Source organism: Lotus japonicus, chromosome 4 (assembly GCF_012489685.1).
Source record: "Lotus japonicus ecotype B-129 chromosome 4, LjGifu_v1.2".
In the NCBI taxonomy this organism is placed as follows: domain Eukaryota; kingdom Viridiplantae; phylum Streptophyta; class Magnoliopsida; order Fabales; family Fabaceae; genus Lotus; species Lotus japonicus.
In genome coordinates, this window is record NC_080044.1 from 74,491,805 (window position 1) to 74,562,120 (window position 70,316).

Sequence of the window (70,316 nt, forward strand, 5' to 3'; positions counted from 1 at the left end):
TGGCCTATAGAGATCAAATTTCTCTTTATTCCAGGGACATGTCTGACATTATGCAATGTCCAGAGAGTTCCATTAGAGGATCTGATATCAATATCACCTCTTCCCACAATATCAAGTGGTTTTCCATCTGCAAGATAAACCTTTCCAAACTTTCCACATATATAGTTAGATAATAATTCTTTTGAAGGAATAGTATGAAAAGATGCACCTGAATCAATAACCCATGAATCAACAGGACTATCCAAGCTGCAAATTAATGCGTCTGCTACTTCCTCAGTTGCTGCATTAGCAGATTCATCATCATCTTGCCTCTTTTGGTAATTTTTCTTCTTTAGTAAAGTACACTCACCCCCCTTAAGGTTTGTTAAAATTACACTCCACCCAATTCTTATCTAAAATCTACATCCCACCTCATTTTATATAGAGGAAAATTTAGTGACGAAAAATATTCTTCATTAATAATTAGTTATTATTTAAATTGTTAATCAATAATTTTAAAAAAAAATTCAATATAATCCAATAAATTTAAAAATGAAAACATCACAATCCTCCTCATTCTCTCAATCGCGTTTTTCCTCCGTAAATTCACAATGCAAATTATGCAATAGCACACCTGCCCGATTTACAAACCATATCTCGAACATAGTGAAACATGCTTGTGTTTTCATATTTGATAATAATTCAATTTTAATCAAAATAATCTCTTTATACCTCCAATTTTCAAAATTGAGTTATAGGCCAAAAAAGCAACACAAATGAGTGAAGAAAATAGAGAAACAAAATTATGAAAATATGAAGTGGATCTGAGGTTATTAGAGCCCAACGAGGCGGTGGATCATCGTTTTTAACAAAATCCAACAATATCTTAGACCAACAAAGCGTTCGCTTACAACTTAAAGGGGTGAAATTCACAAGAAGTAGTTGAACAAGTGGCTTTAGGGATGTGCGATTCACGTTCTGGGGTTCAGGTCGCAACAAAACTTTGAGGCATGGTGGTGCCATGGGGTTTCACATTGTGGGACAGTGGAGCCGTGTTAAAGGGAGTAAAGGCTTGGTGGTGACCGTTTGTGGTGAGAAATATGATTTGAAGATAGATGAGACGTGAACTTAACAGACAGAGTGGATGATTTTTTTAAATTTAATTCAGTAAAATTATTTTCATAAATTAATGTATGATAGTGTATATGCATTAAATTTATTTAAATTTTTACTAATTAGTAATTAGTTTTTAGTAGTGACGAATTTGTTTTTGTCACTAAATTTTGCCTTTATAAAAAATGGGGTGGAGTGTAGATTTTTAAAAAGAATGGGGTGGAGTGTCATTCTTGCAAATCTTGAGGGGGGTGAGTGTATTTTACTCTTTCTTCTTCCTTGGGGCTTTGTATTGATTGGTGAAGTGACCTTTCTTGTCACAATTCCAGCAAGTGATGTCATTCCTGACTCTTGTCTGACTTCTGCCTCTTGATTTTGATCTGCCTCGGCCTTGGCTTTGATTGTGACTCTTCTGGCTACCTCTTCCTCTACTTTCAGTATTCAATGCTGAACCGGAAGTGTTTGAAGACTCTCCTGAATCTTTCCTGCGAATATCTTCGCTTAAGATCAGGTCTCTGATGTCATCAAACTTCAGCTTGTTATCCCTTGCGGAGTTACTAACCGCAGTGACAGTTGCAGCCCAACTATCCGGTAAGGATTGTAACAGACTCAAGGCCATCAATTCGTCGTCAAAGGTAATCTTCACTGACGATAGCTGCGAAATAATTGTATTAAAGCTATTAATGTGTTCAATTACAGAGTTACCTTCTCCCATTCTGAGATTGAATAGACGTCGTATCAGATGTACTTTATTGGCGGCAGATGACTTCTCGTACATATTTGATAATGCCTTCATCAGATCTGCAGTAGTCTTCTCATTCACAATGTTGAAGGCAACATTTTTGGATAACGTCAATCTGATCACACCAAGGGCCTGTCGATCTAACAGATCCCAGTCTTCCTGCTTCATGTCGTTTGGCTTCTTCCCTGTCAAGGGTTGATACAACTTCTTTTGGTACAGATAGTCCTCCATCTGCATCTTCCAAAACCCGAAGTCTCTGCCATCGAACCTCTCGATCTTCACCTTCCCTTCTTCTAGCGCCATTGCTCCCACTCCGTGACTCTCCCCAACAGTTGATTGCGGCATCATAGTAAATACTTCCCTCCTAGCAGAGGATGCTGCCAAAGGTCCTTAACTCTCTCAAATGACTAGACACCTTTCCCTCTCAACCGTCATTCCTATTTATAGCATACACCTTTTTTGTGCTTAGCTTATACATTTTTCTTTTGCTGTTTAGGGATGCCTATATGTGAAGCCATAACTCATATAGAGCAGCAGCTTAACAAATACGATTGGTTCTGTGAAGTACTATGCTGAGGTTTGTAAAATATGATTATAACTTTATTTGTTATCTCCTCTGTTGTCTATGCTTGTTAACTCACACATATACTGTTAGCTGTTTGTTCCATATAATTCTTGAGTTCACTGTCTATTTTGTTTATTGAAAGTTTGATTTATATTTACTTTGATTTCTTTTAGCTTGTGCATTGTCAAGAACCCCTGAAGTTGGATATGGATATTAGCTTTTAAGATCACGACTTGGCTCTCGTCTTCGTTTTGACCTGGTATCAGGTGTTGTGTCTTTTATTCTCCCCTCATTTTGCTGCCAGTAATGATGTATTCTCAAGTGTGTATGTGTTTTTGTAGAGTACAAAGCAAGAATACATGAGATTTTTATTGTGTCTTAGATAGGAAGCAGAGGTTTAATAATTATTTTATCGGTGCCATTGATGATTATTTTATTGGTGCCATCTCTATTGCTTTAGTTTGTTTGCATGAAATCTAACATCTCTAGATATGTACAATCTGCTATCAGGACTTAAACATGTGTAACCTTAATATATTGGGTGAATACCTTGTAAAAATACATTCACTAGTTCTAAAGGAAAATTTATGATTATTTTGGCCTTAATAGAGGATAGCAAGCAAGGACACACAAAAGCACGAAACTTGGAAAAATCAGAAGTTTATGGAAAAGAACTTCATAATGAATTGACATGAACTAGACATAGACAGCAGGCGGTTTATAAGGAAGATATAGGTCTGGAAGGCTTGATCTCAAAAGGTACAACCAATAAATGACTTATTGGGAGACAAAGAAACTTGTGACCATGTTGTATTACTTTGAAGTACATCAATTTCTGCATGCTTAACAGATTTCTATTCTGGAGCAGTCAAGGCTTGCCTAGATGTTTTTCGTTAAGAAACAGTTAACAGAACAGTAGGATGAAGTCTGAGTTTCAAAATACCAGCTTTAGATCTGGGTACCATAGGTTTTGTAGGCTGAATGTCATACAAAGAAGGAGGAGCAAAAAGTTGAGGTTGAAAAAAATTAGAAAGTTGAATAGGAGATAGATTAGATTAGATAAGGAGGAAGATGAAGAAAGAGAAGTTGGTGTATTTTGAATGAGGAGAAAGAAGTGAGGTGAAGATTCAAGTGAACCATTAAGAATTGAAGGAGCGGAGCCGGAGATGAAGTGGTGAATTGAGCTCTTTGGCTCAAAACAAAATTCTACAAAAGATTGACGAAAAGGTTGATTTCTTAGAACAAGAAATTAATAAGATGTCTACAAAGCTGCAGAAACATTACAGGGAAGTCAAACAAAAGCTTGGGAGCCTTGAGGAGGAAAAGGCTATGCCTGCCGAAAAGCTCATCTTGTGAACTATTTGATCATTATATGAAGACACGAATTAGATGGGGAGGAATAAGAAGTTGGTGAAGGTAAATAAGGAGAAAGAAGTGAAACATGGGAAGGAGAAGAAGATGGTGAAGATTAAGGTGGGCCCCTATGAATTGAAGTAGAAGTATACAGATGAGTAGCAGGAGGAAAGGAGGAATCACACCAAGATCATATCAAGGTTAGTAATAGTTGGAGAAGAAGTGATTTTTGAAAGAATTGAAGAGGTGAAAGAAGGAAATTTGGACTCATAAAATTTAAATCTCTTGAGAATTATAAAATGGAATGGGAGATGTATTAGATTAGTGGGGAAGAAGAAGAAGTTGTTGTAGGTGAATGAGAACAAAGAAGTGAAACATGGGAAGGAGGAGGAAAGGCGAAAATTCAAATGAACCATTAAGAATTGAAGAATCGCTCCTAGGTGAGTAGTCGTTGGAATAGAAGAAGTGATTTTTAAAGGAGAAAAGTGGTGAAATAATGAAAGTTTGGACTCATGAAATTTATCATCTCTAGAAAATTAGAAGTGGAATAGGAAATGGAATAGATGGGGAGGAAGAAGAAGAATGAGAAGTTGGTGAAGGTGAATGAAGAGAAGGAAGTGAAATATGGGAAGAAGGAGGAGGGGTGATGATTCAAGTGAACTATTAAGAATTGAAGGAGCAATATAAGGATGAGCAGTAGGAAGAAGAAAGAAAGAATCACTCCAAGGTGAGTGATAATTGGGGAAAAAGTGATTTTCGAAGGAAGTAAAGTAGTGCAAGAAGAATATTTGGAATCATGAAATTTAACATCTCTAGAGAATTAGAATGTGGAATAGGAGATGGAATTGATTGGGAGGAAGAAGTAGTTGGTGAAGGTGAATGAGGAGAATTAAGTGAAACATGGGAAGGAGGAAGAGAGAGTGAAGATTCAAGTGAACCATTAAGAATTGAAGGAGCAGTATAAGGATGAGCGTGGGAGGAGAGGAGGAATTACTCCATGGTGAATAATTGTAGAAGAAGTAATTTTTGAAGGACTTGAAGTGGTGAAAGAAGAAAATTTGGAAGCATGAAATTTAACATCTCTAGAGAATTAGAAAGTGGAATAAGATATGAATTGGATATGGAGGAAGAAGAAGGAGGAGAAGTTGGTGACGGTGAATAAAGAAAAAGGAAGTGAAAAACGAGAAGGAGAGGGAGATGATGGAGATTTAAGTGAACTATTTAAAAGTGAAGGAGCAGTGTAAAGATGAGCAGTAAGAGGATAGGAGGAGTCACTCTAAGGTGAGTAATAATTGTGGATGAAGAAATGATTTTTGAACGAGGTGAAGTGGTGAAAGAAAAAAAAAATTGAACTTATTATATTTATTATCTTTAGTGATGGAATGGTTCTCCCTCCCTAGTACTACAGATACTTTAGCTTTATAATTATTATCATGGTCATCCTTATATGGCTGAAAGATTTCCCAAGAAGGAATTTCCAGTAGAAATTCAGGCATTCTGTTCAGAGTACATTTTGAAAATTAATTTCTTTTGGTTGAAAAACTAAATTTCAAATTGTAACTCATGATATAAGAGTACCTGATTAGTTATCCAGTTACTAAGTGTGCTCACTGATAGAGTGAGCACGGTTACACTTGATTAGGGCCCTCATTCGGTTAGCATCAGTTAGTTAGTTAGTGCTGAGCTGCAATAAACAGCTGGATGTTATGCGAGTTCCACTACTACAAATAGTAGTGCCTTGTATTGTTCTAACTACTAATTGAATGAGAATTAGTTTCAGTTTTTCAGTTTTCTGGTTTTCAACTTCAAACATATGATATATGATTTTGAGAAGTTTGATTTTCATTACCTCTCAATGTTATACTTTGGATGAGCTTTTTTCTGTAAAGTTCCCGAAGAAGGTATTGTCCGTGTTAAACAAGCAAAGATATTGACTGGTTATGATAATGTTCAATATGAGCGAAGTTTTGCTATAGGAGATAACATAAAAGTGGTATGCATCTATGCAGTATAGCTATGTAATTGGTATTTGACTAATGCTGTTATTTTGCTTACCTATAGTCAGAATCTTTGTGGTTAACCATTTCTTATAACTTAAAATATCCATTTTACTACTATTTTTTGCTTCTTCATTGTTGGTCAAAGGCAAGGATCTCCTTAAAAAAGTAGAAGGTTTTTTGGATACCATACAAAATAGGGTCTGATTGTGTGTTACTACTCTTTAGTTTCGATATTATATTTTCTTATGCAATATGATGACTGAGAGTTCGAATTTTGAGATGCTATTAGCCTTTTTAGGACAAAATGATTTTTTCCAAAATGGCATTTATTTTCATTTTCTGCTAGTAAGATACATTGATTAATGCTCTAAGAAAGTCTCTTATTGCCTTAATGGTGAGAGAGTAATAGTCTTAGATTTTTTCTCCCTCACGAGTGTAAGATCAAGTTTTGATCTAGTAGTACAACTCTATGTTTTGATGATTACAAGTTAACCTTTTGATATGAACAATTGTGGTACTCTAACGTGTTTTTCTGAGTGTGCTATTTACAGGCTCTGACCTCAACTCAATCTCACGCAAATCAGAAGCACTGTGTATAAAGGGTAACCCAAGCAACGCTTTCGCATTCACCATGTTCAGTATGAACAGTGGAAAAGCTTCAGAAGTTCTGAAGCTATACAAACTCTGATGTGGACTCAGTCGCTAGAAGCTCTGAAGATCCAGAAGTTCTGATAACCAAGAAACACTGAAGGTTCAGATGTTCTGATGGTGTAGAAGACTCTGAAGATCCAGAAGCTGAATAGTGGAAACTCTGAAGTCCAGAAGCAAGAAACTCTGAAGGCCATGTTCTTCCCTCTGAGTTCAGAATCAGAAGATACAATGGTCAGAGGATCTGTGCTTTCCCTCTGACTCTGATCAACCGGCTTCACAAGTTCCAATATGAAGTATTCCCCTGATCAGAAGTCTCCTAGGTTAAAAGGTCAAGTCGCTATCCAAGTACAAAAGCAAGTGTACCTTCCTGACGACCTACCTAACGTTCTCAGCCACAGCAGAAGCTGGATTTTCCAGAACTGCCCTCCAACGGTAGCATTTCCCATGCAACGCTCAACCCTAATCCTTGGAGTATATATAGAGGCTGAAGATTGAAAGAAGCGGCCAAGAAAGAAAGAAATACACACGCGCAAGACATTTTCAAAATATTCTAAGCTTTCTTTCATCTGAAATTCATTGTGTTTACTATTAGCTTTTTAGAAGCAAATCTCTTGTAAACAATTCTTTGATAAACAGTTTGTTTAGTTCCTTTAGGAGATCAAGGTTGATCGGATCCTAGAGAAGACTAAGAGAGTGAATCTTAGTGTGAGCTAAGTCAGTGTAATTGTTAGTCACTTGTAGGTTTCAAGTGCAGTTGTAACTCTTACCTGATTAGTGGATTGCCTTCATTCTAAGAAGGAAGAAATCACCTTAACGGGTGGACTGGAGTAGCTTGAGTGATTTATCAAGTGAACCAGGATAAAATCCTTGTGTGCTTTTCTATCTCTTATCTTTAGCACTTAAGTTCTCGAAAGATTTGTCAAAATCTTTAAGGTGGAAGTTTTGTTCTGAAAACGTTATTCAAACCCCCCCTTTCTACCGTTTTTCATACCTTCAACGAGAAACTTCCTTTTGTTATATAAGTTACTATATTTTCTTGTAAACTGATTTGTTTTTCTTACCTTTTTTCCTTTTTACTTTTTGTGCTAAGATCATTGACTATTGCATTGATTTATCTCTGCTTCTGATACAACAGTCATCGCAAGGGATGCATTCATCAAAGTTTTGTTTGCATCCAGCCGGAGATACACCGTCATCTTGTCGTCTTTTTTATGCCATTGTTAGTCACTGTGTTCCTGTCATTGTTAGTGACCAAATTAAACTCCCATTTGAGGATAAGTTGACTGCTCACAGTTCTCGTTGTTCTTCTCTTTCAACGAAGCATTACAGTCTGGTTACATGATCGACCAGTTCGTAAATTTCTAAAGGATAAATGGACTGAAATGTGGAGGCAAAAATCTCCCATCATTATGAATTCCAGTACTCACCGAAAAGGGTAGATGTTGTTAATATGCTCAGGAGACAGTTAAGAATTATTATATATGTAGAGAAATAATTTTAAATAATAGAAAATTAGCCTAAATTTAATATTAACTAGCGTTTTTACCCTGTGCGTTGCACGGTGAATATTGATCTCATTATTTAGGCACATATTAATAAATTAAGATATGAAAAAAAATAAGCATTCAACAAAAAAAAAATCACAATGAGTGTCACACAACTTGTAAAATTTTGTGTGATTATCAAAATGATTTTTCATATTACTTAAGTATTTTTTTTTTAAAAAACTAAGAGTAAATATAAGTAATGGTACCATAAATTGAAATTGAAAACACTATTATAAATATATATATATATATATATATATCTCTGTGTGTGTGTTCATTTTTTTCATATCTTAATTTATTAATACGTGCCTAAATAATGAGATCAAATATCGCCGTGCAACGCACGAGGTAAAAACGTTAGTTATTATTTAATTTAAGAAAACAAATCATAATTAATATGTGCATAGATTGTTTGATTATGCCAAATTTGAAGCTTAATCATAATTGATTTCATTAAAGAATTTCATTTGAAAGCATATTAATCGTATGCAAAAACCTTTGTTATCCTATTAAATATTTTGCACATTAAAAGCATGAAATTAAGCTTGATAATATCTCATCGAAATTATTTACTATTATTATGGTTTTCAAAATTTATGTTAGGTTGTAGTGAAAAATAATACCATAAAAAAAAGCATAAATTCCTAAACTGAATATCTCACTATTTTTTAAAAGTCTATTTATCGCAATTAATATTTTCTCATAATTTGGTACATGTTCTCATTTATTTATTTTTAAAATTTGTCTTCATTGATCAAATTTGTCTTCATTGATCAATTTTTTCGAAAGCAAAAATAACTTTACCAAACCATTGAGTAAAAATTAATGCATTTAAAAATTAAATAAGTGTACTAAATACTGTTTTATTATAAAGGGAAATTAATTCAACAATTAATTTTTTTGATATTTACCTAACTTTATTTTTTGAAATAATCATTAAACAGGTTAATTCAAATATCATTAAATAAGTGCACTAATCACTAAAATTAAAAAAGAAAACGTAAGAGATATAATATTTGAATAAAATTAATTAACCTGGAATACAACATTAATTTTGACTAACATTAATTTTGTTGATATTTGACTAACTTCAATTTTTGAAATATTCATTAAATAAGTTTGGTCAAAAGGTTTTTTATAAAAATTCGAATATAGCATTTAAATGGAGGAAAATCTTGCAGATTTAAACCATTAAGTAATTATATTCTGATACCAAATATACACATTTAAATAAAAAAATATTTATATATTAGTCAAATATTAATTTAAATATTGAGATTTGAAAATTAATTAGACACAATCAAATCAGAAGTTTATACTACAAATTTAATAATAGGAAATTACTAATGTTTGTCATTAGGAAATCAAATCAGAAAATTAAAACCTTTCTGGACGTGATGTTTGTGAATTTGCTGATAATTTGGTACTCTGGAATCTGGGCCGTAGTAGAACTCTGTGATCTGGGGAGTTCTGTAGACTTGGTACTCATAATTTAAAATTATTTGTAAGTTTGAGTCCATCATCGTCTACCTGATACATTAAACGCATATGATATACCAAAAAATTATCTTTCATATTCCTAGACACATTCAACGCACATGATATATCACATGACATTTTTTTCCCAAAATTCAATACGTTATGAGTGAACATTACAGGGAGATAAAAAAAATCGATTTGAAAATTATAAACAATGAAAAATCAAAAATCGACTTCACCTGTGCATATAGTTCAAAACCATGATCTTATAATCATCATCTGCAATTGAAAAAACATTCAACTTATTAAACGGTTATAAAACTATTGGAATGATAGAGGAGAGGGGCAACTTAAGGGAGTATTTATAGTTGAGTTGGAATTAGGGTTAATGATGAGAAAAGGTGAAAATAATATTTCATTGACTTTTTAGTATAATATTTTTTTTCATTGTAATGACTTTTTATGGATAATTTGAATATGATGACTAAACATAAGAGATTTTTTTTTTCCATTCGAGTTAGCTCAAATTCAACAGCATTGATTGGACTCTAATTCATACAAATAATAGTCAAGCATTAATTAGAATCAATTTTAATTTATATTTTAAATGAAAAAAGTCAAGCATTAAACAAAAAAAAGTCAAGCAAAATTAAGATTGTCAATAATGGGCATCACCACCTAAATCAAAGGAAATGCATCATGACATTATTTATTTCAAATTCAAATCTCACTATTATATTTTAATCATTAAAAATTAATTTCAGAAATAATATATATCAGATCTCCATTAAGGAAAATAAATCCATTTTTTTAAATAAGAAAAAACAAAATCCAATATAATTCTTGGTGGGCTGTGCATGAATTCTATTTGGTAGAGGTCATTTAATAGGGGACAAAGAATCAAAATTATAGGAAAATAGGTTTCTATAATTAATGTGTGAAAGTCTCTCTAGCTGTGACACTTGTCAGCCAGAGAGAGGGGTGGGAGGAAAATCATTGTGGGAGTGTCATTTGTTAAATTTTTGTGGATAAGGAAAATCTCTGGCAATTTACGAATGCATAAGAAAAATTACATTAAAAAGGTTTAAATCTTTTTAATAAAGTATACCTTGTCATCCATAAGTATCATGTCCATTGAAAATGGTAGTTTTGAGCCATATAGGCTCGGACTAAGCCATAGATGACTGACTTTGGCAACAATTGTCCAGGTTTCTTTGGAGGCATCGACCTTTGCCAGATCGTCGATTCTTGAAGCCATAAAAAAGGAGGTTAAGTTGAAATATGCAAGGAATGATGGAAAATGCTGGGAATGATGGAGGAGAAATGTGCCATGAGGGGGTATATATAGTGTGAAATTAGGGTTCACACTCTGATTTTATTCCCTACGGTATTTTAGTAATAAACGGTGCGGTCAAATTATTCCTCATTTATTTCTGATTCTATTCACATGAAATCACCGTGTTATTTTCTTACAAAATCGAGACTTTTTTTGAAAATAATTGTCATCATATATTTTGTTGTAGGCACGGGCCAATCAATCAAATTTCCGTAAAAAATTAAAAAGATTCCTTAATTGTCCATAAAATTAAAAAGTCAAATGCATTGATAATGCACGCATGGAATTTTGGGATTATGAATGAAAAAAAGTGATTTCAAATAACAACGCACGGGTGAAAATTAATGCATTTATTGTTTGAAAAAAGTCATACAGAAATAGCGTGTAGTTATGTTTGGACCAAACCAAGCATTTATGATTGAAAAAAGTCTTGCAAAACGACGTTCAAGCCTGGAGGTAAAAAGTCAAGCTATTTAAAATTCAAATATATGATTGGCAAAAGAATAGTAACACTTTGATTGGATCTGAATGTTTTTGGTGTATCAAACTGTTGTTTTGTGTATCGTCATTTAATAGGTGTTAATTTAATATGTGACAAATTAGAGAGAAATTGGTGTTAACAATTAATATGTGAAAGTCTCTCTGGCGGTGACACTTGTCAGCTAGAGAGATGGGTTTGATGAGAGTCATTCTTAGAGTGCCATGTGTTATAATTTAGTGGATAACGATTTTCTTTTATAAAGTATATAGATAGATACATCAATATGTATACGTGAGTAGTTCAGTGAACAATTATTTTATTTATTCTTATTTAAGTTAAGTAAGTAGTAGCAAGTGATAGTGATAATTTAATTATTTTATGAGTAGATTCAATATTTTCACCATTAAATTAGTTTGTTTTTTAAATTAAATTTATAAGTAAATAAGTTTAACTTAGTAATAATAAAATTAGTTTATTATTAAAATTATTTTTATATTTATTAATTAATATTATTATAAATTATATAAAATACAAATATTGAAATAATTGAAAGGGTAATAAAAAGAATAGAAAATTTATCCTGTCAAGATAACGTTAACTCAGTTCCCCCAAAGGATAACTTTCACACACAATTGACATTAAGATGAGGGATATGTTGTGTTATACTTATATTATAATGCTAGCACAATAAACAATAGATTAGAGCATGATATAATTATATTATCATATTTTGTCTGATTATCTTGTCCACATGGCTTTAGTCTTTTTCTTATTTTGTTAGCACAAGCTCCTTGAATTACTTGTGCACCTAACTCAGCTTGCTATAATCAAAACTAGGTATTATACCCGTGCGTTGCACGGGTTTATTTATAATATTTTTTAACATTATATAATAATGATTATAGTTTAAATTATTAAATAAATATTAAAATAGTTTTTATTTTAAAATAAAAATAATAATTGTGTTCAACATTTCGATAATTTCCAAAAAAAAAAGAATTTCAATAGTATTGGATTTATCTTTGTAAATAATTAATATTAGGCTTAATTGCACTTTTGGTCCCTCACGTTTACCCTTTGTGCGGTTATTGTCCTTAAAGTAATAAAATTGCAAAAAACGTCCCTCACTTTGTCAAACGGCAGCACTTTTGGTCCCTCGTCCATTTTCCGTCTAAATTTTAACAGTTTCCGTAAAAAAATTAACGTTGTCAGGTTTTCCAAAAATTCTTCATCTTCTTCATAACCTTCCTTTCTCAAACCCAGAAAATAAAAACCGCAGCCATCTCCTTTAAACCAACACTCTTCCCTCAATCTCTAAAACTTCCTACAACATAGTAAACCCTTAATCACCAACACCATTCTCCCTCTTTAATCTTTATGCATGAATAGCTTTTCCTTCCCCACTAAGAGCCAGAGAAACCGAAATTCAAAAGGGAATTCTTTTCAAGATGACCGAGATATGCAAAACTGGAAATCAACATAGACAAAGACACAAGAAACAATTTTAATTTGCAGAAATGGAAGTTGAAAGGAACAAAACAAAGAAACCCATATATAAATAAAAAGAAAAAAAAATTTCCAACTTGTGGAACAGAGAAGTTTTAACGATTGATGGGGAAACATCGATTGAGTTGCAATCACAAATTTCAGATATATAATCAATGCAGATAAAGAGAAAGGGTAATAATTTCATTCAAATAGTGATACAAGCAATAACTCAGGACCAGTTGGGATCTGAATCTGTTGGCCCATTGCTTCGTCTTCTCCAAATTTGGGAAAGGGTTTAATGGGGGTTGGGTTGGGGTTTCGGGTGGTGGGACATATGAGAAGATAACGAAATTTGGGGAAGATGAGGTTTTTGGGGGAGAAGATAAGATTTTGGGAGAAGAAATTCGGCGAAGATTATGATGAAGAAAGAGATGAAGATGAAGATGATTGAGGAAAATAAGGGTTTTAATTTCATTTTCATTTTTTGTTTCTGAAAAAACCGTTAAAATTTTGACGGAATATGGATGGGGGACCAAAAGTGCTGTCGTTTGACAAAGTGAGGGACGTTTTTTGCAATTTTATTACTTTAAGGACGATAACCACACAAAGGGCAAACGTGAGGGACCAAAAATGCAATTAAGCCTTAATATTACTCAAATTTAATAACTACTCCCTCCGTTCCTTTTTAAGTGTCGTTCTAGAACAAATTTTTTGTTCCTATTTAACTATCGTTTTGATGTTTTAGGTTCCACTTTGTCTATTATACCCTTACTTTTTCAATAACTCCACTTCACATTTCCCATAAAATTCTTCTTTCTTAATAACTATGAAAACCTTTATGACTTTATGATTGGTTGAGAGTGGTAGATGGTTTAATGATACGAGAGAGCGAAAAAAAAACTAACAATCCACTATCTTGGTTGGAGAGCTGTATGACTTTATGATTGGGATGTGAGATGGTAGAATGAGAAAAACAACTCTAATAATCCACTATCTTGGTTGGAGAGTTTTATGCTAAAACGACACTTAAAAAGGAATGGAGGGAGTAATATTTAATAATCAGCCTTTGATCATTTTATGAATTAAATTTTTTTTAATAATGTAAAAAATAATACAATCCATTTGAAAAAATAATTAAGCAATAAGTTTTTAATACCATAAAAAAAGTTGATTTACCATTTTTTATACTTTTTACTGAGAAAGGAATTTTTTGGGAAGGACAATCTCAATTTCCCAAACAGGTTTACACATGTTAAAATTGAGATAAAAAGTAATTTTTATTTTTTTCAACTATAATAAGATATAATTAAATAGATTATGTATCATAACTTTTTTCTACTAAGCTTGCTCAAAATCATTTTTACTAATATATAATAAGATCATAAAATTATATTGAGATTGTTTCTTCAAGTAAAACACACATATGTTATAGTTAATGGTAAATAACTTATAGCGTTATTTCTAAATTTAAACTATTTCATCTAAATTATTTATTGATAACATTATATTGTCATTAATAAAGTTTAATTTTTGTTATTTTTCCCTTATGCAAAATTCAAGTCAATTTTTCAATTTAGACAGTTGAATTACTTTTGACAATACAATTTTTTTCAGCTTTTAATTTTATTATTAATATATTAATTACAAAGAAATTTGTTATTGATTCCTTTATTTTAATAAAAACGTTGGAAGATTTTACTGCTTAATAATTTAATTAAATTTTTTATGATAATTAAATTAAAAAATAAATGACTATGACTAATATTTTTTTTGAAATATTTTGTATCTAATTAAATATTTTATTAATTTATTATATTAACCTTCCAACCTCAAATAAAAGTGTAGTTTTTGTTTATTAGCGTGCCTTGTTTCATTTTTTTTCACTCGTTTTTAGAGAACTAAAGTGTTATGTTTCAGGAGTCGTTTGTCATGTTCTATTCTACCTTATACAACAAACACAAAAATTAGTTGGTAGTTTAACAACTAATTGATTTGAAAATTTTATTGATAAGTTTTTAGTTTTTTTTTTTGTTACAGTAGGAAATAGATAAGTTTTCAGTTTATTTTAATATTTATAATACAAATGATTTTTTTTTTGTTTTTTGGTGTATTTATAACAAAATTTCAATTGAGTTGTACATTTTAGTAGTTTAATAGCTAATTTATTTAATACAAAGGAAAATTTTAATACAAAGGTTTAAAGTAACTTTTACATTTTAGTAGGTAGTGTGAAAAATAGTAATAAGTTTTATTTGTTATTTTTAAAAAAATCCTCAACTTATGATGAATAATTATTATTAAATTAATTTTAATTTTAAGTTTAATATATAACAAATTAGAAAGTTTTACAATTAGAAAGAAGTATAAAAGATTAATATTAACTATCTCATTTGTAATTAATAATTAAAATTTAAATAATATTAAAATTTAATTAAAAATATGAGAAATTGAAAAATTTAACCATTACTAATTAATAATTAATAATAAGGGGATGTATAGTGAAAGATAAATAGAAATTGTTTAACTTCATTGTTTAATCATTAATGCATTTAATACTTATAGCTCAAGTGAGCTTTACATATATATATATATATATATATATTTATAGATGTATTTTACAATTTAGTAGGTAGTTGAATATATTATGATTTAAGAAATTTTATTTAATTTTTAATTTTATTAATACAAAAGAAATGTTTTACTATTTAATGCATTTAATGTAAAGGAGTGCAAAAAACTCAAATCTCCTTTACATATATATAGATATAGATGGGAAATAGATAGTAATATTCACATTTATGAGTGCTGGAGAGGATTACTTATCAATATGTGAAATAGATGCTTGTTTGATGAATCATAATACTCATGATGTGGGTTATTATATATTTTATGATACTTTTTCTGATAAATGTGAATATATCAAATTATTCCTTGGTGGTTTCTAGTTTCTACCAACCAACTTATGGAGGAACGTGGGGTCTATGCGAAGGATTTACTATTTACGCAAGGTCATAATTTGAGATTAGCACGTCTCCTTATAAATAATGAACTCTAACAATGAGATGCATGCGAGGAGGTGTGATTCATGCTATTCATTTCAATCGACAACCTGGGTTGAAAGAGATAGAATGGACTGCTTTTTAATTAATCATAAGTATTATCTACGATTATATTCGACTCAAATGTGGTAAAATGCAAAATATTTCCTCAAGTGTCTAACAACAATTGAATTTTCGACTTCAGAGATTCAAACAACCACTGCGAGCGGTACATACCGGGTAGATTGAACTATTTTTTATGTTTCATATTTAAAAAAGGGAATAAAATTGAATATGAAGTTTAAAAAACAATATATTTCAACTCACCATTTTGTGATTTGTTTTCTTTTGAGAAAAAATAGCCCAGCACGGCACCAGTATAGTACTATTCTTGTTTTGCTAGCATGATGCGCTTAACGACGCTTTTCCTCCTCAAATTTGCACTCTGAAGCCTCACGCACGATTTTCCCATTTTCTTATAAAGCCAATCATGTGAACAAACCAAGTCATCATTGCTCATCTCTGAATCTACCATGGAGGGATCAAGTTCAAAACACAGCAAGAACATCCTCAAAACTCCAGCACTTCTTCAGGTAATTAAATTAGATTATCCTCAATCAGTTTCCTGTATTAATCATGGTACCCTGTTTTTCCTTAATATTCTGAATGGAGATATTAATTTTCATGTTTTTTAAACCAGTACATCCTTGAAACGAGTAGCTATCCGAAAGAACACGAGCAATTGAAGCAACTCAGAGAGGCAACGGCACTGAAATACGGATTCTGGTAATATACAACCTAATTTTTTTTAGAAATATACAATCTTTACATTTCTATGTTAAAAGTAATATAAAATTAATTCATGTGCCAATAGGTTAAGTTTTTGAGATAATTGCTTCTTTGACATATATGTGCTTTAAGTGCTTAAGAGCTTAAGGGTGGGTTTGCTTATTGGCAAGAAACATTTATTTATAAGTTAATTTGAAAAACTGACTTAAATAAGTCAATATAAGTGTTAATTCATAAACTAATTTGATCGAGTTGTGTTTATCTTGAAGTAACTTATAAGGTAACAGGTAAATAATAAACGATTCACATAATCTCTTTCCAAAACTTGATTGAACATGTTGTCTAATGTAAGTTTCAAAAAAAAATGTTGTCTAATGTAATATTTTCTTGTGGTAAAATATGACACGCTTAATTGTACAGTTAGTCTCCCACTTATTCTCATTGTGTGAGAATGATCCATAAAAAAAATCCTACTACCTTGGATTTTTATTTCTTGTTTTGCCAAGGATCTGGCTTTGTTCTTCACATATGTGATGCTTAATGGGTCTGTTATAATCCTACTCTGGTAAAGGGAGAGGATAAAGATGGTTCATGTATTTCTAGATTTATTCATGAGTTTCTGGATTTGCTAATGTGTTTCTGGTGGAGGGGAGGAGAAGTAGTGGTGGTCGAGGGAGAGGGTGTGGTGGTTGTACGGTGGGACCAAAACTATAACCCACCAAGCGTTATTTAATTAAAAAAAATGAGACAGAAAAGCCATGTGATGCTTAATGGTGTAATTAAAAAGCCATGTCATAATTTCCATTGGAAATTGCATGGAAATGAGACAGAAAAAGTGCTAATGGAGGTATGGGACTAAAATTGAGATTTTTTTGTTAGGGACCATTTTCGCACAAACGGATATAAGTGGGGACTAAAAGTGCAATTAAACCTATATGTTAACCAAAGTGACTTGTTGCAGTGATTTAACAATTTGTTCCTTAAACAACTACTTGTTGGGTTGAATTTCAACTCTTGTAAATGGAAAAAAAAAAAAAAAAACTCTTTCGTTATCTCCCTAACGCTTAGTGCGCTGATCGTTGGGCGAAAGATTAATGTCTCGGCTATCAATTGTGGGAAAATGTTTTTTTTTAATTTGTTATAAGTAGTTACGGTAAACATTTTGTGAATGATAGCTTTAGTGGTAGGAGCTTGAGGACATATGGGTTGGGCAGGGGAGGTCCAGGGTTCGATTCCTGAAGGGTGCAATTTTGTCTTTCTGATGTACCAAAAAAATATTTTGTAGAGGATTGATGCGTATATGTGGGCAGGAGTGTAATGAATGTGCCGTTGGATGAAGCCCAGTTCATATCTATTCTTCTAAAGGTCATGAATGCCAAAAAAACACTGGAAATTGGAGTCTTCACTGGTTATTCTCTTCTCACTACAGCTCTTGCTATTCCTTCTGATGGCAAGGTATCACATTGGTTTCTTTTTTCTTTTCTTTTGTATCAATATAACTTGGTTTACAATCATATCTCCAAAAAAAGGAAAAAATAACAAAATATTGTGGTTTTCAGGTAACAGCAATTGATGTGAATAAAGAAGCGTACGAGACTGGGTTGCCTTTCATTCAGAAGGCAGGAGTGGAGCACAAAATTGACTTTATCCATGGGGATGCATTATCAGCTCTCAACGATCTTGTTGATGTGAGTTTTTTTGTAATTCTATTTTTAATAAATCACACTCATAAGTTATTTTCCCTTACTTTATATATTCACCCATAGTAAGGTCTTCTATAATTTTTCATATAAAGTTATAACCGATAATGCCCTTTTACTTAATAATTATGAATTATATTATAGACCTCCATCTATTATCTAATTTGATTCTTAATTTTTTATATTGCAATTGATCCCTCAAAATTTTCATTTTTTGAAATAAGGCAAGTCAAGTCTCTTTGTTTACCCGTCCCGTTTTTTGACTTTTTTCTCAATCACTAGCCCATGTGATGAGTGTGGTTAGTTAAATGGTATCCACGTGAAATTCTTACATCAATTTTAGTTTTTTAAATTTTCTTCATCGCATTCGGTCATTCTCTTCTCCTTATTTCTCTACCCCTCCTCCTTCTCCTCCTTCTTCCCACCACCACACTCGCCCCCACCCTTTCCCCCCCTGTTTCTCTTCCTCCTCCCACCCCTTCTTTGCACTCACATTTCTTCTTCTTCCTAAACACCAAAGACATCCTTCCTCACCTTTGCTCTCATTCCCCCCACCTCTAGCAACCTATGCCCTCCCCCTTGCATTTATCGCAACCTCCACCCACCTCCGGCAGCCCCCAATACCTTTGGCAAGCTTGAAGCCTAAACCCAATCTTCATCTCCTCTCCCCTTTACACTTTCTTCAACCCATATGGTATACCTCCCCTCATCTTTTCTTACCACCCACAAGAAGCTCACTTTTGATTCCTCCAACCCACAAACCCCCATCGACCGCCACCCCACAAAACTCTCCACCAATCCAGAAACCCTCCACAGTTTTATTGGATCAAGATGACGAAAGAAAGGTTGGCCCAACTTCTTCTTAATCTCTACCTAAGATCACCCTTCATGAGAGGGTGAGAGAGAAAAAATAAACGAGTTGAGAGAAATAGAAAGATGTGATTGATGGATGCTATGGTTTGGATCATGTGTGGAAGCTTTGAGGGTTTCTTGGAGCGAAGGTGACAGTGGAGGTCGAACCTTTTTGGCTAGGACGGTGGTCCGGTGACGACTTAGTAAATATGGGGTTAGGACATGTGGCTGAAGATAGGCCGAGTATAGGGAAGAACGACGAAGAGGAGGAGGTGGCTTCGACGGTGAGTTTTATGGTTTTTGGTGGTCTGGGTTCGGGTGGTTTTGAGTTTGTGGAAACGGAGGTTAGGTCAATGATGATGGTGGTTTGATGATTCATGGTTGTCCATCCCGGAAAGTGGTCGACCAAAAAAAAGCCATAGCGGTATAGCGTATAACGAGATGAGTGCTACGTACACTAAAGAATGAGGAGGAGGATGAAGGGACTGAAGAACACTGGAGAAGTCGTTGGATGCTTGCTCGTGCTAGTCGAGGGTCACACAATGTCTAGAGCTCTAGATGACGATGGCTAGAGGGTGGGTCAGAACTTAGCCTTCTCTGCAAAGGAAAGTCATAGAAGAGAGGCACGAAGGTGAAAAGCAAGTTTCATTTATATTTTGATGTAAAAAACCGCAATTGCCCTTAAAGTTTACCCTAACAATAACACTTTGAGGGCAATTTTGAGTTTTTTGGATCTTTATTTCCTGAGCGCCGCAAGATCTGAGATTCATCTGCGAAACCTGCAACTCCAAAACGCAGCACGATGGGACGATCGATAGTGGCCACGGGCTGCTCTGACCTGCTCCTCTGCGATAGCGCAATGATTTTTTTAAAAATTTCATCTATTTTTTATATTTTCTAAATTGTTTAATTTTAAATGAGTTATTTCATTTAACCTATCAACCAAGTGGGTTTAAACTGGATTAATTACCTTTTGACAACCCTGTTCTTATGTGTGTTTATAAATTGCAGGCAAAACATGAAGAATCATTTGATTATGCATTTGTGGACGCTGAAAAGGAAAACTTCATCAAGTATCACGAGGTGTTATTGAAATTGGTGAAGAAGGGTGGGATAATTGCATATGACAATACCTTATGGGCTGGTTCTGTGGCCATGTCTGAGGAGGATGAGATAGAAGATATAATAAGGCCAAAAAGGAAGCATGCAATTGAATTCAACACCTACATAGCAAATGATACTCACGTGGAATCAACAATCCTCTCTGTTGGAGACGGTGTAACCCTCTGTCGTCGTCTCTAATCTCCACAAAGGGAAGAAAGAAACAACAACAATATTTAAAGTACTCATCCACTTCTATTTTCCAAATTGTATTTCTGATTTCAAGGAAGCTGAGTATTATGTACTTTCATTCCCAACATGTATTGTGTGTAGTTTGATTAAATAACTCATTTTATGAGCTGTTATTATGCTTTATTTAATATTTTTATCATCATTTTATTTCATATTCCTCCAAGTTGTTATATGAGTAAAGTACACTCACCCCCCTTAAGGTTTGTTAAAATTACACTCCACCCCATTCTTATCTAAAATCTACATCCCACCCCATTTTATATAGAGGAAAATTTAGTGACGAAAAATATTCTTCATTAATAATTAGTTATTATTTAAATTGTTAATCAATAATTTCAAAAAAAAATTCAATATAATCCAATAAATTTAAAAATGAAAACATCACAATCCTCCTCATTCTCTCAATCGCGTTTTTCCTCCGTAAATTCACAATGCAAATTATGCAATAGCACACCTGCCCGATTTACAAACCATACCTCGAACATAGTGAAACATGCTTGTGTTTTCATATTTGATAATAATTCCATTTTAATCAAAATAATCTCTTTATACCTCCAATTTTCAAAATTGAGTTATAGGCCAAAAAAAACAACACAAATGAGTGAAGAAAATAGAGAAACAAAATTATGAAAATATGAAGTGGATCTGAGGTTATTAGAGCCCAACGAGGCGGTGGATCATCGTTTTCAACAAAATCCAACAATATCTTAGACCAACAAAGCGTTCGCTTACAACTTAAAGGGGTGAAATTCACAAGAAGTAGTTGAACAAGTGGCTTTAGGGATGTGCGATTCACGTTCTGGGGTTCAGGTCGCAACAAAACTTTGAGGCATGGTGGTGCCATGGGGTTTCACATTGTGGGACAGTGGAGCCGTGTTAAAGGGAGTAAAGGCTTGGTGGTGGCTGTTTGTGGTGAGAAATATGATTTGAAGATAGATGAGACGTGGACTTAACAGACAGAGTGGATGATTTTTTTTAAATTTAATTCAGTAAAATTATTTTCATAAATTAATGTATGATAGTGTATATGCATTAAATTTATTTAAATTTTTACTAATTAGTAATTAGTTTTTAGTAGTGACGAATTTGTTTTTGTCACTAAATTTTTCCTTTATAAAAAATGGGGTGGAGTGTAGATTTTTAAAAAGAATGGGGTGGAGTGTCATTCTTGCAAATCTTGAGGGGGGTGAGTGTATTTTACTCTTGTTATATAATAATACCCCATTTGTTCCTTATTATATGTCACTTTTTGTGAAAAAAAATTTTGTTCCTAAATATTAATCACTTTCTAATATCTAAGTAACATTAAATATATTTTTTCCTAACTTACCCTCATATTTAATACTTCCTCCGTTCCTATTTATCTGTTCTGTCCAGGAAGATATGGTTCACACAAATTAAGGAAAACAATTAATTATGTTGATTTTCATAAAAGTATTATTTGTTTTCCTATATCACTCTTTAAAAAGTATTTTATCTTTTTTCATTTATTGTTTTTATAAGGGTATTTCTTGGAAAAACATCAATTAATACTCTCTTGAAACTCTAAGTAGACAGATATATAGGAACAATTTTTTTTTTCTTTAAAGTGGACAGTTAATAACGAACGGAGGGGATATGAAAGAGATAGTAAAATTTGAAATATTAACTTGGAGAGAGAAATTCATGGGAATTTAAATAAGAGTAATTTATGAAAGTTAATAAATTATTTTACAAATTTATTGTTTCTAACTACTTTCTTAATATAAGATAATTAGGTAAAAGTGACTTATTTATATATATATATATATATATATATATATATATATATATATATATATATATACGAAAATGTATCACATATCAAGTACTTCATAATAGTATGTATCCTTCTGATGTCAAAGTCAAGAACTAGTTCTACTCTCCACTTGATAGAAGATGGGGAGTATTGGAAGTAAGCCTCAAGTTGTGAGGGTTGATAGAAGATAACGTCAAAAGGTAACAAGCACTTATTAGAATTGGAGTGAATGAGTGTAACTACTTGGGTCAAAAGCTAACTACTGAGTGTAAGCAGGGCCGGCCCAAGGGTAAAACCATCCAAGCAAGGGTTTTAGGCCTCCCAAAAAAATATTTTTTTACTAAAGAAAAAAAAGCCTCAAAATATTTTTTGACTAAGTAAAACAAACCTAAAAAAATCAAGCATTAATACTAAGTAAAAAAAGACCAAAAAAAAAAGTCTCACTTTAAAGTTGGCTTTAAGTTTCATTTAGTGTTGGGCCGGCCCTGAGTGTAAGGGATGAGATGGTATAATTAACTAGCCTGCAAAGACTGAGTGTAAGGGATGAGATGGTGACCGGGGTCGAGACGACACAGGGGAGCTGTGGTGACGGGAGGTTGGGTACGTGATGAGAGAGGACACAACGATGATGAGAGGCGCGACATCAATGAGAGAGGAAGAGATAATGAAGAGTTGAGGCAACTGCATGCGTGGGGCTGCTCATGAGGACATTGAAGGTATGGTCGCGAGGATGGAGAGTGACAACCAAGGGATGATGAAACCATAGAGGGTTTTGCGTGACACGAATGACGACGACAAGTTTCAGAGATGAGGAGGGTATGACATAACACGAATGGTAACGAGACGAAGGAGGCGATAAGGGTTTAGAGATTCAGGGTGCAAAGACAAAGTGGGGAGTGATGTTACATTCTTTTGTATTTCATTCAACATTAGCATCGGCTCATCTAAAGCTAACCATTGGGCTATTGAATTTGCGTTAACGCTATGTTGCAAACGTAGAGCCACCCTTTATGGGCCTTAGCATAGGCCTAATTGACGGTACTCCTTAAGTTTTGCGTGACACGAATGACGACGACAAGTTTCAGAGATGAGGAGGGTATGACATAACACGAATGGTAACGAGACGAAGGAGGCGATAAGGGTTTAGAGAGTCAGGGTGCAAAGACAAAGTGGGGAGTGATGTTACATTCTTTTGTATTTCATTCAACATTAGCATCGGCTCATCTAACGCTAACCATTGGGCTATTGGATTTGCGTTAACGCTATGTCGCAAACGTAGAGCCACCCTTTATGGGCCTTAGCATAGGTCTAATTGACGGTACTCCTTAAGTTACAAATTTCATATTTTAATCATTTGTGTCGGCTTGACCGATGCTAGCCAATCAAAACTAGCGTCAGAATCAATGTTAAATCAAGCCTTTGTTGTAATGCATCTACTCATCTCTAACTTCTGACTATTCAAATATTTGTATATCTTTTCAGCAATTTATTCCCTTCCCTAAAGAGAAGTCAATGGATGCATGAAGCAAATTTCAGTCATAAAATTCAGAACTCAGTATTTTTTTAGGCTTCTTAGTAGCGGGGTCTCTTAAATTTATTTGAGCCGGATCATAAACTAAAATGCACTAAATCCAATTTTTCTTTTTAACTATTAAGATCCACTAAGAGCATCTACATCCATCATACTCACTAAAATATCTACACTTCATTTTTTACAATTCTCCATAATATCACATCATCTACTCCAATTTACTAACTTTTTACTCCAACCTAACAACTCTTAAAAGTTTCTATAGTGAATCTCACCATCAACATCACATTTGTATATTTTATTATTTATCTCCATTTTATATTAATTGTAAGTGCTTGTGTTAAATACAAGCTCACTTTTCAAGTCTAGTGTAGAGTATCTATTCTCACATACTCATTTTTACAATGTTGGAATTAAATATGTACTTCAATGATAATAGATACTCATATGAGTATGTATTTGACATTATATACTTCAATTGGAGATGCTCTAAATACTAAATATCGAATATAACATATGCTCACGCTCAAGGCCCCACTCTTAATTACTTTCAGTAGCCACCATATAATAAGTGATTTATTTATTATTTTGTTACGATCTCTAGAATGCTCGTATTTGAACCCGAATGATGACCATAGGTTGCATTGCTGTTCATGGGTCAAGGCCCATTATTTTCTTTAAAAGGAAAGAAGAGATGTTGAGGTGGCCAATCCGGGGCAAAAGGATTATTGGTCCCCTTTCCTACTATGGCTATGTGAGGTAAAATGGGGTAATTATAGTATAATTAGCATTAATGATAATTATTCCACTAAATAAGACCACTCATGACTCTGTGTCTGTGACACCAATTTTTATGGTGGTATAAGACCGTGACAAAAGGTGATTTAGAAATTTCTTCTTTAATTTTTTATTTTGTATTTATCTAATATTCATCTAAAATCATCATAAAAATGAGTGTCATAATACTTACGTGGTTCATGGATCACAATCCTATAGCTAGTGGCCATTACACGTATTGGATCTATCATGGAGTATGAGTCTAGGTCGATCATGGTGTAAATCTAATAGAATACACCTATGGTTATATTAAACTATCCAAAGTTGGAAAAATGATCCCACTTAATCTTTGTTTTTTAAGATTTCTTCCAAGGGTTTCTCGTCACAAGAATCTTCTACAGTAGCCTAGACCACTAAACTTTTCCGTTTTTGTATTCTTAAAATCGTCTTCTCTGATGAATTGATCATGCTGGTTATGCTTCAATTGATGATCCTTAAACTTAGGTGTAATAATTGGTGATCATTAGTCATTACTCTCCATGGACCATTGATCATCGATGCTTTCTTCCAATGATTACTTCACCCCACTGCATCATGATTCTATATAGAGGTTAATGGAGGCTAATTAAATATTTTTTTGGATCGATTTGATTTCATGCTTTTATGGAAGTGGAACCCTCAATTACAATTAAATTTATGAGTAAACTAGATTAACTGATCGAGAGATAGCCACGCAGCATCTTCAACTTTAGGATCAAATATAATTTATGTAAATATTGCTGGAAGCATTTGAGGGACAGAGGAGACAACATTAACATATATGATTAGTGAATTGCACACAAGGTATTGGATAGATTCGGAATATTTTTTGTACGCTTTCGTCGGCTTAAATCTTCCTTGCTTTTTTAAAGATCACACCCCATTCTTGGAAGTTGTTGGAACCTGCAGGAATTTGAGTCTTAGTATATGTTTGGTTTCGCATTTGTCCAAAACGTGGTTTTGTATATTTCAATGTATTAATGGAGAAATAAGATTTTAAGATGTTAAATCATATGTAGATTTATGTTGAGCTCAATGGAAATTTAAATAAACATTGTTTTTTTAGTATCTAGATACCAATCGGATTTGAACCCTAGACTTAGAAAATTTTAAACCACAAGTATCATTTAGGCTATCCATACATTGTTGTTATTATACTATTTAATACTTTATAGATTTCATTTATTTTTTAAAATGGGCTTGAATTAATAAATTTAAGAAGAGTCTAGCTGGCTTACATAAAAAGGGATATAATTCTAAATAAAGCTACACAATATGCATTCACTAATCCAACATGTGATTGATTCAAGTGGTGTATTATCTTAAGTAATGTCTTACGTTCAAGTCTTATATGTAGAAAAAAAAAGTGTTATGAGAATTGTTCCCACATGAATGTGAGTGTTCCTTACTCGGATAAGATCAACTCTCCTATAGAAAAATCGAAGTTCTACTCTTAATCCTATGTATAACGCTTTATATGATTGAATGCTTCTACCTCAATCGTCTTTGGTAGCCGGATAAGTACTTGTCAAAACTTTATCCCTTTTTATTTTCATCTGGTTGAGAAAAAGGGGAGGACGCTATCATTTTTAGAAATTATTATAGTACTAGATCGACTTAAGCAAATTAAACTTCATGTGATGAGGACAACCGATTAATCTGTTTGCAGTGATAAGTGTATACTATAAAGCAAATCCAATAATCTTCAAGTGGGTTTCTCATTTTTGGCCAATAAGAGTAAAAAAGTACAATACTAATAGTTATTCCCCCTTTAGAATGAGGAGCAATAGCAACCATTTTCAAATGCCTTAAATGAAGGACAAACCAGCTTCTTCCCAAATTCCTTGGAAGCAATAGCCTCAGAAATTTGTATATTAATTATAAACTACAAATTTGTGACAACGTAATCACCAATGAATATGGCCTGAAAATTATCTGTATACACTCGAGACAGAGGCGCCACAATTGATAATCTCATGTTTAAATGTAAGATTAGTAGAATCAAGTTGTACAATTGCTCATTTATTCAAGAGTAACAACTTCTAGTTATCTAATTTGTCAATAATCACAAAAGAAATTCTAACTGCTTAATATTTTTAATTATAATGAAAACAAGTAAGTGATGTGGTTTTAGTTGATGTATCAACCACGCATTTATTAGTACATCAATGTTAAAAAACTATGGCTAAGATTTACTACTACTATTATTATTTAATCCAATATACCCTAACAATACCAAGAAAAGAGTCATGTCTAAATTAAAGATTGTCTCATTATGCAAGTGCCAAAGTGACTGTGCCACAAGAGTTGCCAAACTCGGCTTCACACTTTTTCCAGAAACAAAACCTCTCTACACTGATCCATCTTTTGGCAACTAGGAGATAAAATTTTCACACTTGCAGAAGAGTACACACTCTTAAGAAGCTGAAAGTAATTGAATATCTCCTAAATTTAATGCTGTTTGACACATTTTGTTTAAATCCACGAGGTCAACAAAATACTTTACTACTACTCAACTGTAATCTTAATGCAAACTATGCAATTAATTTAAAGACAGGATTGCAAACCCTCCTATATATATAAAGGAATTTAAGGACAAAGAACCGCCGAAGTTTGCCTTTTGAGGCGCTTCACCAACTGCTTGGCTACTACCGTCGCGATGCGTTTTGCAGCAGTTTTTGGTAACCGCTGGAATACACAACTCACCGTTTGTGGGAGAAAGTGATTCGTCCGGCAGCGAATTAAAGTTTAACTACTGCAGTTTAGCATAAGTAGAAAAAATTGCCTTGTCCTTTAGCAGCTGTTTAAACCGCCGCAACAAGTACCCACTCAACACCCAAAGATACTAAAGAGGAACACATTCAAAATACATGAAAAAACAAAGTTTGAAAAACCCCTCAACATGCTCGGCACAGACTCTCTAGGACTCAATTCTGGGATGGTAAAGAGGTTCACGTTCCACAAACCATCCTCAAAGGTTATTTTCAACACGTACTTTCTTCATCTCTTTTTTAGAACTTAGCAAAAAAATGCAAAGGATCTCAAAATATCCTTGTTCATCCGGTTTAAGGTAGAAAAAGTTGTCGAACTCAAATAACACTTACAAAATACTTATATTTATCTTACTCTATAAGAACTATATAGCAGGGGTTCTAAATCTGTGACTTGTCAGGTATGAAACTTTATCTATTATGCTCCATCAGATCAACCCTAGTTTTGATTGCGACGAGGAGGATATGAGTGTTTGCAAACTGCATTATTGGAAATATCATTCCGTACGTAAGTAACACATGGCTACGAGAAATGTGGCATGAGGCATATTATCATATAAAGGTTGTCCGTTTATTATAAAGTATAAACTAAAGAAAAGAAAAGAAAAGCAATGGTAACCCAAAAAAGCTTGCGCTAAAAGAAGAATCTATAAAAATTAAAAGAAAAGATAAAGTCACTGCATTTCATGAATATCATACTTATAATAATTGAGCATATTCGGATGAGAGAATGATAGAGATTATGAATTGATATTATCAATTTAGTACATGTTTAATGTTTTTTTTTGACAAACCAAAGAAAAGATGCAAAAAACAGCACAAGGTGTGCAAAAAGAGAGATTACAATGTTCATGACCCCCATGTTCTAATAACATAAGAACCACAGGCAGCCAAGGAAAAAACGAAAATCATAACAGACATAGCATGCAGAAGGTTTGTAGAGAGCTATACTAATAGTTCATCGCTATACAATAGCACCAGCCCATTTGACGGGCATTCCTTAAGGGCCAAGGAAGATATAATTATTGTAAATCTTAGCTCCCCATCATGCAGATCAGAGGCTCCTTGTCCCACTCGTAGAAAGATGATTTGAAGCTTTGCATCAAAGATTTGAGCCACAACCAAGACCTCAATTTCACCATATCCACTACCTCTTCCAAATTTACTTGTTCGCCTTTGAAAGCCACTGCATTCCTGTGAACCCAAATGCTCCAAATAGCAGCAAGCCAAATTGTTTTCCAGCACAACCTTTGTTTTTTGTTTCTTCCCCACATTTCATGATGCGCAAGGTGAATGTTATGGTCAATTGGTAATACTGTTTCCACCCTTAACCATGCATAACAGCTCATCCATATCCTATATGAGACATTGCATCCAAAGAAAAGATGTCCAGCACTCTCCAACTGCTGAGAACAAAAGAAGCATGCACCATTTCTATTGCTGTCCACAACCACTCCTCTCCTGAGTAAATTATCCAACGTTGGCAGCCTTCTGAGAGCAACTCTCCACGCAAGGCAAATAACCTTGGAAGGAGCCAAACCCTTCCACAGCTCCTTGAAAAAAATGTTGCTGTCAACATGAGAGAATTGAGCCAAGTATGCTGATTTCACTGAATATCTCCCCTCTAGTTCACACTTCCAGAGCCATGAGTCCTTCACGTTCCTCTGAATCTGAACTGAAGAAATCACCTGCAGTAAACTATCAAAAATATGCTGCTCATGCACGAACAGATTTCTCCTCCACCGCAGCTTCCAATCCCACCCAGCCACCCCCCATTCCCCCATCTCAGCCACTGTTGAATCCTTTTGCAAAGACACATTGTACAGCCTATTAAATTTCTGTTTTAGACACTCATCCCCAACCCAACACTCTCCCCAAAACCCCACTGAACTTCCGTCCCCCACTACCCTCTTTATATTTTCTTGTATCCAGCCCCCCCTCTCACTACACTCCCCTATAATCCCTAGATCCTTCCACCAATTTGACCCTTTCCCAAAACATGACTCTTCACCAACCCATACTTTAGCCCCATATTTCGACCTGATGACCCTTCCCCACAAACTATCTCTCTCACTCAGCAACCTCCACCTCCACTTACCCAACAAGGCCCTATTAAACGCTACAATGTCTCTCACCCCTAAACCTCCCTGATCCTTTGGCCTACACACCCTATCCCAACTTTCCCATGGAATTTTCCTCACATCCTCACTTCCCCCCCACAAAAATCTTCGCTGCAACTTCCTGATATTATTAGCAACAGACAATGGAATTTTATAGAAAGATAGATAAAAGAGAGGGATAGAACTAAGTACCGAGTTCAAGAGGCAAAGACGACCGCCAAAAGAGAGGTGCTTCATCTTCCAAGGGGTCAATTTCTTTTTCACCCTCCTGATCACTGGTTCCCATGTGGCCGCCCTCCTTGGGTTTGCACCCACCTCGATCCCCAAATACACAAAGGGAATCTGCATGACCTTGCAGTTCAAAATTCCTGCATATTGTTCCACCACCCTTTCCTCCACAGCAATTCCCGTCAACTTACTTTTGAAAAAATTGACCTTTAGACCAGAAATCAATTCAAACCATCGCAAAATACCTTTGATAGTATAGATATTGTCCAATGTACTTTCCCCAATAATTAAAGAATCATCTGCATACTGAATATGAGATACTTCAATATTTTCCTCTCCCACCTTATATCCCGAGAACACCCTCTGTTTCACTGCTTCCCTCAACATCCCTCCTAAACCCTCAGCCACAATCAGAAATAAAAAAGGAGCAATCGGGTCACTCTGTCTTAAGCCTCTTTCCATTTTAAATTCACTAGTTGGACTTCCATTTAAGAAGATAGACACAGAACCTGATTCTACGCAGCATTTAATCCAGCTGATCCACTTATCCCCAAAACCCAGTCTACCCAACATGTAATAAAGGAAGACCCAAGAAACAGAATCGTATGCCTTTTCAAAATCTAATTTAAAGAGACAACACGGCTTTTTCCTGTTCTTAGCCTCATCCACAATCTCATTTGCTACTACAACCCCATCCAACAAGTTTTTACCACCTACAAAAGCAGATTGATTGTCTTCTATGACCCTACTGATCACCTTCCTAATTCTCCCTGCTAGAACTTGTATGACCCTACTGATCACCTTCCTAATTACGCTATAATCTTGTAAATACACCCCACTAAAGAAATAGGCCTATAATCATTCATACCAACCGGAGTTTCGCCCTTTGGAATTAGCGCTATAAAAGAGGAGTTACATCCGTTCGGGAGAGCTCCATGAGCATGGAATTCCTTTAGCATTCTTGCAACATCCTCTTTCAGCACATCCCAAAACCTCTTTATAAATTTAAAATTGAAACCATCAGGCCCAGGACTCCTGCTTCCCTCACACTCCCATACCGCTAATTTTATTTCCTCAAGGTCAAAAGGTCCCTCTAGAAACCTACGGTCCTCCTCACTCAAAGACTTGAACCCAACCCCGTCTAACCTAGGCCGAAGCCAGCTAGATTCCTTAAACCTATCAGCAAAATATTCTTTCACCCCTTCCTTAACTCTACTAGGTTCCTCTACCCATTCATTCCCCATCCTGATACCCGGTATAGAATTTAAGTTTCTTCTTCTGTTAATTACTGCGTGAAAATATTTAGAGTTCCTGTCCCCTTCCTTAACCCACCTACATCTAGACTTTTGCCATAAAACAGATTCATTCAACTTTGACAACCTCCAAAATTCTGCAATTAGCTCTTTTCTCCTAGATAGCTCTAGATCACTCACTCCCCCATTCTCATCCTCCAAATCTATCTTGTTAATTTCATCTACTGTTCTTTTTATATCTTCCATGGTATCACTCAAGTTTTCCTTGACCCATTTCTTTATTTCCCCTTTTAATTTTTTCAATTTTTCTTTTAGATGTTTAATGTAACATTTTGAGTTTGAACTTTGTGTAGGAAAAAATTCTCGATAAAATGAGTTGACCCGACTAAAATGTAAATATTCTCCTGATTCAATTAGAATTACGTTTAACTATCCTTATCTTGCTTAACTACTACTAGTGGAAGGTACTATAGCTAGGTCACTTGTAGCCGATGTAAATAGAGGAATGAACCAACGGATTGACATAGTGTTTAATTCTTCGTTAATTAAGTAATTGGTTTATGTTTTGATTTTCAACTCTTATGTATGAAAATATTTATCAGTTACTTATCGTTTAATACATTTACGATAAAAAAAATATAAGAATCTATCGTAAGTAAAGAATTCCCCATTTCTAGATTGGTATGTGGTTGACCGTTGACTGATATATTTGCCGGTAACACGGGGAAGTGAAAACTTTATAAGAACATGTTTGGGGCTTAGTAAATCTTAGTCTTAGAGTCAATAGATTCTGCTTCCAAAGTGATCGACCAGCACATACAGCTTACGAAGGAATCCTAGTTAGCTGAATTATACTGAGGTAATTCAAACATTAATAACTAGTTAGCTTAATTACCTACATACTCGTTTAGATTTTCATTGAACTTAATATTGATTCACGTTGGAATGATGTGTCAAAATTATATATAGTACTTCCTCAATTTATATCTAACTTAACGTGTCAAATTTCAATTTCTCGGATTAATATATTGAGAGTAAAATCACATTTACAATAACTCTACATCAAACCAAAGATACCTATTCAACCGAGAGACAAGTGCATGATGTAATCCATCATAATATATATAATAAGAAATTCCGTTTATATTACACGCATTATGTATTCTTCTATACTTAGGTCCATTTTTATTTACGTTTTTCTAGTGGTATGCAAGTTATACCCTTAATTATATGGATGAGAACACAAGTTCTAATCTCATGAGAAACATTTTTTATTGGAGATGCAACTGTTTTCCAAATGAGCGATGACATCTTTAAAAGATTCATGTTTATTCAGGACTGTTCTGATTAGTTTAAATGGCTACTTGATCAAACCATCATGTAATTGGTCCAAATGACTACACGTACAATAATATTATCAAAATAAAATCGATAATTTAATTATTCCAAATGGTAATTAATTATCTAGCTAGTTCAAGAGAAAATGATGAGTTAATATTTAAAAAAAAACAAAAGAAATTTATTGAAATTCAAAAGGAACATGAGAACAACACTCTCATGTATAGGAAAAGCAAACCTATAAACCTATAAGACAAGACACACCAGCAGAAAAAAAAATTCATAAAAGCATACTACATAAATGAAAAGCCAATGCATAAAAAAAATATTGCAGCACATATATATTGCCAAAGTTAATAGGGATGAAAAGTACAAAACATCCCCCTTAACATTTACATGATAGTTTGCACAATACTTAATTTTATTCCAACAAACCATATACAGAAATATCTACAAAAACGAATTAAACTTTCTTAATCACTGGTAAGCGCATTTATACGTAGTTATTCGATATAAAAACAACCTATAAAAACTTGAGTTGGCATTTAGATATTGGTGTTGTAAAAAAGGCAAGGTACGTGGGAGGTCCGATTCTGGCATAAAGTTGCATCCATTGTGCATCTTTTTCTTTTAACTAGAATAATATTCACTATATATATTAAGATTTACGGAAATGATGCTTAAACATATAATTTTTACAGATATTCTTTAAACATACGTACAGTAGTGGTAAAATATTATCTGATTGCTGTAAGGTTTGCAGTGGCTAAATATTGCTAAAAAAATGTATATCAATTAAATGTGAGCTAAATCATATGTTTATATATCATTTCTCTATTTTAAAAAAATATCATTTCCTAAAATTCACTTAAATAAAGAGATGTAAGAATAAAAATGAGATACCATATAGCAATAATAATATGAAAGTGAGAAAGAGACAGAAAGAAAACAAACATAAGTGGAGATTGAATGAAATAAAAAGTGGATATTGAATGAAATAAAAAGTGGATATAAATGTATCAAAAATTCGTATACACATAAGATTTTGATTAATTTGTACTCCAATTTTTCTTTCATTATTTCATTATGACTCATTTTTTCTTCGTATTTCTTACTTCTTTTCTTATGACATTATCATTTATCATTTTTTTTATTTTTTACTTTACTTTCTTCTATTTTTATTTTTATCTCAATTTTTTTTTATAAGCAATGGAATGATAGTGAAGTATCAACCAAACTTTTTCTCATTGATGACATAACCTCTTTAGCACCTGGGCGTGCAAGTTGATAACCATGGTCAAGGACTTAACCAAAGCCTAGTCATTTCAAAGCCCTATATATAGCAATGATCCCCACATGTCCATGACACACGTCCTCTAGCTAGTACATAACACTCATATAATCAGTCATCTTCATCCATTAACATGAAGATGAAGCCCACGGCAACAATATTCCCCTCGCTCCTACTTCTTTGTCTTGGTCTTGGAATAACAACATTTCAAAGCACCCTCTCTTGGCCACTTGACACTCTCCTTATTATTTCCACCACCCTCCTTGCTCTTTCACTAAACTACTGGCTTGTCCCTGGAGGCTTTGCATGGAGGAACTATCACCACCAATACAACACAAAGCTCAATGGGCCCATGGGCTGGCCCGTGTTAGGGACTTTGCCTCAGATGGGCTCTATGCTGGCCCACGCAAAACTCGCCAACTTAGCCACTTCCCTGAACACAAAGAGGCTAATGGCTCTGAGTCTTGGTGCCACCCCGGTTGTGATAAGCAGTCATCCTGATACCGCCAGGGAAATCCTTCTGGGCTCCTCCTTCTCTGACCGTCCGGTGAAAGAATCAGCACGCGCACTCATGTTTGAGCGCGCCATTGGATTCGCTCCTTCCGGGACATACTGGCGCCACCTTCGCAGGGTGGCGTCTTTCCACATGTTCTCTCCGAGGACGATCCTCGGTTTGGAGAGTCTCCGGCGGCGTGTGGCGGATGAAATGGTGGCAAAGACATGGAAGGAGATGGAGGTGAAAGGGGTGGTAGAGGTTAGAGGGGTGTTGAAGGAAGGGTCTCTTTGCAATATTTTGGAGAGTGTCTTTGGTCTTGTCGACGATAATAATAACAATGGTTGTGTGAGTGAGGAGTTGGGGAAGATGATTAAGGAAGGTTATGAGTTGATTTCGGAATTTAACTTGGAAGATTATTTTCCTTTGAAGTTCCTGGACTTTCATGGGGTGAAGAGAAGGTGTCATAAATTGGCGGCTAAGGTTACTAGTGTGGTGGGTGAGATTGTGGAAGAGAGAAAAAGGGCCATGGAGATGTTCGTGGGGCAGAATGATTTTCTTGGCGCTTTGCTTTCTTTGCCCAAAGAGGAAAGGCTGGATCATTCAGATATGGTGGCTGTTCTGTGGGTAATTACTCTATTCTATTTTTTTGCCCACTATTGGAAATTTTTCTAAGAATATTCTAAAGCCATTATATTAAGTTTGGGGTAACTTTTGTTTTTATTCATTTCAAAACAAAAAAAAAGTTTGGGGAAAATGTTCTGCAATTTTGAAAAAAGAGAAGGAGATAGTAATAGTGTAACTCATAATAATATGAGCCATGGCGGAACCAGAAATTTTGGGAAGCTGGGACAAATTTATTATTGAGTCCCTAAATTTTGTCTTACCTTATAAATTTTGTCTTTTCTCTCTTTTTTTTGGCCCAAAAACTTATTTGGTCCAAAAAATTACTCTTTTTTTGTTTGAGCTAGGGCAATGGACCCACAAAACCTGGGGTGGATCCGCCACAAACATGCATAAATTCATTGTCCAGTGGCCACATAGCAACATATATAAGAGAAATTCCGAAACTTCAGTTGGTTACCATCTTTGATTTGTTCAAGAAATAAAGATCTAAAACTTATATAGGTACCCACCATGGCCTTATCAGGATTAATTCTCATCAATCACTTTAGTTTCCACATGGATAGGCCTTATATTACTATTGATACTTATATTAAATTTATTGGAATTTATCGACTAAAAAATGCATTAGTTAAGTTCCATTAATAAATGTTTTTTATTCTGCGCAGCTTATTGGAATTTATCGACTTTCATGCATCCAAACTTTCTTTTCAGCCTAGCTTATTGTGCATGTTTGAGTTGATGCTTCATATGGCCATGCATATTCTTGTTTGCTTTGTGTAGGAAATGATATTTAGAGGAACAGACACAGTTGCTATACTCTTGGAATGGATCATGGCGAGGATGGTCTTACATCAAGATATACAAATGAAAGTCCGCCAAGAGATTGACACGTGCATCGGCCAAAACAAGCATGTGCGAGACTTGGACATTGCAAATCTCCCTTACTTGCAGGCTGTAGTTAAGGAGGTTCTTCGATTACACCCGCCGGGCCCATTGCTATCTTGGGCCCGCCTAGCTGTCCATGATGTCCATGTGGATAAGATCCTCGTGCCAGCTGGCACAACAGCAATGGTTAACATGTGGGCTATATGTCATGACTCGTTTGTCTGGGAGGACCCATGGGCTTTCAAGCCCGAGCGTTTTCTCAAAAAAGATGTGTCTATCATGGGATCAGACTTGAGACTAGCACCGTTCGGCGCGGGTCGTAGGGTGTGCCCGGGGAGGGCCCTAGGCTTAGCCACGATCCATTTGTGGTTGGCACAACTTCTCCATAAGTTCATATGGCTTCCAACACAACATGTGGATCTTTCTGAATGCCTTCGGCTTTCTCTCGAAATGAAGACTCCTTTACGATGTCGTGTGGTTCGTAGATAAAAATCTAAAAGGCCTTGAGCCCGAGCCCAAACCATGTCTAATTAAGAATCTTGATGTGCCTCATGTGATGTTTAAATTAAAATTAAAGTTGCCACATATAATGCAATCGTCTACTATTAGGGTGTGAAATTATTGAAATAAAAATGAGTGCAAGTTTGCTAGAAATAAATGTAAGATGAGAGCGAATTGAGAAGATTGGCAGTTTTCCATTTCAAATTGTAAGATGTAAATTATTAATTGAGTGTAATGAAGTTGCTTTGATCTGCATGTAGAAAAATGATTTTGATATCACATCTTACAATTTGAAAGGGACAAATATCAATCTTCTCAATTCGCTCCAATCTTACATTTATTTCTGGCCAACTTGCACTCCATTTTTATTTCAATAATTTGACACCCTAATAGTAGACGATTGCACTATATGTGGCAACTTTAATTTTAATTTAAACATCACATGCTGGACAGAAGGTTTGTGGCATTGCTCTATGCATTGGAGACATCCTCAACTAGAAAGAGAACTAGAGATGCTGGAAAATCTTCTTGGTCTATTGGGATCGGTAACACTTACGAAAGGGAGACTGGATAAATGGCGCTGGGAACCTGAAGATGAAGGGATGTATTCAGTATCAACTCATGCTAAGTTCTTCCATTCTTACATAATCAACTCTCTTCATATCTTCATTGACTTGAGCGTCTGAATGTCATTTGCATATGTACCTCCCCCACCATGGACTCTAGATCTACTTGCTCCACCGTGCTTTTCATCTTTCTCACTGTCATCATCATCATTCCTTGGCCTGAGGGGCTTTCAACCAACTTTCTAGAGGAACATATTGTCGCTGTCTGTGGGGAAGTTGTAAGAAAACTTTCATCACCATGGTTAGAACACAACGTAAGCAACTCTCTCACGGAAATTCACCTCCAAAGCAACATTTCCCGGGCATGCCATAATCATGACATGTTGAGGATCTCACTCCTTAAGAACATGTTAGAAATTCACATTCCAAAATTTGCTGAATTTGTTGAACGGATGTAACATCGTATCAACATCTTAGAGAAATGTGTATGCATGTACCAAAAAGACCTATTTGGGGTTGTTCTTTTCGGATTCAGGATTGTTTCTCTAGCTTGTTGTGCTCGGTGTGGAGCTTTGTCGTGGCTAGGCCTGAGAGATTAGTGGTGTTTGCCTCGAGCGTAAGGGGAGTACCATCAGAAGACAATACGTACTTTGACACTAAAGTAGTGAATAAGCAAAGAGAAAAAAAAACGAGTTTTAATTAGAAGAACTCAAAAAATACTAAAAATGAATGGTTTGACCTAAATAAACGAAAGTAACTATTTTTGTAGGTTTGATATTTATGTTCGGAGTCTCTGCATGTATAAGGGAAGTTCTTTAAATGACACTTTCAAGTACACGGTTAGCTTGGTGTCGTCTCGCTTATGGTTTATCTATCAGCCCTTTGTCAGGCTACTAGGACAATTTGTTTGTTGAGCTGAGGTGGTCCGTTCTTTAAACATGTCACGCTAATCGCCTTGATGGTATATGCTTAAGAGAATAACCTCATGAACCGACTACAACGTCATCAAATCATATAACTTTTAGAGCTACTAAGCAAACTTAAATGGGAAGAACATACAGGAATAGCCACTTCTTTCTCCAATAGTGGGACTTTGGGAATCTTGTGTGTATATTTCTCCAACAGTGGCGTGCCATTCATTTTACGATTGACAAAATAATCATTAGTAAAGAAATCTAGATATTTAAGACATGCCTCCAAAGTTTTCGGCTTTTCAATTCTAATCCAAATTAGTGTTTATTTTCTTGTAGTTTCGTACAGCATAAAAGGCAAAGTCCTTTATTCCTTTTGAAGTACTCATAGATACATACTCATACTTCCAATAATCGCGTTTAATGCTCCACAAATCTATTATCTTATTGATTTGGGTCCCCACGTTGCATCACCTGAAATTACATATTCTTTCAAGCGTGTCCTTGTAACATCAATTGACATTTTATATGCGAAACAACAAAGATTCTACATTATCCTTTCATTGAGAATGTTATTAAATAGATAAGTTCTATTATGCACCAACAAATTGGTGATGTACGTACTAGCTCTTGTGGCTGATTTAGGGGAGCTTCTCTTATGTGAAAATTATCTCATGTTTGTTGATGTTTTTATGTCTATCTATCTCTTCATGTGTATTAAATGTATAGGTGGGACTATGAGACTATTTATAATGAGAGGGAAATAGACACAAAAGCTTCAATATAAGAAAACATAAAAGAATTTCACATAAGATCGAGGATCCTAACCCCTGATTTTGTTTGACTTGTAATTATATGTTGTTCCAGCTGGCCCAAAAGGCCAAAAGGGCTGATAGAATCACAAACAGTCCAGATGTCTCACTATTAAGTAAACACCAAAGACAAAGAGGCAGATGAAATGACTTAATTAAGAAACATCTCGTCTAAAAAGTAGCGCACTCATCTCAGTAAAGAGACATATAAATGGTAGGATATTGGATAAATTGATTGAGATTTCATGATTAATTTGTTTGAGATCCAAAAACTACTTCAGAATATTTACCTTTCAACTCTTCCTTATAGAAATTGTTTGAAGGGGTGTTGATGACCCTATTTTAGTAGTGTTTTTAGGGTCATTTCTTTGTTTGTTTTGAGTCTTTTTGATGAGTCTCATGTAGTGTTTCATGCATTCTCATGCATTTTTATTCTTTTCTTTAGTCTTTATTTCGTTTTGGTAATTTAGTAGTTTTATAGGTAGTTTTCTTGCATTTTAAGTAAAGTTTAGGACTTGCATGGTTTTGTTGTGTTTTATGAAGGACTTCTTGTGCTAATGAGCTCTTGGAGCTTCTAGAATCTTCCTTGACTTGTTGGTTAGGTTTGGAGAGCAGAAACTGAAGGAGAAAGAAGGCCAAGAAGCATGGAATTGATGAAGAACTTAAAGAGAATTGAAAAGAGGAGTTTCAGAAGCCAAAAAGTCTTTTTCAGGCGAGCTTAAGCGCCTAGGCGCTGGGAGTGGGCGCCTAGGCGCCAATTGGGTCCATAAGCATGTTTTTCAACATGCAATTGGCGCTCAGGCGCTCTGAATTGGCGCCTGAGCGCCCAGTTTCGTTTATTCTGCCTATAAATAAGGCTTAGGCCAATTTCTTTGATACATTTGGACATTTTACTCATTTTTTATCAAGTTTGAGAGCTGAGGAGAACTTCGGGGCCAAGGGAGGCTTCCAACTTGTATTTTTCTCAGGTTTTCTTTACATTTTCTTTATGAATTCCCTAGCCATGAGTGGCTAGTTTACTTTTTACTTTGGGTTAAGAGATTCTATGAAATTTTAGTTTGTCAAATCCTATCTCTATGCATGAGTCTTGATTTAATCTTGTATTTCAATTCCTTATTGCATGCTTAGCTTTGGTGCACCTTTGCTAGAGGCTAGATTATAATCAAATGGAAATTTGTTATGATTTAGGGACATGAATTGGAATATATCCTTCTATACTTGCTTCTAGGAATAGAGTGAGGGTAGGGTTTTGTTGGCCTGAATATACATGCTTATTTACCTCTTATGAATGTTTAAGTACACAAGGAATTGGGCTTATCTTTCAGTTTGAGAGAATTATTTTTGTGAGGAATCAACTAGTAAGTACATAGGCTATATCAACAAGAGACAAATCAAGATATCACATGCATAGGATAGGTGGACTAAAATGGATTAGATGATCAAAAATCCAAGGCAAATTTTTCATCATTGTTATTTACATCATTTTCAACATTGCTCTTTTGCAAATCTTTTGTCACAATCAACCAAAACCAATTTCTGAATTTTACTGCTTTAAGAACTTGCGAACTCTAGATTTAAATCAACAATTCTCACTCACAATCCCTGTGGTTCGATATTTTAAAACCCGGAGGTATTCGTACACTTGCGAATTGACCAACAGGTGTGCTGCCTTTCTTTCACAATCACGATCTCAAAAGTGATCTCATTGGAACTCGGATTGTGGGATGAGGAGATAAGGTGAGAACATGTCTGGTACCTAGTTGGCTACTGCGATATCCTTGTATAAAATCAGACACCATTGAAAACTATGAGAATCTACATTGTTTACTATATTCACCACTTTACTAAATATATGTACACTAAAATTGTATAAATACCAATCGGGTTATAGGGTTTGATCAAGTAGAGTTCCAGTTTCACACATGATAAAGATCTCCTTTATTGTATCAAATTTCATTTCAAATATTGCATTTTTTTATCAATCAAAATTAGACTGAAAACATGTAAACAATCTAATAAAACTTACATCAGAAGTGCTCTTTTTGTTTTTTGGTAGAAATCAGAAGTGTTCTAAACCCTAAAGAGAATCATACAGCACTTCATAAACAATAAACTTACAATTTTTAGAAAAAAAACTAAAGCTGTGTCAGTCACATAGTTAACATAGCCCATTTCGGGAGCTTATCTTATTTCAGGTTGGGGGCCCAATGAGCAAAACCCTTTGTCGTGATTTCTATTTTAATTATACTAATTAAAAATGTGCCTTTAAGTTGACAAAAAAAATGTGACTTTCATAATTATTTTTTCCAGTACAGCAGAAAAGTAAAACAGGAAAACGAAAGACTACACTACAAGATTATCTCTAAGGAGGAGCGATTGCACTTCAAAGCAAGGCTCATCCCACACCTGCAATCCTGGCGAGTTGCTTCTAGCCTCGAACTTGGCATACCAATCTACAACATAGTTACACTCATGGGGTACCCACCGCAAGTTAACCACCCAGCTCCTTCGGATAAGCTCACGAACGACCTCCACCGCACATATGTTTAAGTTTAATTTTTTTATTTAATAATTAAGTTGTTGTATTATTTTATCTCCACTTAAAACTCGTAATTTTTTTTTCCACTTTAATATTTACTAATTAATTAAGTTCATTTTTTCCTCAAAACTCATCAACCAAATTATTATTTTTTAGTAAAAAATTCTAACTTACCTCCAATCGAATATCAGATTTATAATTATTTTTTGTTAGTTCATTTTCTAAAAGACTAACATGGTCATTTTGGAATAATTTATTCATTTGAACATTGAATTACAACTACAAGTATTAGAATTCATGAGACAATCATATTATCCAAAAAGATGTTGATTGAAGAGAAATGATTGAACTTCGGTGAGGAAGGGGGCGAAGGGAGGCTTCAATTAGATGGAGGGGGTGCTATGAGATCGTTCATCGTCATCAAGCTCATGACGGGTTTTTGTAAAGGCACTCTAATACCTAAATTAGTAGCAGGTGGAGTTCTGTAATTTCTCCAAGACTTGAAAAGAAGAGTGTATACATGTTTCAGCTTGAGTTTGGTTGTTTGTACCTTTGAGAGAGTTGGGGAGGTCTCAAGCGATGACATTAGTGTCTAGTTTCTGGGCGAATCTTGACCGTTGAGCCTCCTATTGTCTTTAGAGATCCCACAGTTGAGGCTCCTCGTAAACGAGACCTAATTAAGTCTTGAGCTCCACGCCTTTGTCTACTACGGTTACTGAGCTTGTGATGGGACAAGGTGAAGTGACAAAAATCTTATTTGATGAAGGCGAGAACTTGGTCGGGAGTAGTGCTCAAGAGTCAAGAGTGTGTTTCCGCACTCAAGTAAGTAATTATAGTACTTGGGGATGTGTCGCAATTGATTTGGTGTGACCGAATCTACTGGGTGCATGCGCTCGTCGAAAGTCTCTGTTGGAATAGTGATCCTCTCCAACTTTGATTCACAAAAATGTATTTTTTTAACAGACAAAAAGAATATTAATGGGCCACATAACAACATAAGATAATTTTACATTTTTACTAATAAAAATAATGCATTGATGGCGATTTTACGACGGATCCGATTCCCCGGTGTTACTGTATAACATGTCGACATAGGAATCAACGGTATATAATATAAGCTAGAGTAAAATACACTCACCCCCTCAAGGTTTGCAAGAATGACACTTCACCCCATTCTTTTTTAAAATCTACAATCCACCCCATTTTTTATAAAGGCAAAATTTAGTGACGAAAACAAATTCGTCACTAATAAAAAATAATTACTAATTAGTTAAAATTTAAATAAATTTAATGCATATACACTATCATACATTAATTTATGAAAATAATTTTACTGAATTAAATTTAAAAAACCATCAACTCTGTATGTTAAGTCCACGTCTCATCTATCTCCAAATCATATTTCTCATCACAAACTGTCACCACCAAGCCTTTGCTCCCTTTAACACGGCGAGCACCGTCCCAGAATGTGAAACCCCATGGCACCACCATGCCTAAAAGTTTTGTTGCGACCTGAACCCCAGAACGTGAATCGCACATCCCCAAAGCCACTTGTTCAACTACTTCTTGTGAACTTCACCCCTTTAAGTTGTGAGCGAACGCTCTGTTGGTTTAAGATGTTGTTGGATTTTGTTAAAAACGGTGCTCTACTACATCGTTGGGTTCTAATAACCTCTGATCCACTTCATATTTCTTAATTTTATTTCTCTATTTTCTTCATCAATTTGTGTTGTTTTTTGGGTCTACAATCCAATTTTCATAAAGAGATTATTTTGATTAAAATTGAATTATTACCAAATATGAAAACACAAGCATGTTTCACTATGTTCGAGATATGGTTTGTCAACCGGTCAGGTGTGCTATTGCAGAATTTGCATTGTGAATTTACGGAAGAAGAACGCGATTGAGAGAATGAGAAGGACTGTGATGTTTTCATTTTTAAATTTATTGGATTATATTGAAAATATTTTTTGAAATTATTGATTAACAATTTAAATAATAACTAATTATTAATGAAGAATATTTTTCGTCACTAAATTTGCCTCTATATAAAATGGGGTGGAATGTAGATTTTAGATAAGAATGGGGTGGAGTGTAATTCTAACAAACCTTGAGGGAGGTGAGTGTACTTTACTCTATAAGCTAAGCTCTCTTGTAATTGTAATTTCATATTTCGTGGTTAAGGTATTTGATTCGATTCCATTCCCATTTTTATTTTTATTTTTATTTTTCCATCTATAAATAAGAACGTTTCTCTGTGACCCTGCAAAATCGAGTAACAAAACACAATGGCCACTACTGAGGTTTGCAATTTTCACTCTCTCGTCTCTTTCACCTTCTCTGATTTCACAGAGATCTGAATACCAATCTAATTGACAATTCGTTGTTATGTTTCTGCAGGGAGAGGTTGAGAGAAAGACTCATCAGGAACTGAAGCATCTTGGATTTGTGAAAATTGCTGCGATTCAAGCTTTCGTGTGCGTCACGAATCTCTACGAATACGCCAAGCAGAACAGTGGACCGTTGAGATCCGCTGTCGGAACCGTCGAAGGGACCGTAACCACCGTTCTCGGCCCTGTTTACAACAAATTTAAGGGCGTCCCCAATGATCTGCTTGTTTTTGCAGACAATAAGGTCTAATTTCTTTCTCTGTTTCATCAACCAAATCGAGATCATTTGTGATTTTAATTTATTATTATCCTTGTGATTGCGTTCAGATCAAGATCTATTTGTTTAGTATTAGTTTTTTATTTTCGCTCTTATAATTTCTGAATTCAGAACATGTTACTTTCATTCAGTTAAGAAAAATTATAGGATACGAATTCCATCTCAGATTTGCCTTCACACTGGACATGCAGTTTGATTCTGATGTTGCATTTAACCCCTTAAGTCATTCTTGTTGTTGACATATCATCTTACAATCCTTTGGATTCCATTATTGTGTATTGGAATTCCACTGTTGATGTTTAAATAATAGCATGTTTGGATTGTAGCTTCTTTTTCCTCATAATCAATTTACTACGAGTAGCTTCTTGTCAAAATTGATTTTAACTTCAGAATTAATAATGGGAGGATTTTGATCAAAGCTAAACATGCTTATCATAATCAATTGTAGAAGCTTCCTAAACACACTAAAAAAAAAGGGACACTAAAGAAAATTCTGGGTGAAACTTATGGTAGTTTATGATTATTTTTCAGGTGGAGGAAGGTACCCACAAATTCGATGAGCATGCCCCTCCTGTTGTAAAGCAGATTGTGAACCAAGCTAAGGGTTTGGTTCATCAAGTGTCACACAAAGCGGAGAAAGTTGTGAGTGAGGCTCATTCTGGAGGGGCTAAAGCAGCAGCACACTATGTTGCTGCAGAGTCTAAGCAAATTGTGGTGACTGGATCAGTGAAACTGTGGTCTGGTCTGAACCACTACCCGCCCTTCCATGCAGTGGCAGAGTTTGCTGTTCCTACCGCCGCACACTGGTCAGAGAAGTACAACAAAGTGGTGAAGAACATGACTGGGAAGGGATTTGCTGTGTTTGGGTATTTGCCTTTGATTCCCATTGAGGACATAGCTAAGGCATTTAAACAAGGAGAAAACAATGTGAATGGAGATGAAGCGAGAACAGAATCCTCATCTGACTCGGAATGAGTACTAGCTAGCTAGCTATAAATTTCTGAACTAAATCTGCTTATGACTAATCTTTGTTTGTAAGTTTAGCTTCATGTGGGTATGAATGGAAATGTAAGAAATGGGAACATGTAACTTTGCCAAGTTCATGTGATTATAATGTCAATGGTGGGTTAAGTAGTCATGAAACTTGTTTTTTTCTTTTTTCTTGCATAAATATAAGGTTTTGATTGTGTGTACTTTTTTTGCAAATTGAGTTTTTGTTTTTTTTTGAATGGAGGGGGACACTTTTTGGAACTTGGAATTTGGAAGCACTCAACACAGCATTTATTTACGGACCCGAGAACCGAAGCCAGTGACAAAATCTTGCCGCGGGCATTTAAGTAGAACCAGAACCATTAGCATGGACGTTCATTTTGGCATTCATTGGGTTTGTTTGGCCTACATGTGGACAACAAGTCAGCATTTCAAGTAATCTCAAAATTAACCCACTAAGGTTTTGTTTAGAAGAATTTATTTATCACACATAACAAAGCATTTTTGCAAGTGTGTTGAGAGAACTTAGTGAATAATTTATCACACATTTATATGTTGGGTTTATCTTTATAAGCATTAGCAAATTATGAAGTGTTTTTACCTGTCTAACATATTTGGAGTTTATTTCAATAAGTTTAACAAATTAACTTAACCTTCCGATGCACCAAAAACAAATTAACTTAAGCGCCTAGCATAATTAAGCTATTTACTTAAGCAAAGCCCAAATCCCTCATTAACATTTAAATCTTTAAAAGGCATAAATGATTCAAAGTTTACCATGAGAGTACAAACACACCACATGAGGAACTTTTAGCGAGACCAGAAATTGCTTTGCTTGGGAAGTGACATTATCACTCTGTTGGAGGAAAAGAGGTTGAAGTTGTCAAGAAATCTAGTAGTTAGTAGCAAAGGCACGTAACAGGTTACAAAAGCGACCATGATCAGAAGATTTTGAGGCAGAGGCCATCATCACTCATCAAACTGTTGACGGAAAGAGGTTGAAGTTGTTGAGAAATCTAGTGGTAAATAGCAAATGCACAAGGGAGAAGATGTCATTTGACCTAACATTCTAGGGTTGGAACTTGGTTGATCAATTATGTAATACTTGGTGGAATTTTTTTGGCTGTATTTGTAATGACATTGTAACTTAGTGAGAATGTAGTGCTTGGATTGGATTATTGATCACAATTAGGGTTGTACTAAGATCATGCGGTGCCTTGAATACATATTAGTGATTAAATCTTCGTATTCATATTGGTATTGGACTCAACATTGATGGAGTGAATTGGTTATGTCATTAATAGACTCATAAAGTGACATTGAAAATGTAAGGTAGAATGGACGGTTGTTCGATCTATGGTACAATTGGTAATAAATTGCATGACGTTATTGTGTGCTATGAAAATTGAATGGTATACTAGAATTCAAAATAGGGTGACAAGAATTAAAGTTTCTAGCTTAATGTAAGTGAAAAGATGATCGGAGAACTTATGTTAAAAAAATAACCCTAAAAAATATTTTTACACTTGGTCAATTTCATTTTTTTGTGGAAATTGTCTATATAAAAATTAATAATAATTCGAAAATGAAATAATAATAATAATATAATGGGGTAGAATTTTATTCAGTAGATCAATTTGGTGAACTTAGGTTTAAATACCAGTAACGTATGTTAACAAGCGTCATTGGACGTTCCACTACAAAAACTGTGATCACTCATCGATTACAGCATCCTTATCTCTAAAACACTGATTCATTCTCCATATGATAACGTTCCCATCTCTATAATAACGCTCTAATGCCTAACAGTCAATTCCATACAGCATTGCAAGTCTCAATTGTGCCGTAAACATTTCATCTAAGCTTAGTGATGCACTTATAAAAAGAAAATCTTAGTGATACTTTTCTATCATAAATCACACTTGAAGGATTCCTCTGCTTCATCCACCCTACTTGAATCCTATGATTCACATCTCCATCTAACTCACGGTTATTTTATATGAACCTAGTAAAATATATTCTCCAATTTTTAATATCTCCAAGGAATAGGTCAGGCATAGCAATAGCAAACTAACTGCTTATCTGAAGATAGAATCTGACTCAACATCTACTTTCCATTATATGCAATGCAGAAGAGTAATCCTCATTCAGATGCCATGCTGATAAATAAATGCAGAGTTAATCCAGGTGTGATTTCAGAAATGCCAGATGAACAGCATCTTAGGCTCTTGACAAATCAATAATTAACCTTTGCGAAGTAATTAGTATTGCTAAACCTAACAATTCCTTAGTTTGGCACTTGGCCCAATCAACCAAAGGAGGGAGGGAATCAAGACCTGTACCTAGCAACAGCTGGAAGAGTTAATCGCTGTAAATTATGCTATATGCACTCATGTATGTTAATAATTTTCCAAAAAGGCACACGACTGTATTTGTGTTTGTGAGCCATTAGCTATCAGAAGCTCAACATGACACAATACTTGCTGCATCATAAACCTTTAGGGCTGAGGCCGCTATAATGTATAGGCAGCACTGAACTGCTACGAAACAGTAACACACCGATATAAACTATGGAGAAACAGCCATGGGAATTATCTAGAATCTATAATATCAACACATTGAAGGCACTAAATATGGAAGTGCATTTCTGCAAAAATGTATATTCTCGGTTGAAAAATATTATGTAGCACCATAGTTATATGGAAATTTTATTTGAAATAACAGTACAGAGAATTACAAAACCAGTTGTAGTCTCTCCAACATGCAACAAGACAGGAGAATATAAAGGAAATATGACAAGTTCCAATATTTTCACCTGAAACACCGGTGACGAGTCCACCATCACTGCATCGGGAAGAATAAAACAACATGAGTACCAAACAGCAGTAGCAAAACCAAGAGGTATCTCAATTCTCACTAAACATGAACCTCCTTCATCAAACTTCTAAAAAACTATAATTGAAAGAGAATCATAAAAAGAAGCTTAATCAAGGGGGGAAGTCAGAAAACAATGTTATTGTATCAGAGGCTTTTAAGTTTCAAGCAATATAATGAAAAAGCAAGACTAAAGCAGTATATGTAGATCATACAAGAAACAGCAAAAAGATAACAATACTTTAAGCACCCTAATCCCTCAGCTCATAGCAGCACTGTCTCATGCAGTTATCAGTCGATAAAAATCAAGTTTCTGATATACCAAACAGCAGATAGCAGTGAAAGGTATCAAGTTTCAGTTTCAAATTCTAATACTGCTCAAATCCAAAATCCCAACCTAAAAGCTAAAAACATCTGATCTCTCAATGTATATCAACACAATTGTTTACAATAGCACACCCACAAAGTTAAACACAGCATTGAAGGTCTAAAAACATATCATTGAAACTGCATGCCACCAGCACCCCTACACAATGCTCGACTAAAAAAACACAATGATCCCACTAAAAAAGTGCACTTAGTGCCCGTTTGGTTTGTCATTTGCATCAACGCAAACTGAAAAATACATCTCAACCGCTTAAAATAAACCAAGATTTTCCCACATCGACTCAAATGTGAATTGGCGTTGAGTTCGGCATCAAACATAACTGGACACTTAGACACCAGTTAAGAAATATAATTCATTTCATGACAAGTGCAGCATTTCATTCACTAGCAAATTACACAAAATTACTACTAATACACTTAGCATTTAACATCAAATAAAATCTCATCAAGCAAAACCGTAAGATCATGAAAAAAAAAATCGCACTTATGAATTGAAATTGTTGTGGGGGTTTCAAGAAGAATACCTCTCATTTAGGAGTTGGAGGATAATGACGGAGCATATCATCATAAGGGTCCCTTCTGCCAGCAACTTGGCTAATCTGAGCATCCCACGCGAGCTGAGAATTGTGGCGTTCGAATGTCCAGAACCCATAGGGTCTCATAGGGTAGCTCCACATCTCCTTCGTCTTCGCACATCGATCCTTCACCTTGTAAACATGCTCCCTGAATCTGCGATCCCTGTCCTCTGGATCTTCCATCAGCTTCAAAATCAAATTCTCCGCGAATTCCATTATGAAACTCATCTTCACTTCGATTCCGCTGATGCAAATTCAAACAAAACAAACAAAAAAAAACCCCCAAATTGATCAGTTACAAACCCTAAATTGTAAAATCAAACGTTGAGAGCACTTGTAGTTGTTGAAATCAAAGACGAATCTGAAGAAAAATAACTTTGTGAGAAAGAATGTGTTGTGTTGCATTACCTGTTCTGATCAGCACCAACTCGATTGAGAGTTTGCGTTCCCTTTGCTGCAGTTTTTCAACTATAGCCAAAGATGCATGAACATGATTATAGTTTTTCTTTTTTTCATCTTTCTAATATTATATTTTTTTTGTTCATTTAGTTGTTTTTTTATATAATTTTTTATCCAAAGAGGTTTATCTACAAAAATAGAGCTTGATAAAATTTTTTTGTCAATAAGTGTGAAGGCCCAAAATGACCCACACAGCTAAAAGGCCTCCAGTAAATGGTTCAATAATGTGCTTTGTTATTGCAGAAATAAAAGTTAAGAAGTATTTGCTACATTGTGGCAAAAACAAGAAAAGATGAAACAAAAGAGCCATTTGATGCAACACCAAAAAATAGGGAGCCATTTGATGTTTGAGAAATGTGAGCAATCCTCACTTGAACCTTGGTTGAAATTGATTTGCGCTTCACTAAAAATATGAGTCACACTTAATATGACTCATAAGAATTTCAACAGATCAATGAGAGAGTGTTGAAAATAAAGTGTTAAAGTGAGTGTTGCTAACACTTCTCTTTGATGTTTAAGTTGGTATCGTTTACGGTTGCACATGGGCCGGATTGATATGATCAACGCGTTTGACCCAAAATGATCAGATGCTAAGAAATGGATTTGATTTGATTCTAGAAGAGAAAACTGATGAGTTCAATTCGGATTTCGGGTTCAAGAAAATGAAATCTAAACCAAACCGTGAACCTAACGAATATATAACTATTAGTGCTTTATTGTGATTAATTTCTGCTGCCTCACACTTTGTTGGAAGAAATTGGTAACATGCTAGTTGGTTCACTTCAATAACTTGTTGTTTGATTTGCTTAACTCCATGTTACATTACTTTTTTTTATAATCCAAATTTGATATTATTTTAGTAGAGATCCGATTAATCCATCGGATCCAACTCAAACATTATCGAAGTGGTTTGGTTCACAATTCAGATTCAAAACTAAAATAATGTGAAACCAATTGAAACCAACCCAAGCACTTTAATTTATTCAGATTATGTTTTGATAAAAACCGATTCAAACCATCAACTCATGTAGTGATGTACATCCCTACTGTCTTTGACAAAAGAAAAATTGTTTAAGTTGCTGTCGACCCAAGAAAAATGCTAATTGCTCAATGTAGCACACATGATGTTGGAGTAAGGAAAATTATCAAGAATGAATGATATAAAATTTAAACCACGTCTTTGACCTATTATCATGGAAGCTTCTAATTAAACCGTCGGTGTTATAAATCATAAAATAAGGGTAGTTAGCACGTAACAAGTGCGCTTGCCCTGCCCCATTAAGCAAATTTGTTTTGTAATGTGTGGATTGTACATCATACCAAAATGCATGTTCTTCCATTCTGTTTATTTATATTTTCCCTTTTGTCTTGAACTGCATATGGTAAGTCTTGAACTGCATATGGTAAGGGCACTCAAATATAAAGGTCGCTAAATGACCATTGGTTCAAATGACACATGTTTAATTCTCTTGAAATAAGATTTTAAATTTAAGTTTTGTGAACAGAAAAAATCTTCATTAGAATTTAGAAGTATTACTTCCACAGATAAAAGAGATGAAGGTAAGAAAACAAGAGCTTTGAGGGGAATGGGCACATCCATTTGAAGTTACAAAAATAAAAAGTTTAACTTAAGGTGTGATAATAGGCCAATGGGCCACTTACATTGAGGACATTGGCTTGGGCTTTGTATCAACCATTTCGCATTTATATGATTTAAGGCAACTGAATTCTGAAATCATTAATTAAGATGTCAGAAGAATAAGTGCGCTCCCACTATCTTCCCAAACCCAATCATTTAATTTTTTTCCCCCATTTGAAATTAATAATAAACAAGTTGACCAAAAAAGTCTAATAATAATCAATGTAAAATCTAATCAGTCAAATAGTATTGTACTAGTATAGTATATTTGTCCATGCGTGAATGGTATTGCTTTTGTGTTTGATACATGTATCAATTCTTTGTTTTAGAAAATAAATTGATCTGCTAAACATAATATGTGCTGAAAGTTTCCCTGATGGAATCAAGAAATTGACAAACTCGAGCATTTGAAATATGAAACCACTACACAATATATGGAATGCCACATTTCCACTCCTAATTTTATGTTATGTTTTACTTGTGTGATATCCTCAGAAAATATTGTTAATGTAAAATATTCTAATCGCAGAAGATTTCCAGTATGTAACTCAAATACAAATAAATATATCATATATGCACATTATATCTTATATATGTGTCAAAGTTTTTAATTCACATACGACATTTTTTACCTATCGAATTATCATGCTCTTACATATATTTCCTCATGAATTCATTTAAAAAATTATGAACAGTGTATTAAAATTATCTTAAACTGTATATATTTTTCTATTATTTTTAATATGAAAGCAAATTTCATATAAAACATTCATCGCTATGGGAGATAGACCTTGTAACTTAAACGCAGTAAAATATATTTTATATATAAGTTACTTTCTCTGTTACTCATTATAAGAACTATACCTTGTAACTTAAACGCGATAAAATATATTTTATATATAAGTTACTTTCTCCGTTCTTCAAATGAAAACTAAATTAGGGGTGCACGACAATATTCATTTTTATAAAAGGCCAATTGAATCCATTAAACCAGGCGTATTTAAAAAACTGAAAATAAAAGCTATATTAGTTCAAGACAATCGCACCATTTATTTGCATTAATGTAGGCTAAATTGAAAGGCGGCAAAAACAACTTTCCAATTTTGCTGACAATATTTATATAAATCCATCAAATCAGGTGTATTAATTCTGTGGATATTTTCTACAAATGCTATGATAAAGTCAATAAACAATGGCATGTGCCTTTGACCAGTTGAAGGAGTACTATTAGAAAGTTTTATAAATCAAAACACCAACAACATTCCTAATTCTTCATGAACTATAGCCGGAAGAATATCTCTTGAATTTAAGCCAACAAAGCATTTCAAATACAGTAATGGGGTTCACAACTTATAAGGCATATTCTAAATTCATCAAGCACTCATTATAGAATATATAGATAGGTCAACTTTTTTTTGAACAGGTTGTGAGATCTAAAAAAAACAGAATAGATTACATTTAAATCATTGATAGGCTTTTTATTCCCTTTTCAAGCAAATGTTAGAACTCAAATAGTAGACACTCATCACCAAATCCATAATTTCAATTAGATTGCCTTAAATTTTAATATTTAATCACATGTCAACAAAATTTTGAAATATTTAATTTTAGATGAAATTGCAAAATAAAACACCTCACATATGCCATTAATTTTTTTTAAAAAAATTATGGTAAGTTTGTAATAGAATGAAAAATGTATAAATGGTAAGTTTGAAACAGAATAAAAAATATATAAATTTATGCACTCAAAGTGTAAAACAAAACTGAAACATATTATACTATGTAAGTGTAACATAAGATCACATTCTTTTTTGAAACACTAATATTCATTTTTTATTTTAATTAAATAAGAAAATATTTGTGTAAATAACTAAATATCACGCATCAATCTTTATATATAACTATCAGAGCGATTAAATTAATACCAAATTTTAAAACATCAAAGAACAATTTAAATTCTAAAAATGTTAAACTCTGATCTGATGATTGCACAAAAAGTTTAAAAAGGAAAATTATTCCCATTCCTTTTTCGGGGGAATTTTCCAGCTATGTAATTCCATATTTACTCCTCACCAAAAAAAAATCACTTTTGTTCCGTTCCAAACATGCTTCCGTTACCGCTACCGTTACCTTCCGGCGTCACCGTTCGGGAAAAATGGTCTAACTTGCTCTAACTATCCTCCATAACCTCCACCTCGCCGTCACCGACGCCTTCCCCGGCGTCATCGCCGTCATCATCAAGCAACCGCTCCATGGGGGCAGCACACTCCACCTTGTGCCGGAGCTTCCAATCCAGCGCCTGACACGCGCGCGAGCAGTAGTTCACCGTGCCGCACACCGAGCACCGCCGGAACTCACGATTCCTCGTCTCCGGCCGACCGCAGCCCATGTGCGAACAGAGACTTAACCCCGGCCCTGGAACATCATCCTTCGCCGCGAACCACTCAGTCATGAACCGGTTCGCCGGGTGAGGCTCCGGCTCCGGCACGTTCCACCCGAAGTCGCTCAGCAGCGGCGCCACCGACGGTAAGTGCCGTTGCTGCGGGTGGAGGCTCCATGTCACCAACCGGCTCACAGCGGCGTCGGAGGCTGACAACCTAGCATCCGCGGCGGACATCACGGCGGCGAGCTCCCGGGCGTTTGCTTCAATAAGAAAACGCCGCCCCTCTATAATATTCTTCCGGCAGCCGTACCCGTCCTGCAAGCAGTGGCCAATCTCACGCAGCGCGTCGATGTGTCCTAAAAACGCCGCTCTGGCACAAAGCGCCACTCCGGCACGGAGGTCCTTGTCACTCTTGGTCCCTCCGCTGCCGTTGAACTGAATCACCGCGAGCGAGTAGAGAGCACGCGCGTGAGAGCTAATCGCCGCCTTGGCCATCAACGACGCGCCGCTTCCCCTGTTTTGCAAACAGTAGAACCGAATCTGCAAAACAGAACAACCGTTTTCAGTTTCAATTCTTCAACAAACAAAAACAGATTTCACATTTCTTTTTTCATTTTTCCAATATTATCATCACTACTACTTACCATGCCCAAAGTGTAACAAGCTTCAACATTCCCTGCATCTGCACACTGTTTGAGAAACCGATGCGCCGATTCCGACCAATCTTTAGCCCTAATCGAGAAAATTCTCGAAGAGGCTTTTGCTAACACGAGAGAATTGAGTCCTAAACTGTTTAATCTCTTACACCTATTCATCCCAAAAACATTAAAATCACATCTTTAAAAAAAAGAATGTGAAGAAGAAAGAGAACAAGGAATAAAGACTTACGTTATCAAAACGCTGGCAAAATCAGAAGGGGAAGTGGAGGAGGAGCTGAGCTTGGACAAGATGGAGATAACGAGGTCATCCGGTAAGGACTCAAAATGGTCGTCACCGGAGGTGGCGGTCGGTGACTTCTGGTGCCTTTTCCGGGTAAGAATGGAGTCTTTTTGCATATGGGTATGCAAATCGTTCTTCCTCTTGGGGAAACCTACATCGGAACACATGTTTTGAGGATAACATGGTCCTCTTCTTGTTCTCATGTTTCTAATCCTCTTAAGTTAGAGAGAGGATAAGAAAAGAGGGTTTGTGAAAAAAGTGAAAGCAAGGAGTTTATATATAAGCAGCCTTGGACCCCAGACCAGAACACAACAACAGCAAAGACACAGCCGAACCTCAAGGTTATAAAAACCTCTTGCTTACAATAAAAAATTAAAAAATAAATAAAATTTCAGGAGGTGGTGGGGTCCGTATAAGCAGGAAGTGCATAATGACTAAAACGGCCCTATAGTTGTCGTTTAATGCTGGTCAAACGGCGTTGACCAAGATCCGCCCCGTCGTCCTGCGTAAACGTGAAAACGGGGCTCCTCTTTTGTACTGTAAAATGCTTCTCCCTTGTCTTTACGCATTTGTATGGATTTTTCAACACTCTCACTTTCTCTTTCTCTTTCTCTTTTTTCTCTTTTTTATTTTCATGTTTTTTCTTTTTCTGTTTGACCTAATATGAAATGCTTGGGGTTGTTTTGAAAGGGGTTAAATTTGTTTCGATTATTTTTACACGTAAAAAAATTAACTGAAGCAATTTTTTGTGTAACTGAACTTTTATGCGTGGTTGCCACTCGCAAGTTTTTGTGCGTGGTATTTCAGCGACCACAGATATGAAGTGGAGTGGGCAATTTTCAGATACTGAAATTTTTAGATCACTTGTTTTACTTGCATTTCATTTTTTTACTACCCTAATTTAACCCTAAAAATCCGCTAATTTATCACCACAAGGTAACATATATAGAAGGAGATTAATTTTAAAACAATCTCTTTTATATTTTTATTTTTTTTATACATCGGAAAATTTTTTTTTTTATTGTTCCAGCATATCTTTTTCTTTTTCTTTTTTCCACATGATTTATTTTGTCTTTTATGTCTATTGAAAATGAGCTAGATACATTCATAATTTGTTTTCCTATTAGGTACATTCATAATTATCATTTATGTAATAGCCATTTTTAAGTTAAATTTCTTTGCCAAGAAACAATTGCTGGCATACCTTAAAAGGAAAAACAAATGCTGACATAATGCTCTTTATTTCGAACGGTGGAATGTGGATGCAGCTATTCAATTTTTTTTTTCCTTTTCAAAAATAACTACTTAGTCATTGTCATGGGAGTGTTTTAAAAAAAAGTAAAATTATTAAGGAGATTTAAAGATATAATTTACCAATTAACATTTTTTTTATTTCAAAGATGAATCTACCTTCTTCTTTTTTTACATTAAAAAGATAAATTGCACAAGGATTGATCTGGACCTCCCTCACCCAATCAACATATCTCTAGCTCTTATCACTTGAGCTATCATTTTGTGACATCTAGCTTCTTGTCGGGTTTGTAGAGGCTATATAATTGTAATACCAATTTCTAAAATTTAAAACAAATTTTAATGTCAGTTTTATAAATTTAATTATTTCATACACATTTTTAAGTATAAAACTAACTCAAAACACAAATTTCCATTTCCATTTTCTTATAAAATTCTTTCTTTTAAAGATTATACTGATTTATAGTTGTACTTTAAATAAAAATAATAATGTTTTGCTCATTTTTTCTTTTAAAAAATCCAACGAAGTTCTTCAAACCTGAAAGCACGTTGGACTCTTGGAAGTGAGGAAAAGTCTCCAAAGTGTCAGCTCAGACCACCACTGTCTCAGGTCGTCTTCTCTGGTGAGCTCTCGTCAAAAAGTTTCCTGATTGCATATTTGTACTTGTCTTGTTGTTCTATGAGCTCAAATAACCTTGGTTTTGAAGAAAATTATGATTTTTTCCTTTATGAAGCTTTGCATATGTGTTATGTGTTATATGAGCAGGAAAGGAAAGAAGCTAGGAAGCTTGAAGAGAAGTGAAACAAGTTCACATCTCCTCAGCATTGGACTCTTGGAAGATGATGAGTTACGTCCGAGCCGCCTTTGGTCTTGCATGTCCTTCATCATGTGTTATGGATAATTATTATTGTTGTGGCTGAGATCAGGGGCGGAGCCAGCGTCCGGCGACCCTGGGCACTTGCCCGAGCTCCTGGCGTGGCTCCGTTGGAACATCTGGGTAGGGCCACAGGTCTGCAGTGGTGCAGTTCAGGGCTGTAGGGGCAAATTTTTCTCTAGATCTGGTCTTCTGCTGCTGCCACCAAGTACCCAAACCTCCATTAGCCGAACTTGCTGCTGCCACCAAGTCCTGTCTGGGTTTGTTTGTGGCTGCGTGGTCTTTTTTCTTCTCTCCACTTTGCTCTGTTTTTTCCTTTGTTCACTTTTTTGCTCTGTTTTTTCCTTTCTTCTAACGGTGGGGGGGCGTGTGCAGTGTTGTGAAGAAAAAACAAAGGGTGAGAGAAAGAGATGGTTAATAAATTGGGTAATATTAATGTGTGTCTTTATGGTTTTGTTTGTTGTTACGTATCTGATAGTCTAATTTTTTTTTGTTACGTAGTTGATCTCATTATCAAAATATATTAATTGATCTTTTATCATTTTTTTTTTCATATTCCACATACTTTTATTTGAAACAATTATGAGATTAGTGGATTGAGTGGGAGTGGGAGTGGGACAATGGGAGAAAGAAAATAAAATTTATATTTTCACTAACTCGTACCGGTGCGTATGGCAAATCTGATAATTATGGAGACCTATATGTTTCACGTTGCAACACCGTAATGCCCGCAACCAGAACACCTGCAACCGCAACCTTAATCGCAATTTAAAAAAAAAAATCTGAAGCAGACGTCAGGTGTGGGCAGTAGTTAGGCTTAGACTTAATCTTGCCCAGGCTCCACAAAAATCCTGGCTCCGCCTCTGGCTGAGATGAAAACCCAAAGATTAGTGGGAAAGTAGCTTAATTTTGCTAATTCAGTTGGATAGTTAAAGGATGACCCTAGAATTCATGTTAATCAAGTTAGAGTTTTGGTAATTGACTGAAATTAATTATTAGCCATAAAAGAAAAATAAGGACCTAACCCATGTGCTTTAGAGAGAATGTGTGCATAATAAATAAATAGAAACGCGCACAAAAGGCCCAACCATCTCTTTTCTCATCTCATTCACATTGTGACGCACAAACACCCTTGCAACCTCTCAACCAAACACTCTTATACTCCCCTTGCATCGCGCAAACACATCATAAAGATATCCCTAGCATCCTAGTATGCCACCTTGTGCTTCAACCCTAGCATTCTTCCCATCCAAGCGCAACCAACCCCACCAAGTCCCATACCTCCCCTTCATCGCAACAACTAGTGTCACTATCATGAATAAGACACACTTCTTCTTTTGTTTTACTCCTACATTTCATCTTCCTTCTCTTTCGAAGAACATCCTTTGTAGCACCTATATATGTTGCATGCTTCACCGTCATCGAGTTAGAAGAACCTTTAGTGGATATGCTCGAAATCGCAATCCTCGCCTCCAATATGCTCCACTGTGACTTGAAGTGTTAATAACCACCTTTGATCTGCTACATCAAGAACAATTCTGTTTTTTCTCACTCTCACTTCTTTTTTTGTGTTTTTTTATCATAATGAAATATGTTTCTCTCTTGTCTCCATTTCTGTGTTTTGAATATTTTTTCAAGTTTTTTTTTTTAATTTTTGATTGTGTGCATCCGCATGAGTCCACTTAAATGAACCCTAACTCATTTAACCCGTTAAAACCGATATGGTCGTCGTACGGTTGCAGTCCTAATTTTTTTTTAGGTAAGCCAAATAATATTAATGGGAGTACTAATGGGTACAGTTGAAAATAGTTTTTTTTTCTAGTAGGAAATCAAACAAAACAAAAAAGTAGATAGAGGATGTGTGGGCATCCGCGCGACACAATTCCTCAATGGCTCCATGTTGGCCTTAATTTGGCGTCGGTGTAACGACCGGTGCAAGTAACAAATGATGCACAGGATCGGATTTAAAGTGCATGCCTTTACGATGTAATGAAATACTTATTAGCATAAGAAGGGGCTAGATCGAGCAACCAAGAAACATATGCTCAATCATATTCTAGATGAAAAGTGTGAATTATGTTGGTTTTATCTTGGCTATCTATATTTACTACACGTACAATTACATATTCCGATATTCGTTTCATTAATTAATGAAGATGACCTGTTTTGAAATCATCCCTTTTTTTTTCCTTCTTTTCCTTTTCACTAGTTTCTGTTAAGAACAGATAAACGTACACGTCCTACATTAATTTCTTAGACGTAATTGGCTTTTATATGTGTCCAATATACTATTGAAACTTTGAAACGTTGGTTTCAAGGAAACCTCTGTAGGACCTTATTGTATCAACCTCCCTGTTGTGAAATAGTTCCCCCATTGATTGTCAATTCGAATGCATGGGCTATGTCTCATCTTATCGCAACAGCTTGAATATCAATATCTCATGTTTGAGAGATCGACATTGACGACCCGACCCGACCCTTAACTGTAAATAAAAATGATTTGTGTACACTAATTTTTTTATAACACCAGCGATACATAACTTGTAAGTGTTTAAAACGGTTACAAACTACAATACTATAAAAATAGTAATGGGTCGCTGATGTCAAAAAAAAAAAAACAGATCGATGTACACAAATTAGGGTGAATTCTTGAAGCGGAGCCCCTAAACTTAGCGGGTATAAGAAGATTGTGACGTGTGGGTATGTGATTAAAGCAAGTAGTAGCTAGTAAAAGATTATATATATCACGCAGCTATGATTTGAGTCTAAGGTAAGGTCTATCTACTCCTACTCTATCGATCTCATAATACCGTACGTTCATCATATTGCTCGTACGCCCCATTATACCATTAGATATATCTTTCCTATTTCAATTTGGCCTCTCCACCATGCGACGACCTACACGTCTATCCTATATGTCTCCACATAAAGAGATGTTCAAATCTAACTATGAAACCATGTTCACACATTATTACTACCTCATCCAAATTTCCAATAGAACCACAAACGTCTAGTCTGTTCACCCATTCAGACATCAAGTTGGGAGATAAAGAATTGTTTATCCGCAACAAACAGCAAAAAAGGCCTTTTGGATGTTTAAGATTTTTTCAATTGTTATATTAACATTTTGAATACCTTACACTCAAATAATATTTTTTAATAAAATTTAATTTGCTTAAAAAATTTGATATTTTTCTATCCCAAAAAGTGTAACATAAAATTTACAAAAATATTACAGGTACACATGTTTTTTTAACAATATGCAACCGACACACATTACTAGTAATTTTTAACTGTTAATAAACTTTCCAGATCGAGGTTTTATTGATACATATTAGAGAAATTGGTACAAGGACTATGTTCACACCAGAGGCTTTAGTTGGTCACTGCTGTTTGGCATAATTGCTTGGTATATGGGGAAGGACTGTTGTGATCTGGATTTTTTTTTGAAAGGCCAAAAATATATTAACAAGCATAAGATGTGCAAACAAACAGAATACAATGTTTAAGGTGCATAGGCTCAGATAACCGACCCATAAGTAGCACGATAACTGAGCAATATAACAAGTTACATGAAAAAAATACCAACCCCAACAAAGCCAATAGAACCAAAACGGAAGAATTCCTTTAATTCCCCATCATACAAATTTGAGGTTCTGTAATCCACTCATAAAATGAGGATTTGAAGCTTTGCAACAGAGATTTGAGCCACAACCAGGATCTCAATTTCACCAGTTCTACTAATTCTTCCAGATTCAATTGTTCCCTTTTGAAGACCACTGCATTCCTATGAATCCAAATGCTCCAAATAACGGCGAGCCAAATTGTCCTCTAGCACAACCTTTGCTTTCTATTTTTACCCCAGTTTTCATTTTGTATAAAGTGAGTATTATAATCTACTGGCAGCACTGTTTTTATCCCTAACCATGCATAGTAGCTCATCCAAATCTTATATGAGAACTTGCAGCCCAAGAATAAATGACTTACATTTTCCAATTGTTGGGAGCAAAGAAAGCAATTGCCACTTCTACTGTTATCCATATCTACTCCCCTCTGAATCAGATTGTCCAACGTTGGTAGCCTTCCATGTGCAACCCTCCACGCATGACAAGCAACCTTAGAAGGAACCAGACCTCGCCACACTTCTTTGAAAAAACAGTAGCTGTCCTCATGAGTAAACTGATCCAAGTATGCTGATTTCACTGAATATCGTCGCTCCGGATCATTGTTCCATTGCCAAGAATCCTTCACATTTCTCTGGATCTGAACTGAAGATAAAACCTGCATTAAATTATCTAAAATCTGCTGCTCATGCGCAAACATATTTCTTCTCCACCTTAGCTTCCATACCCAACCCTCCACCCCCCATTCCCCCAACTCCGCCACTAAACAATTCTTTTGAACAGACATGTCATACAACCTTTTGAATTTCTGTTTAAGACATTCCCCTCTTACCCAGCGCTCCTCCCAAAACCTTACTGACCCGCCATCCCCCACTACCCTCTTCAAATTTTCTTGAAACCACCCCCCCCTTCTCACTGCACTCCCCGATCATCCCTAGATCCTTCCACCAATTTGACCCCTTCCCAAAGCATAACTCTTCACCAACCCATACTCCAGCCCCATACTTCGACCCAAGAACCCTTCCCCACAAGTTATCTCTCACTCAACACCCTCCACCTCAACTTACCTAATAATGCTCTATTGAATGCTATAATGTCTTTTACTCCCAACCCACCCTGCTCCTTTGGCCTACACACTGTGTCCCAGCTGACCCATGCTATTTTCCTTTCATTCTCACTCCCTCCCCACAAAAAAGCCCGCTGCAACTTTTTAATATGGTTAGCTACAGATAACAGTATTTTATAGAAAGATAAATAAAAGAGAGGGATGGAACTAAGTACCGAGTTCAAGAGGCAAAGACGACCGCCAAAGGAAAGGTGCTTCATCTTCCAAGGGGTCAATCTCTTCTTAATCTTCCGGCACAGGTTCCCATGTAGCTACCTTCCTCGGGTTTGCACCCACCTCAATCCCCAAATACACAAAAGGTATCTGCATAACCTTACAATTAAGAAAATTTGCAAATTCTCCCACCACCATTTCTTCCGCTGCTATTCCCGCCAACTTACTTTTGAAAAAAATTACCTTTAGACCTGAGATCAGTTCAAACCATCTCAAAACACCTTTGATGGTGTAAATATTCTCCAAGGACATGTCCCCAATGATTAAAGTATCATCTGCATACTGAATGTGAGAGACTTCAACCTTACTAATTTCACTGCTTCCCTCATCAACCCTCCTAACCCCTCAGCCACAATCAGGAAAAGAAAAGGAGCAATCGGGTCGCCCTGTCTCAAACCTTTTTTCATTTTAAACTCGCTAGATGGACTTCCATTTACTAAAACCGACACCGACACCTGTTGTGATCTGGATTTTGATAAGAGGACTACTATGTCAGAAACTATCATTATTTTAATCCCCAGTTTTGCTTCCCAAGTGATGCATAATCTTTCCCTCCTCGATAAACCAATTTCTCTAAAGTAGTCGGAACAATTAAATGCTTGGTCCCCCAGAGATGGAACGTGGAAGCTTCACTGATGGCTCTGTTATCCAGTCGGATCTTAGGGCTGCAAGGGGAGGTCTGCTGAGGGATTGTCTGGGTAGAGTGCTTGGTGGTTTCTCCTCCTTTTTTGGCCTTTGCAATCCTGTGAGGGCTAAGTTGTGGGGCGTTCTTAAAAGTTTGTGCCTCGCCTCCTCTCTTCTCCCCTACCCCGCCAATGATTGTGGCCGGATATGATTAGGGAGATTCAGCACATGGCGGCACTGGATTTTCCATGAAGCTAACCGCTATGCAGACCACTTAGTCAGGCACTCAGGCTTGAATATACCGCTCAAGTTGAGGAGTTTAATAAAGACTTTGAGCATGTTTGATTGCAGTTTTCATTTTAAGTTTTTAAAATAGTTTTCAAAAACAGTTTTTAAAAACAGTTTTTCAGAAGAAGAAAACAGTTTAAATTGCATGTTTTTGAAAATTTAGAAAACTGATATCTGAAAACTAAAAACTGAAACTGAAAACATTTTTTTTCTTGTTTTGGATTTTCAATTTTAAAACTAAAAAATGAGAATTGTTTTCATAAACAGTTTTTGAAAATAAATCGTAACAAACAGGTTTTTATTTTTTTAAAACTGAAAACTGTTTTAAAAACAACAAACAAATAAGTCCTATGTTCCCGTTCCTCTTTTCAACTTAGGGATGGTGTTATAGGGATTGCATTTCCTAGATTAGTTCCTTGGTCTTTTGGTTGTTTCTTTTGGGTTTTGCCTCGACAATGATAAAAAAAATTGTTACAACTAAAATTGATTGTTTTACTTTTTTCATTTTATTGCAAATTTTGGTTTGTGATTTATACATTACATGCTATAAATAGTACGGCCTGCTGGCCGATCCTACTATTGCCTATGTGTTCTCTTTTATTCGTGATAAACAAGATATGCATCTTATCCATATGTTGTCTTTTTTCCAAGTTATTCTCTTCTATTTTTCTGCCACAAATAAAATGTTATGACTTCTATCCTTTATATTCATGCCACATTACATATGTCAATTGTCCGGGTTAACGTGTGTGCGAATGGAAAAAAATTTGAAAAGACAGAGAAAAAAAAAGGGGAATCGAATAAAAGATATTGTGACTCTATGGAATATGTATAATGGATTGTTTCACAAGTGATTGAGAAATTGCGAGAGGCTAAATTGAAGGCTCCACGACATCGTGTGATGATGGCTCTCTCCATGGGCACCATGTATCAAGAGAAACTACTATACTAACTGTCTACCTAATTATAGACTGAAGTACTGAGAAAAAAAACTAAATAACCAAGCAAATTCAGCTAAATATGTGCGTCATTAACAATGAGCAGTTTTGAATTTGATGACACTCTTCCTCTAAAATGCATGCTATATATTAAATGGGTTGTTGTGGGAAAAATGGATTGAAGCAGGTTGGGTATGAGTAATGGAGAATAGATATCCCCCAATTCTCCCACTTTTGAAAGGGAGACAATCATACAAATTGATTCTGAAGGGTCTTAAGCTCCTTCCATTTTCCAACAACCGAACACTATGTCCAAATTTAATGTGTTACATTTAGAGTTATATGCATTTCTTATATTCTCTTCAAAGCACAATTCTTAATACATATGTGTGAGACTCAGATATCACTCGTACTTGAATTCTAAACATAAAATTCATCAAGTATTAACGAGAACAATTGATTTAGTTTCCTTTTATTGCCTTGTAATAAAAATGGCTAGCTGTTAGAGAATGGTCAGAAATGGTGTGTTAAAATGGAGATGGAGTGATGTACATTGGAGTTGAGTGTTGACTGCTACAAGTGTCTAATAATAAGCAAGATAACTTGTTTGTTGGGAGAGAATGCGCTTAAAAAGGTAGGCTAAGGCTGCAATCCAAGTAAAGTCCAAAGCAAACACCACTCCATCTAGCTAACAGAGAATGCAATTGCAAAATTGCATACCTTTTTCCTTTCTTTAACTTTCTCCAAATTTTGGAACAGAATCTGAATGAACTGTTAAAGAAAGAGAAAGAGAGATATTAAGTGGGACCCTGTTTTTGTTGGGAGGTTTCTGGACAGGCAAGTTGTTCCTCTGAGTGATGCACGGCTCTTGTCTAAACATGCCACGCGGAACCAATTTCCTTACGATGTTGTCTTGTCACGAGACTCACATGCCACGCAAGACAAAGTCTTAAGACGAGTACATGCTAAGTGTCGCAACGGAACGCCTCTCTGCTCCCTCTTAGCCTGCTTCATGAGTTCTGATTTGTGTGTACTTTTATTTTATTTTTTATATTGGAAAGATAAATTTCATTAATCATGAATAAATCTTGAATCTCTTCCGTCCAACTCAAATGTCCATCAACTCCTACCATTTGAGCTATCATACGAGAACTGTATAACGCTTTTGTGATAGTTAATTGACACTTGTAATTTGTGGCAATTAAAAATTAAAAATTACTCTTTAATTTGTGTAGTTTTTAACTGCCACAATGGTTAATTGTCCATCGCAAAACAAGCGTACATATATTATTATTATTATTTTCTTAAAAATCAAATAAAAGAAGAAAAACGTATCTTACAATGTTTGTTGCCACTGTTGCTTTTTGGGTAATAATCATACGTTTTTTTCCATCTCAGGTAAGGAAGGAATTTTACTTTGAAAATGATTGGTTGCATTTGCCTTCCTTTGGGAGACCAATAATACTTCCTTTTGCTTCTTTTACAGCAACTAGAGGAATATGTAATTTCTTGATGCTTTGAAACCAATGAATGCGGAATTGTCAATTAACTTAAATGAGTTTGAGAGTTTAAAAGTAAGAGCGAAGAGTATGTGGTAAACAATGACTACCTCTGTATTTTGAAGCTTATAAAGAAAAGAAAAAAAAACCTCTGTATTTTGAAGATATAAATTTATTTTTATATATTTGCCTACTAATATTTGAAGATAATATATTAAATAAAAAATTCCAAATAATATCTTTGTGAAAATAATAAATGAGGAGAGATTGTCGGTGTAATGAAAATGAACGAACACTTGGGGGCGACCGATGTAGGTGGGGAATGATTGTCGGTGTAATGAAAAGGAACGAACAATGAGCGACTATGGGAAAGAATTTAGGCGAAGTAACACATTATTGAGTCGATCATGCACCCGAATGAGGGATATACTGACACTGCATAGGCATATGATATTATGCGATTGACTAAGACTTATAAGATTTTACTGGAACTACTCATTGTAACAAGGGTATCTTCTTTTCAGAAATCCAACTCATAACAACTCTAAGGTTAAGTCTTCTTTCCTTGGAGCAATTTGGGGATCGGTGACTTTCTGGAAAGTTTTCCTAAGGATTGTTTTGATGAGGATAAAGGGCGCCGAAAAGACTGGTGTTGTTACCTTGAGGTCAGTTGTCATATCAGGATATTACTAAGAGCCACATCTATTGATCTTGATGGTCACACTAAGGTTATTGACGTGATTGTACTTGATCAAGCACCCATATAGGGGTTCGCCACAGCGTCAATGGCAGTGGTAAGGATGCGGTGAATACAATAGAGGTGAATATAGTGGTGGTGGAAGAGGAGGCGGAAGATGCATGGCCACACTAATTAAGTTTGTTGGTGTGATCAGACTTGATCAAGCACCTGTATAGGGAACTCACCAGAGTAGCAATGGCAATGGTAAGGATGCGATGGATACCGTAGAGGTGGATATAATGGCAGTGGAAGAGGATACGACAATAGTGATGGAGGTGATGTACACGACGAAAGGTACGGTGGGTCTTGTTACAATTGTGCGGAAGAGGGTCACCTGGCTCGCGGGCGATTGAGATGGCGACGATGGAGGAAGGTACGGAGACAGTGGTGGTGGAAGCTACTCCGCTGTAGCGAGTCTGGGCATTTCACGAGGGTTTGCCTTTCCGGCGCATGTTGAAGTTTGTTACACTTGTTTGTTTTTTTAATCTTAATTTGAAGTTTATGTTTTAAAGTTGTGTTTTGGTGGATTTTCAAGCTGGGTTTTCATTCTCAAACTCTACAATAGTCGCGCTACCTCTTAGGTTTTTATGTTATTTATTAGCGAGATAAGAGTGTCAAGATGGGAGATTTATTGTTTTTAGGCTATACTATGGTTGAATTTTGTGAAATCTTGATATTACTCTTTGCAAGTAGAATTTGCTGGGATCTATTTTTGCTAGTATGAAACTTATGATTTCGTTTTGTCAAAAAATTAAGAAAAAAAAAGTTGTTAAAAAAAACTAATATCTCCCTATCTATACATCCTTCACCAAGATTACAGTCAATATATATTGATTTATTTCCATATTGACAGAACACGGCCGATAATCATAACTTGACAAGGATATCCACCGAAATAGCCGTTCAATGGGATTCATTTGGCACACGAACATGTGGCTGATGAACCTTTATCCAGTGAGGAGAAAGAAAGAAAAATTCGACACCTAAAAAGCAGGCCACAATTTTCCCAAAGAAGATAAGAAAAAAATCTAAAAAAATAATAAGATATGTGTTATATTTCATGTCACATGACCCATTCATCCCAGATAGCTTTTCTAAACCGTAAAGTTGACTACGTGCCCTTATAATTGCCATTCATGGCAGCATCACACACGCACACATACACATTTGCCATGCATGCACCAACTGCGTCAAAGTCGATTGGTGTTTGTTTGGAATAATTAATAAACTAATCTAATATACAATATATAAATTAAATTAATACCAGAACCACATGAACCAAACAGAAAGGTTAATTTGTGCTATGATTGCGTCCACGAGTGATAGAGGAGGTTGGGATTTTTTTTTAGAGTGTGGTTGACGTAGAAAGATGTCAATTGCGTTTCCTCATACCGTACGCAGAGATTCATAGAAGGAATTAAAAGGGATTAAACAAACTAACCAAGTGAAGCAACAAACAAAGATCACTTTATTTATAAACTACTATGCATATTCCTCCTCATCTCACTGAAGTGATTTCAAGAGAGTTTGAACGAGACAAATGCTGAGGATGTTGCTTAACGCATTTGCCAAATACCACTTGTTCTATTTAGGGACCCTCGTGACTGGTGTGTGTGAGCATGTGCACGTGATGGAGGGAAGGATGCCATGATCTGAATAAAAGTAAAAACGACGGTTGAGTAGTAGTTGAGTGTGGCCTAAGCCACATATTGCTTGTTTAACTGGTGTTACATGACTTGTATTGTTAATTAGTGTCATCTCGTTTCATTATTAAGACACTGCTGCCACATCAAACTTGTAAACCCTATCTTTGAGTTCGAGCTAGCTATAGCTAGTTGGTTCAGATTGTGATAAGGAATAGATTAACCAATTTTGACTGAAAACAAAATTGGATCGATCTGTTGAATGAAAAAACCTCCATACAGTAAATTTTGCGTTTTCACCCAAAAATATTCTTATTATTCGCTCATGCCAAACTCTACCAACTATCTCATGGTGATGATTGATTTACCACTTATATATGGACTTATTTGATCATAACTGTAATTAATGTGAATTCCTTAATTTAAAATTTGCTTGAAATTTCATCAAAGCATAATTTTCTTAACTTGTACAATTGAACTGCTCCAACCCCCCTTGCGATGCGTGAAACCAACATATGTCCAGTGTAATAAAAGTTCATTATAGTGTCTCCAAATCGACGCCACTTAGCGACAGTTTTCTGTAAACAAGCATCGGTGGAGGAAGACACACTATGATAACCAGCCAAAATAGCATCCGCCCGCTCGTCCACGATTAGCGGCGGTTTATAGCCGACGCTACTTTCACTGATCAATTTAGCGATGACTTTGGCTGGCACTAATGGCAACCGGGTCTCACCCATTACATGGTTCTGAACCCTACTCTTCATTGATTTCTTCGCCTCGTATTCCTTATAACCATTTTCCTTCACCATTCCTTCAAAACCTCATTTGTACTTTGTCCTCATTTGCCTCTCCCTCGACCATTCCCTCCTTCTCCGCTACTCTCGCCATCATCTTCTTTCTCATCCAACCGTCACCATCCTCTTTTCCCACCAGCCTCATACTATCCCTTTGTCATCCTCCTCATCTGCCACCGTCCTCCTCACCCTAATTCTCATCTTGACCACCCACTCTCCCCCGGCAAACATATCTGCCTCCCTCATTCCTCTATGACCCGATCTCACTACCTCGCCGCTGTTAGTCACCACCCCATTGTCGCTACGCTTCATTACACCTCATTGTCGCTCTGTATTGAATTTGAACACTTTGTGGTGTATTTTAGTATTAGCTTCTCCTTTTCCCTATGTTCCTTGTAGCTGTAGCTGCGTATGCTTTTTTTCCTGTTTTCCTTTCTTTTTTTTATTTTTGTTTGTCTTAGGTTGAAGTACCTCTAGTGGTTCTCATTCATTTATTTATTGAACTTTGGCTGATAAAAAGACCTTTGATCTCCAATCCTTGTTTAACAGGCTCTTCATTGATGTTTTATTGATTCTATTTGGTTCCCCACATCACTTACTTGATGAAATAATGATCTAACTCCTAGTCTAACTATTTCTTTTATTTGGATCACTTATTTTAATTTGATTATATGAAAGTGTTTAATTCATGTGTAAACGAAGATGGTTGTTTGTCTAATTAGGATAATGAGGAAGAGGAAAAGAGGAGGAAGAAGGGGCAAAAAGAGAAGGAAGAGACCAAAGTCATTAGAAAAATTTAGAAAAACTAAAAAGGATGTGAAAAACCTATGGATTAGCCGGTCATGTAAGTTATCGTAACATAATTTCTATTCATTTGAATTAAAAGTATTTATCAATTAATGACTTAAAGTAAAAGTGATTAATGACTTAAAGTAAAAGTGATAAGTTTTTTTTTACAGAAACCTATTTTTTTGGTACATTACAGGAACCTATTTGGACATGAATATATTTAATCCTTATATATATGCGTATAATAATTTTAATTTTAATTGAGTTTTTCTACGCAACCAATGATAAGACTGTAGTAAATTGTAATTTTATATGTACGACATATATGCACCTGCCAGTTCAGTACAACTACAATAGTCAGATAGAGGTCAACGCAGGGGTGCGCAGAGTCGTTGGTCCACATGCATGCAGCCAATTTAAGACTCGTCACTCCTGGTACGGTAACTTTTTGTATTTGGGAACAGTTTTACCCACTCTTAGACCATGTACAATGGTCTCAACAATCTTCAACAACTTAACACCACTTTTTCTATTTCCACATCATCTTCTTTCTCCAATTAAACAAACTCTCAACAATTACCCACTTCAATGGTTTTCATTCAACACCCTACCCCACCACTCACCCTAACCCACAACTTTTTTATTTCATATTTTTATTTAATTTTATATTTTTGTTTTATTATTTACATAAAATTACAATTATTATCTTAAATTAAATTAAAACAATAAACACTTAAAAAAATAATTTTTTTTTTTAAATTTAGACAATAATTTATTTTAGGGTTTAGGAAGATAATAATTTAGACAATAATCTATTTTTTTAATAGAAAGATAATAAGATGGTGAGAGAGATAATAAGATGGTGAAAAACTTAGTTTTTTTTCTGTGTCCAAATCAAACGAACCAAGTCTCTATTTATAGAGAAAAAAAATCATGAATTTTGGTATAATTTTTTTTTTCAGAAAATATTTTTTTTGATGAAATAATTGAGTTCAAAAGATAAGGGTAAAAGAAATCCGACGAACCAGTCAAAAATTGACACGTGTCAGAGCAAAAAAAAAAGGTTTCTCTCTCCTGCAGACAAGGCGCGTGACGCGTCACGCGCCTTGTCTGCGCGTGTCCTGCACGCGCCTGACGGTGGCCACTGGCCTCGCGCCACGTGGCACACCTCAGACATCTCAACATTGTTGAACCATTTCAACATTTTTCCTCTCTCTCATCACTTTCAACAATTTTCAACAACCATTACAACGATTAAACAATCTTCAACAATTTTCAACACCCATTTTCATCAACAATTGTAAATGGTCTCAGAATGACTCAGATACATGACCCTCAGTTAACTCTAGCTACCCATAACAGACCTATGTACCATAAAATGTATATATGTTAATTGAATAAAGAATTACAAATTCGTTCAATTTTATTTCTCCCTTTTTTTTTTTGAAACGGGTTAATGCAATTTACCTACTCGAACCTTATGCAGTTTTGCAGTTATGGGTAAGTTTAAGAATTTACTTTTTCTCCGTAGAGTAAGGTGAGTGAAGAATAATGCAAATTTATTACTGCTCTCGTACAGCATGTGAAACTTGCCTTGTTTGAAAAGTTGCGAGGATGTACACGCCACCTAAACTCTCAGATTCTAGCTATTGGCATTTAGTGGCATGCAACCAAGTACCAATATATTCATTTCAATTTACTCAAAAAACAGCTCATTGGAAGTAGGAGTGGTAAAGGATTTTCATTTCCTCTAACACTCATTTTGTGCCCAATTTATAGGTTTTTTCTTCTTCTTTCAAAATCAAGTTATAGATTACCGATAACGATGATTAATGCCCAGATAATATTTTTTAGACATACATCAATCAGGGGCATGACTAACATATATGTGAAACGTTGTGGTTTCTGACAATCAAAATCTGCATTGTTCCTAAAAAATGTTTTCTTGCAGTTTTTTTCAGACATTTTCTTATTGGTAGATGAAAAAAATTTACCCGGGAATAAATTATGCATGAAAAAAATAGCATTCTCGAGAATCTATTTTCAAACCCTCTACCAGATGTTCCTTTGAAG

The 70,316-nt window shown here is 35.2% G+C and overlaps 5 protein-coding genes and 1 pseudogene across 5 annotated transcripts; 4 read left to right on the forward strand and 2 right to left on the reverse strand.

Moving 5' to 3' along the window:
• The first annotated feature begins 4,548 nt into the window (after positions 1 to 4,548).
• On the forward strand, positions 4,549 to 7,898 carry LOC130713353 (probable arabinosyltransferase ARAD1; annotated as a pseudogene).
• Positions 7,899 to 16,162: 8,264 nt separating this feature from the next.
• Positions 16,163 to 20,618, forward strand: LOC130714353 (flavonoid 3',5'-methyltransferase-like). The gene is made up of 5 exons (XM_057564249.1): positions 16,163 to 16,365; positions 16,473 to 16,558; positions 17,872 to 18,016; positions 18,121 to 18,249; positions 20,125 to 20,618. Exons 1-5 carry the CDS (start codon positions 16,306 to 16,308, stop codon positions 20,413 to 20,415), a joined length of 711 nt encoding a protein of 236 aa, XP_057420232.1. The 5' UTR covers positions 16,163 to 16,305; the 3' UTR covers positions 20,416 to 20,618.
• Positions 20,619 to 33,657: 13,039 nt separating this feature from the next.
• On the forward strand, positions 33,658 to 36,418 carry LOC130711885 (cytochrome P450 78A5-like). The gene is made up of 2 exons (XM_057561658.1): positions 33,658 to 34,711; positions 35,492 to 36,418. Exons 1-2 carry the CDS (start codon positions 33,725 to 33,727, stop codon positions 36,083 to 36,085), a joined length of 1,581 nt encoding a protein of 526 aa, XP_057417641.1. The 5' UTR covers positions 33,658 to 33,724; the 3' UTR covers positions 36,086 to 36,418.
• Positions 36,419 to 43,078: 6,660 nt separating this feature from the next.
• Positions 43,079 to 44,785, forward strand: LOC130714225 (REF/SRPP-like protein At1g67360). Its single transcript, XM_057564121.1, has 3 exons — positions 43,079 to 43,228; positions 43,326 to 43,559; positions 44,124 to 44,785. Exons 1-3 carry the CDS (start codon positions 43,214 to 43,216, stop codon positions 44,565 to 44,567), a joined length of 693 nt encoding a protein of 230 aa, XP_057420104.1. The 5' UTR covers positions 43,079 to 43,213; the 3' UTR covers positions 44,568 to 44,785.
• Positions 44,786 to 48,370: 3,585 nt separating this feature from the next.
• LOC130715793 (uncharacterized) lies at positions 48,371 to 48,976 on the reverse strand. The gene is made up of 2 exons (XM_057565915.1): positions 48,827 to 48,976; positions 48,371 to 48,662 (listed from the first exon to the last, which is right to left on the reverse strand). Exon 2 carries the CDS (start codon positions 48,644 to 48,646, stop codon positions 48,371 to 48,373), a length of 276 nt encoding a protein of 91 aa, XP_057421898.1. The 5' UTR covers positions 48,647 to 48,662; positions 48,827 to 48,976.
• A 3,430-nt stretch (positions 48,977 to 52,406) lies between these two features.
• LOC130714342 (F-box protein At1g67340) lies at positions 52,407 to 54,137 on the reverse strand. The gene is made up of 3 exons (XM_057564237.1): positions 53,788 to 54,137; positions 53,544 to 53,706; positions 52,407 to 53,439 (listed from the first exon to the last, which is right to left on the reverse strand). The coding sequence occupies exons 1-3, from the start codon at positions 54,039 to 54,041 to the stop codon at positions 52,687 to 52,689; spliced, it is 1,170 nt and encodes a 389-aa protein (XP_057420220.1). The 5' UTR covers positions 54,042 to 54,137; the 3' UTR covers positions 52,407 to 52,686.
• Between the last annotated feature and the right edge of the window lie 16,179 nt (positions 54,138 to 70,316).

What these genes read in the sequence shown, in the direction of transcription:
- LOC130714353 (XM_057564249.1), top strand. Translation starts at nt 16,306, where the DNA reads ATGGAGGGATCAAGTTCAAAACACAGCAAGAACATCCTCAAAACTCCA. An exon ending in CTATTCCTTCTGATGGCAAG is followed by an intron (nt 18,017 to 18,120) that starts GTATCACATTGG and finishes TGTGGTTTTCAG; the next exon opens with GTAACAGCAATTGATGTGAA. An exon ending in CTCTCAACGATCTTGTTGAT is followed by an intron (nt 18,250 to 20,124) that starts GTGAGTTTTTTT and finishes TATAAATTGCAG; the next exon opens with GCAAAACATGAAGAATCATT.
- LOC130711885 (XM_057561658.1), top strand. Translation starts at nt 33,725, where the DNA reads ATGAAGATGAAGCCCACGGCAACAATATTCCCCTCGCTCCTACTTCTT. An exon ending in ATATGGTGGCTGTTCTGTGG is followed by an intron (nt 34,712 to 35,491) that starts GTAATTACTCTA and finishes TGCTTTGTGTAG; the next exon opens with GAAATGATATTTAGAGGAAC.
- LOC130714225 (XM_057564121.1), top strand. An exon ending in TTGTTTTTGCAGACAATAAG is followed by an intron (nt 43,560 to 44,123) that starts GTCTAATTTCTT and finishes ATTATTTTTCAG; the next exon opens with GTGGAGGAAGGTACCCACAA.
- LOC130715793 (XM_057565915.1), bottom strand. Translation starts at nt 48,646, where the DNA reads ATGAGTTTCATAATGGAATTCGCGGAGAATTTGATTTTGAAGCTGATG.
- LOC130714342 (XM_057564237.1), bottom strand. Translation starts at nt 54,041, where the DNA reads ATGAGAACAAGAAGAGGACCATGTTATCCTCAAAACATGTGTTCCGAT. An exon ending in TTTGCCAGCGTTTTGATAAC is followed by an intron (nt 53,707 to 53,787) that starts GTAAGTCTTTAT and finishes TGGGATGAATAG; the next exon opens with GTGTAAGAGATTAAACAGTT. An exon ending in CTTGTTACACTTTGGGCATG is followed by an intron (nt 53,440 to 53,543) that starts GTAAGTAGTAGT and finishes TCTGTTTTGCAG; the next exon opens with ATTCGGTTCTACTGTTTGCA.